A 72089-nucleotide genomic window follows, 5' to 3' on the forward strand; every position below is an offset into this window, starting at 1 on the left:
CTCCTGTGGCATATGGAGATTCCCAGACTAGGGGTCTAATCAGAGCTGTAGCCACTGACCTAACCAGAGCCACAGCAAGGCCAGATCCCAGCCGCGTCTGTGACCAACACCACAGCTCACAGCAACGCCAGATCATTAACCCACTGAGCAAGGGCAGGGACCGAACCCGCAACCTCATGGTTCCTAGTCGGATTCGTTAACCCCTGCGCCATGACGGGAACTCCTACTATATTTTAAAAGCACAAAAACTCGATTATAGTGAGGACTTTTTGGTGATAACATTTTATGAAACAAGAGTGAAGAAATATCCTTCAACACCGCAACTATGAATGGGAACAGATTATTCATCTATTTCCCGATGCTTTGAAGACAACAATTTAGGGTTCCAGGGCTTTTCTGAAAGGGAATACTGAATATCTATTGGTGGTGGCTGTAATGATAAGGATCATTAGTAAATTCCCTGCGGGCCAATAACTGTGCCAGCAAGGGTAGAGAGGGGCAAAAATTCTGCAAAATAGCGACGCTTCGACAAACAAAAATTGCTGAGAAACAAAGCGTTCCTAAAGTGAGGAGGCTTTGCATTTCCTGGGTCCTCCTTCTGCAGCTTCTCCAGTCTCCTGGCTTGTATCTAGCTCCTAAATCTCGCCCATCCTCTCCCGGCCTCCACTGGCTGTCCAGGACGGACCCGAACCCTTAGCCTTCCTCTCAGGTTCCGCGACTGGTACCCGCAGACCTGCCCCACCCGATCCTCGGCCTCGCCCGCGCCTGCGCAGAACCTCTTCTCGCGCGAACGCTCAGCAATCACCTCCGACCTTCCCGCTAGCTGCGGAGATGTGAGGTCCCCAGCTGTTTTCATGGGGCTACGGCTTTTTTCTGTATATCAGGATTCCTTCCACTCTACGCGACCCCTCTCTCACTCCTCGGGGTCGGGCTCTTAAGGGAATGAATCCGGCCTCCAAACAGTAACCTCAAGCAACCGGACAGATGAAGGTCCTGACAGGCTGGGACGTGGGTGCTCAGGCTGCGAAACCTCCCGGCGGAGCCCCGCCTCTTAAGGCTGCTTCCTGCCTCCGCATTGGCCCGCGCGCCCGTCAGTCTCCGCCCATGGGGCCGTGCCGGCAGTCGTATCAGCTCCTCTCCTCACTACGCGGATTTACTGGTGGCCTCCCCGATATCCAGCCGACCCGGCCGGGTAGACCCTTAGCTGGCGCCGGCTCCGGGAAGCCTAGAGAAGGGGAGGGCCGGAGTCAGCTGGAGCTGAGCATCGTCCCGGTGGGCTGAGAGGCCGTGGCCTCTCCGTTCGAAGCACCACCTGTCGCGGGGCGAGACTTGTGGTAAGTCTCTGCGCGGCGCGCAGCTACGGGCGGCCTGGAGCGGCGGGGCCCGGGCGGGAGTTCCGGGATGGGAGCGGGCGCCGGCCTCCTCTCGCCGGGCCAGGGGAGCAGATTGCGGACCCGCTGTCGGCTTCCGCGCGTGAGGCCCTCAAGGTCTCCGCTTAGAGGGTGGGAAGGTGGGGTGAACGGACGGGAACGGAAGAGGCTCACCGAGTCCCGGCTGAGAACGGGGGCAGCGGGTCGGATGGCGGCGACCCTCTCTTCGGCTGTCGGCGGCTCTTCCCTGGCGCTTAGGGACGCGACTTCCCAGTCCAGGGCGCCCTCCTTCCGACTCGTAGTAAGGCCCTGAGGACTCCGTAACAGGAGCATCTTTTACCCTTTACTCCCGCGCTGGGTAAAGACCGTTTTTGTGGCTCCATATTCCTTTATCAAATAGATCTCTTCTTCTGCAGGGATGAATTAATGGTAGGATTGGGCATTTTGTTTGTATGTTGCGATTGTTCTCACTTTAAAGGAAGTTTGTTGCGGGCTAGAAAGTTCTAAGAATGGAACCGTTCTGTTCATTGATATGAAATGACATCTGCGGACTATGATTGGCAGGTTGTTGTGTTTTTTCCCCACGCTGGTGATAACCATTTCTGCTTGTATGGTATTACATTGAGATCCTGGATTTGACTTTTTTCTTTCCGAAGATAATTCTAGAAAATTTACGTTGCCTTTTGGAGTGAAGAAGCGTAATCAAAACAATTCTCAACAGACATGCTTCCTTACAAAAACGTGTTATATCTGTGTGATTTACCTTCTTAAAGTTTATGGCAGGCACGTCAAACCAAAACAGGTGATAGCATTGTTACTTCTTTTAGAGTTGCAATTGATAACAATAGAAGCTGTATTAACTGTTAATCATGGGCAGGCGCTTCTCTCTACAAGAATTATCTCGAAATAAGGCCCTGAGGTCGATACTGTTACTGTCTCTAATTTACAAATGAAGGTTAGGAAGGTTAAGTAACTTCCCCAAGATCAACAGGTTTTAAGTAGCAAAGCCTGGATTCGAAGTAAGGCAGTCTAACTTAATAGCTCCAGCCCCCTCTTAGTGCTCCATTAAAATTGTTCATGTTGTAAAGCTAATTGCAATGTAGTACTTAAAAGTTTTGGTCTTTTGTTGCCAAGCATTCTAGAAATTAGATAAGAAACAGTCGTTTCCTTAACAGCCCATACCGCCCTCCCCCATAAACACACCTGTACATGTTGTATATATACATATTCATAAACATATGTATATTCACACACTATAGTCGTCACACAAATGATATATAAAGATACACTGTGTAACGACCATAACCTGTTGAGTTACATATTAGGTTACATGGTTTGCAGAAATGAAGGAAAAAGTTCTTATCTTCTAATAGTGAACCTTTAAATAATGAGCTTTGAGCAGTGATTTGTAACCTGTATCTGATTCTTTTATGGTAATTATAAAGACTTAATTGAAAGTTAGGCATAGAGGCCAGAAATGCTGATATACCTTTACCATATGTTAATAGGGATGCTGGGCTATGCTTTTGTAAAAGTTTTTCATTCTGTTGAGAATGAAAAACTTTATTCTTGATCAGTAGTTATTCCTGAGAAAGAACTGCTTACAGGTTTCACTCTTAGAAGGTGTTTATGCATAATGTTTTTGACTTTTAATATATTTGTTATGAAAACATTAAAAATTCATAAAGGAAAAACTCATTCACCTGTTGAGAATTTCTTTTGTAAATTAACTCCTACTATCATGCTGTTTGTGCATATATTGTGTTTAATTTTATTTAAAAAACTAAACTGTTCTAAACTATGTTACATTTTATATTAAGATAAACTAAAATTAATTATAATTGATGGTGAACTTCAGACCTTAATAGCTGTATTTTAAAACATAAGTAACACTAAAAAGTGCAGATATTACCTGAGGGTCAATATTAGAGGATAAAATTCATACTAAATATCAAAATTACTCCACATTTAATAAAAAGATAACCAATTTATTAAAAGTTAACTATTGTATTTGAAGGGCACCATTTGATTATATGGCTGCATATTATACCTGCCCTGATCAATATGTCCAAATTTCAAAAGTTATGAAAAATATTTTGATTCTTCTAGTAGATACTGTTTAGGATGGCACTTGATGTTTGCCTGGATCTGTATGCCATCCATATTCTCATTGTTGACCTAGAGATTCAATTGAAAATAGTTTAAATAAATGTTAACCATGACTATCCTCATAGGCTTTTTTTTTTAAGTTATATAGGGATTCTTTTTCTTTTCTAAAACAACTTTTTATTGAAATATAGTTTATTTTACAACCTCATAGCCTTTTAGTATGGATTTGTCATTGGAAGGTGTTGATGCAGAAACAGGTATTTAGAAGGCACCTTCCAACTACCTTAGTTTATTATTACTAATAACAATAAGCTTAAATAACTAACATTTATAGAGTATTTAAAGGGCACTGTGATAAGCATCTTACATGGTTTATCTAATTTTAATCCTTAAGTGGCCCTATTTAGTAGGTCCTGTTGTTTATCATCCCCAGTTGAGTGCTAAGATAACTACAACTCAAGGAGATTGTGACTTTAACTGACTTGAGATCTTGGAGCTAGCAGTGAAGCAGTGGCAAAGCTAGGACTTAAGTCCAATGGTTTGATTCCAGAGCTTCCTTTGACCACTCTGTTGGAATGACTGAATATGGTTTTTATTGAATAAACCTAAACCTTCAAGTGAAGTCAAGCTCTTTATGTTGATGATAAAGCTCTAAGGGGCTGATACTTTATTTAAATATTGTCATTACTATACACAACTGCAAAATAGAGTTTCCCATCCCTATTTTATTGAGAAAAGTGAGGCTTTTGAGTTAGGGGTTCCCAGGCTTTTGGACTTCATGAGCGAGTTAAAAAAGAAAACAAGAAAAAAAAATATGTGGGGTTCCTATCGTGGTTCAGTGGAAATGAATCTGACTAGCATCCATGAGAACACAGGTTCGATCCCTGGCCTCACTCAGTGGGTTAAGGATCCGGGGTTGCTGTGAGCTGTGGTGTAGGTCGCAGACATGGCTCGGATCTGGTGTTCCTGTGGCTGTGGCATAGGCCATAGGCTGTAGCTCCGATTAGACCCTTAGTCTGGGAATCTGCATATGCCAAGGGGGTGGCCCTAAAAAGACAAAAATGTGTGTGTGTGTGTATTTGTGTGTGTGTGTGTGTTGGGCGGGGCGGGGGGTGGGGGTGGGGAGGGGTGTGGGTGGACAGTTGGGACCGGATGGAAGATCAGGAATTCTGTCAAGGTTATGGAGGTTCCTTTTGGCTGTGCCGGCAGCATACCAAAGTTCCCAGACCAAGGAATGAACCTGAGTCACAGCAGTGAATTCTTAACTGCTGGGTGACCAGGGAACTCCTATGGACCTTTTTAAAAACTGCTACAACCTACCATCCCTATCCTTCCAAAAGATAAAGGAAATTTTTATCACCAAAAAGGAGGGAAGATAATAATTACAACATGAAAACAAAGACAATAAATTTAGTATTATGAAAAACTGTATTACATTGTCATAGTTTTTCTCATTTGTTATGGAGGAGTGAAGCCCATGTCCCAGACTGACACCAATTCAGAGGCCATTTGGGAAAGCCTGGGTGACACAACTGATTCCACACTGGTAATTAGCTGAATCCAGATTCAGACTGACTGCAGGGCTTGTGCTCATTGCACCTGGTCAGGACTGATCTCATTTTGGTTTCCACTGGATTGAATTTCTGCTTTCTACCCCTAGCTAGAGGGCCAGGGAGAGTAATCTCTAGCAGCCAGTGGCCTAGTAATTTCAGTCCCAGTCCAGTTTATAAACACCACCCAGAGAGTAAATTCACTGCCCCCTATCCAGGGCAAGGTGGTGTAAATGACGCATCAGAAACCACAGGCATATCTCAATCCAGGAAACTCAAGTAAGCAGCTTGCCTTTTCATATTTATTCAGAATGGGAAACCCCGCCTTCTTTTGTTTCCTGTTTTTACTTCACTTATTTTTACAGTTCCTCCATCCTATCTGTCTAAGATGAGGAATTAGGTGTGGGTTTTTCCCATTTTATCTTGTTGCCTCCAGTTGGTATTAAGCCTACTATCTGTCTCTCTTTAGTCCTTCATTCTAATTTTGGCCGAGATTGGTTTTTCTCTTTAAGTAGTTTTTTAACTTATGCCTACTTGTTTTAGAGGCATTATTAAATTACTTTCATATTTTATTTTGCTAACACTTGATAATAACTTGAGTGCCATAATATTTCACTCTTTGTCTTTAATACTTTTTTGCATCTGTTCTCTCATTTGATCATTACAGGTAATCTATGAGGTAGATTTAACAGGTAATAATCTTTCATCATCCCAGAAGGAATGATACACACATCCCATACACATGTAGCAGTTCAGTATTTGATAAGAAGCAAAATTTTAACAGGAGCTGAAAATGGAAGGTTTCATGTGTCAGAGTGCTGATCTTAAGTTAACTACTGAAAGGGAAAACTGTTTCTTCCTACTCACAGACTCAGTTCTTCTGGCCATCAAATGTGAAGTTTTTTTCCCCTCCATCTAACGTTGTCCACTTCTAGGCAGGCATTGACTGGGCGCGCTATAACTTAATTCTAACACTGTCTATCCAGAGAGAGCTTCAGATCTCAAAGTCAAGGACTCTGTCCTGAAAGACTGCCCCCACTTCAGATGCCAGTGACAAGTCCCAGGTTTTGACCTATACTTCTGACCAACTGGCTGTAAATTAGGGCTTCCCACAATCCCCTCCTGGGGTTAGGTAATTTGCTATAAATGTTTCATGGGACTCAGGAAGACACTTTACTTAGATTTATCCCTTTGTTATAAAAGGATACAATAATCAGGTGGAAAAGATACATAGGACTAAATATTGGAGGTGGGGTGGGCATGGTGCATCCTTGCCCTCTGGGCTCTCCACCTGCCAGCATCTAGATGTGTTCACCCTCCTGAAAGCTCATCAACTCTCCCTGTTCAAAGTTTTTGTAGATCTTAATCTCTGTTGCTCCCACCCCCTTTGCCAGGGGTCCTGGAGTGGGGTGAAAGTTCGCACTCTCTAATAATCACTTGGCCTTTCTAGCAACCAGCTCTGTTCTGAGGTTATATAGTTGTGTCGCCTCATTAGCATAAACTCAGGTGTGATCAAAAGGGCTCCTATGAATAGCAAAAGATACTCTTGTCACTCAAGAAATTCTGGCAATTTTTAGGAGCTCTGTACCAAGAATGGGGGACCATGACCAAAGACATTTCTTATTATATCCAAGTACTGATTGAGATTTTGAGAACAGGTTTTGCATTTAGTGTCTTCTTTAAATTGTAATCGTTTGTTAGTGTTTTTTATGACGTAACATTTTTTTAGTAAAACAAGTTATTTTGTGGTATTTCTCTTATGATTCTTTTTTATTATCATTATTAAAATATATTTGGCATAAAACATTTTGTAAATTTAAGCTGTACAACCTGTTAATTTGACACATTTGTATACTGTAGTACTGATAGCACCTCTGCATGTTACATAATTATAATTTCTTTTTAGTGGTTGAAATAATTAAGTTCTAGTCTCTTTGCAAGTTTGGTGATTATAATACAGTATTGTTGTCTGTGTTCACTTTGCATTAGAGCTCTAGAACTTATTATCTCTTAGGACTCATGTTGAAAGTTTGTACCTTTAAACAACATCTGCTATATCTCTCCCTCCCCTCAATTCTCCTCTTTTGTGATTTTTGATGTGCTTATGGTCATATAGACTTCTTGTTTTTGTGACCATATTTAGGTATCACATTTATATGAAATATGCAGAATAAGTAAATTCATAAAGACAGAAAGAAGACTGGTGGTTGCAAGCAGTGGGGGAGTGGGGAAAACTGCTACATGTGTATGGGATGTGTGTATCATTCCTTCTGGGATGATGAAAATGTTTTGGAACTAGGTGGAACTGGTTGTTCCCTGTCATGAATTTTCTAAATCCCTCTGAACTGTTTACTTTAAAACAGTTAATTTTATGTTATGTGAATTTCAGCTCCATAACAATTAACCTTTAAAAAAAAATCCCAGTGTAAATCATTTGCTGCACCTCCATATATAGCCGATGGATTTCTTAGCAAATAGAAAATTCCATTAAAAAACTACTGTACAGGAGTTCCCGTCGTGGCACAGTGGTTAACGAATCCGACTAGGAACCATGAGGTTGTGGGTTCGATCCCTGGCCTTGCTCAGTGGGTTAAGGATCCGGCATTGCCGTGAGCTGTGGTGAAGGTTGCAGACACGGCTCGGATCCCGCGTTGCTGTGGCTCAGGCGTAGGCCAGCAGCTACAGCTCTGATTTGACCCCTAGCCTGGGAACCTCCATATGCCGCGGGAGCGGCCCTAGAAAAGGCAAAAAGACCAAAAAAAAAAAAAAAAAAAAAAAAAAAACTACCGCACAATAATTACAATGGCTTATAATGGTTAAAGAAATAAATGAGCATTGCAAATTGATTTTTGGTGGTGAATTGAAATACTGAACAACCTATTTTATTCCCATCAGTAAATATTTAAGGTTTAATGTATTAGTGTTCTATTTTGAAAAATTCTCATGTTTGTGGTGAATGTGAAAGAACAAAAACGTGTTTTTTAGCCAATTTGCATGATTTTTAAAATAATATTAACAGGTTTTCTAAAAACAAAAAAAAATTTTAGTATATTGAATATATTAGTATTTTAAAATTGAAAGTCTAAATTAAGAATCTGGACAGCTTCTCTTCCTTTGAATGTGTGGGCTCCAGGCTTTTCTGTTGTTTGCTCTTCAGCCTAAACTCTCCCACACCTGTCTACATTGAACTCACTTCCATGTAAACACTCACTGTTAGATGTTATTTTTTCTTAACCTTTTGGTTTCTTTCTCATGACTCATAAATAGGAGATTCATACCTTGCCACCCTTCTGTGGATTAGAAAAAGGGTAAGCATTTGGCACACTGTAGTAGGTGATACATAAAGAGTAGCAATGATTATTATCTAAGGATTTGGAGTGTCAGGAAAAGTAAATCTTTGCCTTCACTTTATTGTTAATCTTTTATAATCCCTTACAACCTGTAGAAACATAAATGTATTTTGAAAAAACTTTTTTGCTTGTGAGAAGTTAAGTTTTCTAAATCTGCTTTTGACAATTGATACCTGATATACATGCAGTTGTATATGTTTCTCATCTTTATTTGCTTTATTTTTCCCAGGTGAGAGAAATGATGTTGTCCAGATTTAAAATAGTTGCCACTCCTTGTACTCTAGCATGTCGTCATTTGCACATAAAAGAGAAAGGCAAGCCACTTATGTTGAACCCAAGAACAAACAAGGTTAGTAACATTAAAACTAACATACATTTTTCTCTCTTCCTGGTGAAGGTTTGATATGTTTTAGACTGATAAAAGTATGAAATTTCTGTATTTTGTAGCTTTATACTAAAACTGTTCACAAGTATTTGTTATTTCTGCATAAACTTTTCTCTTTTCTCCATGTTCCAAGAATCATGGCTGCTTTATACCTCCCAAATTTTGCCCTCACAATTTCTACACCAGAAAAGGATTTACTTTATTTCCTAGTTCTAGCTAAAAAAAAAAAAAAAAAATCCCCATGAAAGCAGATTGGCCAGGACTGACTTTTGGCCTGATGCAGTATATTTAGATTTACCCAGCTCAGGTCAGGTACTTATTCTGGGCCCTTGGAAAATGGGATCAAATTATAAAATCAAATTTTATCGAATGTCACCCCTTAACCCACCTTCACCCAGCTTTTTGGACACAAATCATTGTACACAAAGTGATTTTGCCATTAATCACACTAATTCAAAGGAGAGAACTCTGATCCTTTTTTTTTTAATTTTTTTTTTTACTCTTAGAGCAGAAATGATGGGCAATATCGAAGTCTAGTCTTGCCTTAATTCCTTATTCAAGCTGGGTTCAGTGGGCAAGTCCCTCTCTATTTTTTGATGGCCATATTAAATAGTAAGTAAATATAATTCTGGGAAGAGATTTCTTATAGAAAGCTTATATGAGGGTACATTCGATTTATTGTAGTGTGTGAAATTTAGCTTTTGAGAAAGGTGTATTAATTAAAGTTAAGGTATGATTTATTTTAAAACAACAGTCATCAAAAACTCACCAATCCCTTTTGTTTCTCATGGGGGGTGGGTGGTAACTGTAAAATATGGTATGTTTTGAGGCATTTCAGGCTTTCAAAAAGAAATTTGACCAAGGATCATACAGAGTGCTTTATCTTTGCTTTATTGATATCTGGCACAGAATGAGAATTCAGCAAGCAGTTAATGAATTACATGATAATTAATGAGAATTACATGAGAATTAATGAGAAATAGCCTAATCCTCTCTTGTTTTTGCCTCACCCCCCCGCCCGCAGTCTTGCTTACTGTTCAAGATGCAGCTCATGCAAAATATGGTTCTTCTATAGAGCCTTTTCATACCATCACAGACTATAATAATCTCTCACTTCTCTGAAACCCTGTAACAATTTATATCTTCCTGTTCCTATGGCAAATAATTTATACATTGCTTTGTGCTTCTTTTCATGTCTTAAGCTGTCATTGAAATAACTGATATTATTTACATCTTCATGAATTAATATTTTTAATTATATTTCAGATGTCTTTTGGTTAGGGACCATTCAGAATATTTTGTATCTTTTACAATGCCACGGATATAGAAACATTTGATACATATGCTAGTTTTATTTTATTTTTATCCTTATAAAAACTATTTAAAATATACTTTGAGGCATTATAAGAAATTTTTTAAGTACATTAAGTGGCAAGTGAACTTTGAGGAGGAGAATAGTGTAAATGCACTATAGTACTTCTATAAAGAATATAAAATTTAGGGATTTCCCACTGTGGTACAGTGGGTTAAGGATCCAGTGTTGTCTCTGCAGCTGCTTGGGTTGCTGCTGAGGCATGGATTTGATCCTTGGCCCAGTGCAGCAGATCTGGCATTGCCACTGCTGTGGCTCTGATTCATTCCTTGGCCTGGGTGTGCCACAGGTGCACCCAAAAAAGAAAAAATATATGCATAAAATTTAATGTTCTGGCCCTCTAAAATCTCTAAGGTTGTATAGCATTTCTCTGGTTACCTAATTGAAGGATAGCTTCTGGAATTCCCTTAAGAATTGGGAAGAATTTTTTTGATGTGTTTGTTTAAGAAGGAACACAGACTAGTGATTCCCAATTTGAGGATTATTCATGAACTCCTGGAGGACTTACCATGTAAATAAATCAGGTTTGTGCTTCAAACACTGTAAACTAAATAATTTTCACATATTTATCAATAATGTTTTAAGAGTATATTGCTGCTGTGATTGAAATAGTAATTAAAGGCAGTACTGAATTCTTAATCCTTTCAAAGTTATGTCTGTAATTAGTGTCTACTAAAGGTATAATGGTAATGGTTATTATGTCTTTGATACTTTCTTACTTACTGTGGTAAACATAAATGTTTGATGTATATAATTTTAGCCACTTGAAAGTGTGCAGTTGGGTGACATTAGGTACATTCAGTATTGTGCATCCATCGCCACCACCTGGTCCAGAACTTTTCATCACCCTAAATGGAAACCCATTGTCCTTTAAGCAGTCACTCCCCATTTCCCCCTTCCCCTCCTCAGCCCTGGCAACTGAGATTTTTTTTGTTTCTATGGATTTACCTATTACGGTAAGAATAAAATTTTTATGATTTTTTTTTACATACTTGAAAGGATTGAATATCATTATGCCAGATTATGATTAGGAGTTTAAGTGCTAATTTGAACTCTGCCATTTACTAGCCATTAAACTGACAAATCACTGAACCTTTTAGATCTCAGTTTTTTCACTTAAAAAATGTGAGTAATAGCATTTTGAAACATTCACCGGGCTATACATGTGTAAGATTGGATTTCTCTTTTTTTACCCATGCTCACTTGGCTACTTTTCTAATAACTTTTGTGAAACTCAGCTCTTCCATGAGCTGTGGTGTGGGTTGCAGATTCCACTCAGATCTGGCTTTGGTGTGGCTGTGGTGTAGACCAGCACTTGCAGCTCTGATTTGACCCCTAGCCTGGGAACCTCCATATGCCATGGGTGCAGCCCTGAAAAGACAAGAAAAAAAAAATGAAACTCAGTTCTGCATCCTTTCCTCTAGGATGTTTTCACTTCCTGGTTTGTATCTGGAGCTCTGGTTTTATGATTCTTAGTTCTATGGGGGTTTTCGTGTGTTCATTTGTTTCGATTTTAACTTCCCCTGGCTAGTTCTCTAATAGATAAACAAATTCACATTTTTCTTGTGACTCTTATTATGTATACAAATAATATTATGACTAATAAAAGAAAGAATCACACTCCTACCACCCCAACATATCATCTACTTTTATTTTGCCATGACCCCCTTAAAAGTATATAGTAATTACTTTTAGAGTTCCCATTGTGGCTCAGTGGTTAACAAACCCAACTAGTATCCGTGAGGACTTGGGTTAGATCCCTGGCCATGCTCAATGGGTTAAGGATCCTGTGTTGCCATGAGCTGAGCTGTTGTCACAGACTTGGCTTGGATCCCCCATTGCAGTGGCTGTGGCATAGGCCAGCAGCTACAGCTCCAATTTGACCCCTAGCATGGGAACTTCCATATGCTGCAGGTGCAGCCCTAAAAAAATAATAGAAAAATAAAAGTCATTGAAAGTATATAGTAATTATTTTTAAGATTGTAGTATACGATTTTATATGCCATTTTACCACTGGGAAAAGTATATTATAAATAATCTTCATGATGTTTCATAAGCCTTATGATATATGGCTGTATAATAGTTCAGTTTTGGAATCTGTCTACTGATTCAAAGATTGATAAGAGTCCCAGCTTGACCCCTTCCTGGCTATGTAATGTTCTGTGTAGATAAAAACTATAGATCCCAATTTCCGTATCTAAATTGCCGTGAAAAAAAAAATTCTGAAGCTACTTTAGGCACTGTAAATTTGAGTTATTCATTTTATCATTTAGTCATGACCCTATTGTATACTGTTTCCAGTTTTGACATCATAAATCATCAGACACTAGTCATATTATCATTTTTATAAATAAATGGGTAATTTTTTATCCCTGACAAATTATTCTAGCTGCATTTAGGAGGGAAAAATAGAAATGGCTTTTTAGGAGTTCCCGTCGTGGCGCAGTGGTTAACGAGTCCGACTAGGAACCATGAGGTTGTGAGTTCGATCCCTGCCCTTGCTCAGTGGGTTAACGATCCAGCGTTGCCGTGAGCTGTGGTGTAGGTTGCAGATGCGGCTCGGATCCCGCGTTGCTGTGGCTCCGGCGTAGGCTGGCAGCTACAGCTCCGATTCGACCCCTAGCCTGGGAACCTCCATATGCCGCAGGATCGGCCCAAAGAAATAGCAAAAAGACAAAAAAAAAAAAAAAAGGCTTTTTATTTCCCCTTAGTATGCTTACCTGCACACTGAAGTGTCTAGTTAAGGGATTTTTATCAATATTGACTTATTTGGAGAAATGGCATATGTCTAAAAGAAAATAGCCCAGGATCAGCTGAAGGTGGTATACTTCTATGTAAAATGGGAGGGCATAGCAGTTGTATAGATGAACAAAAGACAGATTTGGTGGAACAAGTGGCATTGGAAGACAGAAAAGAGAGGGAGAAGGGCAGGTGAGAGGAAGATTGCTTCTGCTGTTAAAAAACTAATCAAGGCATCTATTTTAGACTATGTCATCTTCACTTATTAAGTGAAGGCTAGCAAATTTAAAAATTTTATCAACTACTAACATAAATACTTAATACATAAAATTATTTCTTTAATAATCTTTTGGGAGTTCCTGTTGTGGCTAAGAGAGTTAAGAGCCTAACTAGTATCCATGAGGATGCGGGTTTGATCCCTAGCCTTGCTCAGTGGATTAAGGATCCTGCATTGAACTGAGCTGTGGTGTAGGTCATGGGATCCTGCATTGCTGTGGCTTAGGCTGGCAGCTGCACCTCCAGTTCGACCTCCTAGCCTGGGAACCTCTATATGCCGTGGGTGCTGCCCTAAAGTAATAGTAATAATATAAAAATAATAATCTTTTAATTTCTACTGTGCATTATAAATAAAACACTTTTGAGTGTCCCTTAAATCTAAATAGGCAGTGAAACCTTGTGTAGTCAACTCATTTATCTTTGGCAATAGGATAGGTAAAACACTTTTAAATGAATTGCACAGTTTGTTTGTAACTATATGAAAATACAGGGGTTTTAACCCTTTTATATTTTCCAGCCTTAGATAAAATCTTCCAAGGAGAAACATGAGACAGGGAGGATTTAGTGATTTGAGTCTTCTCTTTTTTTTTCTCTTTTTTTGTTCTAGTTAAAGGTTTGTTATTTTTGTAGTTCTTTCTGAAGAACCAACTTTTAACTTTTTATTTTTTTCAATTTTTTTGTTTTTTTATTTTCACTCTGATCTTTATTATTTCCTTCTTTCTTGCTCAAGTTTTAGTTCGCTCTTTTTCCTCCCCTTGGTTTCTTAAGGTGGAAGGTTATGTGATGGATTTCAGATCATTCTACTTTTTTAAGCTACATTTTCAGCTACATTTTAATTATTATTATTTTCATTGTGTCCTAAAGTTTGGTTATGTATGTTTTACTTGGTCTTAAACTATCTTTTTATTTCCCTGGTGCTTCTCTGACCAGTTGGGTTTTTTAAAGAGTGTGTTGTTTAAGGTCAAAATACTTGTGAATTTCCCAGATTTCCTTCTGTTGTTGATTTCTAATCTCATTGCATTGTGGTTGGAGATCATATTTTGGATGACTTAAATCCTGTTAAATTTATTGAGACTTGTTTTATGGCCTGATGAGTGGTATGTTCTGGAGAATATTCCTTGTGCACTTGAGAAGAAAGTGTATCTTGCCTCCTTTGAGTGATGTGTCTGCTAGGTCTAGTTGTTTTATAGTATTGTTCCAGTCTTCTATTGTTGGTTTTCTGTCTAGTTGTTTTCTCCATTATTGAGAGTGAGATACCGACTTTCAGCTTGTTATCTTTCTTCCTAACTCTGTCAGTTTTTGCTTTGTATTTTGGTCCTCTTTTGTTATGTTACAAAATATGTTTATAATTGTTGTATCTTCTTAGTGGATTGGCCCTTTCAGCAAAATGCCCTCCTTTAGTAACAGTATTTGTTCCAAAGTCTATTTTGTCTGTTATTAATACTTCAGCTCTCTTTTGGTTACTATTGACATGGTGTATCTCTATCCATCCTTTTACTTTCTACCTATTTGTGTCTTTGAATGTGTGTCTCCTGTAGTCAGCATATAATTGGATCATGTTATTTTATCCATTCTGCCAATCCCTGCCTTTTAATTATAGTGTTTAATCCATCTACATTAATGTAATGGCTCGGGTTTATGATTTATGTCTATTTTCTATTTGTTTTAAACGTCTTATGTTGTTTTTGTTCCTCTTTCCGCCACTGTTCCCTTCATTTGTGTTAAATATTTTTTATACCATTTTAAATTCCCTTGTCTTTTACTGCCTATTTCTGAGTTATTTTCTTGTGGTTTTCCCTGGGGATCACAATTACCATCTTTATAACAATCTAGTTCAGTTGGTTACCAATTTAAATAGCATACCAAAACTTTGCTCGTGAAGAGGTCTGTTTTCCTCCTTTGTGCTGATTTGTCATTCGGGTTACATTTTATACATTGCGTGGCTATCAACATAGATTTATAATGATTGCTTTGTAAAACTGTCTTTAAAATCAAGGAGAAGAGCTACAGAAAACTACATTTATACTGTCTTTTATATTATGTAGTCATCTTATCCATGTTATTTCTTTGTGTAGAGTTGTTACTGTCTAGTGTCTCTCACTTAGGCCTGAAGAACTTCCTTTAGTATTTCTTGTGAGACATGTCTGCTAGCTATGAATTCTCTGTTTTTGTTTATCTGGGAATGTCTTAATTTCTCCATTTTTGAGGAATAGTTTTGTAGGATTTAGAAGTTCTTGGTTGGCAGTTTATTTTTCTTTGAGCACTGTTTGGAGCATGGCCTACATGGTTTATGATAAGAAATTAGTTGTTACTCTTTTTAAGGATCCCCTCTGTGTGATGAGTCACTTCTCTTTGCTCTCAGAGTTCTCCTTTTGTCTTTGGCTTTTGACAATTTGATTATGATATGTCTAGGGGTAGAGCTCTTCAAAGCTTCAGGTCTTTCTTGATTGGAGCTATTGAGCTTGTGTGTAGAATAATGCGTCTCATCAAATTTGGAAAGTTTTTAGCCATTATTTTTTTCAAATATTCTTTATCCTTTTCTCTTCCCACCACTGGGACTCCTGTTATGCATATGTTGGCATTCCTGATGCTATCTCTTAGGTCTGTTCATATTTATTCTTTATTTTTCCTTTCTGTTTCTCAAGCTGGATTATCTCAGCTGACCCATCTTTTAAATCTGATGATTTTTTTTCTTTCACCACTGGACTCTACCATTGAGCCCCTTTGGTGAATTTTAAATTTCAGTTGTTTAGTTTGAATTCCAGTATTTCTATTTGGTTACTTTTTATAGTTTCTCTATTTATTGATATTTCTCTATTTAGTGGAATGTCATTCTCATACTTTTAGTTTGTTAGACAATGGTGTGCTTTAGTTATTTGGATATATTTAGAATAATTTTTTTCTTTTTAAAATAGAAGTATAGTTGATTTACAGTATTTCAGATGAACAGCAAAGTGATTCAGTTTATGTATATGTAAAGAATATATACACATAGATATATATTATTTTTCAGATTTTTTCCATTATAGCCTATTATAAGATATTGAATATAGTTCCTTATGCTATATAGTAGGTCCTTGTTGTTTATCTGTTTTATATATAGTAGTGTGTTAATCCCAAATTCCCGATTTATCCCTTTCCTGGAATAACTAAAGTCGTTATCTAGTAAGTACAGAGTTTGAGCTTCCCCAAGGATGATTTCAGTTAATAGCCCTTTTTCCTATGTATGAGTCAGACTTTGTGTGGTTTTGTTTGTTTTTTTGCATGCCTTATGATTTTTTGTTGAAAACTAGACTTTTTATTTTTGGTTATTTTTTTTTAACCACACCCACGACATAGGGAAGTTCCCAGGCCAGAGATTGAATCTGAGCCTAAGATGCAACATGCGCTGCAGGTGCAGCAATGCTAGATTTGTTAACCCAGTGCACCAGGCTGGGGATTGAACCTGCACCTCCACAGTGACCTGAGCCACTGCAGTCAGATTCTTAACCCATTTTTGCCACAGCAGGAGCTCTGAAAACAAAACGTTTTAAATAATGTGGCTGCCCTTGAAACCAGATATTCATTGCTCCCAGGGTTTGTTATATTGCAATTGTCTATTTAGTGCTGTTTCTCAACCAATTCATTATTTTTGTTGTATATATCCATGGAAGTCTCAGCTTTGTGAGCTTTGTGATCAGCTAATGATTAGATGGAAACCTAAAATACCTAGAACCATAGGTCTCCCATTCTTTGCCAAAGGGCTCTGTGTACCTGTTGGGGTGTGCCTTCAGTACTCAGGCAGTTGACAGCTACACATCAAGCCTCACTTCCTGCTAACAGCCTCAAGGTTAGCTAGAGGTGGGAGCTTAGGGCTTTCTCAAGTCTTTCTTCGACATACCTACAGCTATGCATATGACCTTCTAGATTCTCAGGAATATATCCTGATTTTTTAAAGCCCTCCATGGGCATCTCGTTTCTCAGCTTTCCTTTTCAGCTTTTTGGTTAGCCTGTTATTTGTCCCATCTGCCTTGGAGAGCTGCTGTGTTAAATAATTGCCTTTATTAAGGTCTTCTTGGGGAAAGGCTGTTCACAATTCCTGAGCTCTAAGGCAGGTCAAATAAAGACAGACTTGCAAGTGGGATCTTCCAGGTCAAATAATGACAGTTGCCTGCAAGTGGGGCTTTAGAAGAATCTCCAACTCCTCCTACCTTCTCTGGTGACTGCTAGGCTCTAATTTTCAAAGTGATTGTTTCACAGTGATTGTTGTTTTCAAGGTTGCTGTTGAGCTGGGGAGGAGAAAATAGGAATAAGGCAAGTTAAAAATGCCGTGAAGCTTGCTCTTCTTACTGAAATCCAGCAGGTTTTCCTGAATAAATGCTCCACAATTGCTGAAACCTTTGCTTAATTTACAGTATTCTTTAAAAGTTGATTCTGATCATCTGGCCAGGGTTCTTACTTTTGGAAGTAAGTTACTTATTTTTGGAAGTCCTTACTCTGGCATTTTTACTGACATAATTTTGATACAAATTATTTAACCCATAGCTGAATACCAGAAATTAAAAAAGTGTATTACATGGGGTAATTTTTTTCTTTTCTTTTTCTTTCTTTTTTTTTTCTTTTTCTTTTTCTTTTTAGGCCCGAACCTGTAGCATATGGAAGTTCCCAGGCTAGGGGTCAAGTCAGAGCTGCAGTTGCCAGCCTATACCACAGCCACATCCGTGTTAGATCCGAGACATGTCTGCAACCTACACTGCAGTTCATGGCAACACTGGATCCTTAACTCACTGAGTGGGGCCAGGGATTGAACCCACATCCTCATAGATACTAGTTGGGTTCATTACCACTGAGCCACAACAGAAACCCCAGTTAATTTTTTCTTAAGTATCATTTCTTCCCCCTTCTTTTCAGCCTCACTCTTTTCTAGTAAGGGTAGCCTCTTGGTTTGGTTTGTGTTCTTTTAGAGTGTATTCTGTTGATTTCTTTCTTTCTTTCTTTCTTTTTTTTAATTTTATGGCCACACCCATGGCATACGAAAGTTCCAGGGGTTGAATCCGAGCCACAGCTGCAACTTATGCTGCAGCTTTTCCAATGCCAGATCCTTTAATCTACTGCACTGGGCTGGGAATCAAACCCATCCACCTCTGCATCAACCTGAGCTGCTGCGGTCGAAATCTGAACCCACTGTACCATGGAAGGAATTCCTGATTTCATTTTTAATACATGCATGCATTTGTGTATTATATGAACTTTATGGGAGTTTTCTAAACATAACAATTAACAGTTTGTTTTGATTTTCAACTTGATTTTTTTTCCTGTGTGTCTGGGAGATCTTTCTACTACACCCTTAGAGATGTATAACTGTTTGTATGGAATACCACAGGTTCCTTATGCTTCCACGATTGATGGACTTTTAGTTTGTATTGGACAAGAGAACTAGAAACAGTGCTACAATTAATCTCTTCATGTATGCCTCTTTATATATGAATATTTCTCAAAGATAACTAGGTAGAAGTAAGTATGCACATTCAAGATAGGGAAATGACCTAAGTGTCCCAGATGAATGGATAAAGAAGGCACGGTGTATAAATACACAATGAAATATCACTCAGCCATAAACAAGACTGAAATTCTGCCATTTGCACCAATATGGGTGGACCTAGAGAGTATTAATGCTTAGTAGGGAAAGAAGTCAAAGACAAATGCTGTATAATATCACTTACATGTGGAATCTGAAAAATAAAACATAAATGGATATAATGAAATAGAAACAGACTCACAGATAATAGAGAACAAACTAGTGGTTAACATTGAGAGGGAGACAGGGAAGGGGAATGATAAGGGTAGATGATTAAGAGGTACAAACTATTTTGTATAGAATGAATAAACCACAAAGACAGAGAAATATAGCCATTATTTTATAATCATTTTAAATGGAGTTTAATCTATAAATATATTGAATCATTGTTGTACACCTGAAGCTAATACTATAAATCAATTAAAAAATAAATTATATGCATTTTAAAAATCTGATATGTTAAAATTGTCTTCAAAAAGCCTAAACTGGTTTATATCCCCAGTAATAGTATGTGAGAGTAATCCTTTTACCATACCCTCACCAATACTAGGTATGATAAATCTTATAAATTTTTGAAAGTTTGTGCAAAAATATCTTGTTGATCTTTTTAAGTTTATGTTTAAATTACATTTGTTAAGTCAACACCACTGCTGTCCTCATAAGTAATAATTTTTAATCCTTTTATTTTTCCTTTTCAGGGAATGGCATTTACATTACAGGAACGACAAATGCTGGGTCTTCAAGGACTTCTACCTCCCAAAATAGAGACACAAGATATTCAAGCTTTACGATTCCACAGAAACGTGAAAAAGTTGAATGGCCCTTTGGAAAAGTAAGAGTTGATTAGGTGTTTAGTTTTGGGGGTTTTTTTTTCTTTTTTTTTTTTTTCTTTGAGCTGCTCCTGCAGCATATGGAAGTTCCCAGGCTTAGGGTTTGAATTGGAGCTTTAGCTACCAGCTTACACTGCAGCTTAGGGCAACACTGAATTCTTAACCCACTGAGTAAGGCCAGGGATGGAACCCATATCCTCATGGACACTATGTTGGGTTCTTAACCTGCTGAGCCACAACGGGAACTCCAGAAATCAATTTTTTATGACTAAAATCACAGAATCGGATGTTAGAAGCAGAGGCATCATCTAATTTTTACCCATAACAGCTTTTATTGACTGCCTACTTTTTGTGTGACATTGCTAGCCACTAAGGATATAAAACGGATAATAGATAGGGTGATCATATAATATATCATCCAGTCCGGGACACTTTGGGGAGTAAAAAAGTAACTGAAGCTGTCTTAGGCAAAATAGAATGTATGGCCTTCCCAGTATTTCACAGCCTGCCTAGATTCTAGGAGCTCATCAGCCATTGTATTATGACTCTTGTTGTACTCTGAGCTACAGTGTACAGAACAGTGAGTGAAAAGGACATGCAGAATACATTCTGGAATCATGAAGAGGGGCACCAGACCCAGCTTGGGGAGTTACTTCCTGGAGGAAGTGATGCCTGAGCTGAATTTGAAACAATATGTTACAGGGAGCAGGCAAAATGAGAAAGAAGGGCAGGGCCTTCTGGGTAGAGGGATCAGTCTGACTATAGGATTAAAAAATATTTATTGGCTTTGTAAAATATTGAGGATTATTGGATATTGGTTAGTAGTGAGAGTGGTTTCTTTGACATTATGGGGCAAAAGGGAGATTGCAGTAGGTTGAAATGAATGACGGGGAGGGAAATGCACCAGGATGTTTAGATAAGAGGGGGAGGGAAGATGTTGAACAGTAAGTAAAGTAGGATTTGTGTTTAAGGGGTGTATTCCAGACTGGAAGGAAATTGAGTGCATTCATAGCTATGAGGAATGTCCCCAGGATAAAGGATAATTGATCTGGGAGAAAGAAAAGGGCATAGGGTCAAATGCAGAGGTACAGAGGCTGGCCTTGAACAAGAAATAAGAACAGCTTATTCTCTGAGGCAAGAGCAAAGAAGATAAATACAGGCATAAATAAGGGTAAACTCTACAGGTGATGGAGCAGAGGTTGTAAGATCTCATCACACAAGATCACCAGATGACCTTGATTTTCTTTATGCTATAGAATGTGGAGGTCGTGGCTAAGATTTAAAAGGGCTAAGGTTGAAAAGATTTGGTGGAGGAGAGTGATAAATGTTTCAAAGAGGCATTTAGCCATAAGATAAAGAAGAACAGGTTGAAGGCATGAAAGTAGGCCCTGAATACATAGTAGCATGATCTTATTTGTATTGATGCTATTCTGCACAGCAGTGCTATTTTTCCACAGGAAAGGTGAAATGTAACATTGATTGAGTTTGCTGGGCTGGCGAAGATGCTACTTCAGTTCATTCAGCTGTTATTTGTTCAGGGCTCTCATGTGCTAGGCATTGTTCTAAGCTCTGGAGCTACAAAAATGAAAACTTCCAGCCCTGGCTTTTAATGGAGTTCAAGGAGGGAAAAGGCAGACACTGTGGAAGGGCAATGCAGTGATCCAGCTATATGGGCACTCCTAAATGGTAACAATGGTGAGAGATTTGTTCAGAGAGACTTGATCATAGGATCCAGGATGGGGAAAGAAGAGGGGTCAGAAATATGCTAATAGAATGGGAGAAAAGGAAGAAATCAAGGACCTAGAGACACCTGGAGAACTGTGAGGTGGTTGTACAGCTAGCCAAAGGGTAGAGCATTGTGATCAGGAAATGAAATAATGGCCAGATTTTTGAGCTGTAAGAATCCTAGGTGAGGACAAGGTCCAGTGTGATGACATGAGGGAAGAGTAAAAGTAATAACATGAGGGAGAGAGCAAAAGTGATGACAGGAGGAAGGTCTAGGAACCCCACACCTTCCCTCTGTCATATTCCTGATAGGTCATCTGTTCTTAACATTCTGCTGTCTATTTCACAAACCTACAAAGTCTTAATAACCCAGTTGTTAGTTTTCTTCCCTATGTTGAGGTGATATTTCCTTTCCTTTAATTTCTACCTGTTGATATTTCTGCCTGTGGTAGCTATATAGAAAATATTATTCCTCTTCTAAATGAATCACTTTTCCTTATTTAGTCACCAAATATTTGTACACCAATTCTGCATACTCTGCCAGTTCCTGGAAATAGAGAAGTATTATAAGGTGTTAGTCTCTAACTCACTATCATGGAGGGAAGACAAAGTTAAGAACTGGAGTGAGAGTTACAGAAGAGGGAGTAGTAGGATGTTATGGGACATGAAAACAGGAAAACCTAAGTGTATATATATATATGTGGTGGGGGAGGGAAATGGACAGAAAAGGAGCCCAGGGAGTATGACACCTGAGCTGCTTTCAGGGAGCAGGAGTAGAGGACTATGCATGGAGAGAGGGTGTTCCAGGCAAAGGGCACATCATCATATGTAGTTACTCTGAGGTAAGAGTTGTACTGCATTTGTAAATGAGTATGAAGTGAGTTAACTATGAAGATGAGGCTGGAAAGAAAGCAGAGAGGTCTAGTTAACTATTTTAGGAGCTTTAAGTCTATTAAACTAGCATCTGGAAGCCATTCAAGGAGAACAGAAATGATCAGAGGTGTGTTTTTAAGAGAAGAATAGATTGGAGAAGGAGAACAAAGATTGTATGTGTTAAGACTAGTTAGAAAGTTATTGAGGTAGCCCATATGAGAAGTGATGACAGCTTGGACTGGGTGGGAATGGAGGGAGGAAACAAATAATTGAAAGATACTTAGCAGGTAGGCTCTGTAGGACTTGTTGATTTATTAGATTGGGATGGGGGAGTGTGGGAGGGGAAGAAATCAAGAATGGACTCTGGGTGGAGTCCCATTTGGTCAGATGATAACAGGAGGAGAAACAAATATGGAGAATAGACAGTTTTAGACATACTTAAATGAAGACGATTACTGGTTTTTAAGGCCGACATCTCCCTATTTTCTAAACTTTATTCTTTAAAAGCTGTTATTTATATATTTATATGAACTGCTCATTGCCTCCTTTGTGCTACCTCTGTACTCTGTATAGACCTTAAAATGCCTGTAAGCCTCCTGTATTATAAACTCCGTGAGGACAGGGATCACTTCTTAAATCCCTGGAGTTGAGAATAGTGCCTGGCACATAATATTTAGTAAATATTTGAATGAATGCCATTTTATTTTGTTTCTTTGTTTTTGTTGTTGGTCACCTTAAGGATTAGCTCCTTAAGATTGGGGCCTTAGGGAATTTTTGCATTTCCAGTGCCCAATACAAAGCTTGACTGACAGTAATGGCTCAGTTAGTGTTAGCTGTTGCCTCTGTTATTATTATTTTCATCATCATTAACTGTCGTTTAAGTCCTTTTTTTTGGTCTTTTGAGAGCCGCACACATGGCATATGGAAGTTCCCAGGCTCAGGGTCAAATTGAAGCTGCCAGCCTCCACCACAGCCACAGCCATGTGGGATCCTAGCCACGTCCACGACCTATACCATAGCTCACAGCAGTGCCGGATCCGTAACCCACTAAGTGAAGCCAGGGATCAAATCCACATCCTCATGGATACTAGTTAGGTTCATTACCACTGAGCCATGATGGGAACTCCCATAAGTACATTTTTATATTTTTGTTAATTTTAGTCCTATGTGTTATGTAATGATAATATAGGGTTTTGTTTTCCAGGGGGAAGGAGTCCTCAGTTTTAGACATTTTTATTTAATGTCAAAAGCCAAAATCTTCAATGTAATGCTGGCTGATGTAGACATTATTTACTGTGCTTAATTTCAGATACATCTATATAATGGGAATTCAAGAAAGAAATGAGAAGTTGTTTTATAGAATACTGCAAGATGATATTGAAACTCTAATGCCAATTGTATATACACCAACAGTTGGTCTTGCCTGCTCCCAGTATGGACACATCTTTAGAAGACCCAAGTAAGGCTTATTTTAAAAAATATATTTGCAAATGACTATTGTGTAGGAAAAGAAACACTTCATAACACTTACTACATTTCTGTTTTATGTGTTGCAGTCTAACCACGTTTATTACCTCACAAAGTGTAATTTGGGCAAAAAGGGATTAATAAAAATCTAACATTTTCATATCTTTTATTTTATGGAAATAGCATCATTTATTCCTAACCTTCTTTAAGATATTTTGATTATTAGAGGAATTGTGCATTTTTGTGCCAAAAAAAGATATTCTTAATTTTGGTGGCATATCCTCCAGAATAATCATAACACTTTCTCATAATCTGGCCAGATAAGATTATTAATTTTTATCAGCTTTAATTCTATTTTCTGTTCTTTTTTATGAACTTACACAAATTTTAATTTCAAAGAGTTTAAGCACCTCCAGATATTTTAAGTGGAAAGAGTACTGCAGTGAGCATTGGCTGAAGTCTCTGAATAAGTAACTTTATCCCTCTGAATCTGTTTATCATAAAGTAGGGATACCTGTACCTTTTAAAGATCTTCTGAGAAGGTCAGATGAGGAAACTGATGTGGTTCTTTGTAAACTTATAGGCATTGTATAATTGCTATTTTTACTTATTTTGAGTTTTCTTGTCACTCTAACCTGTTGTCATTTTCCTCAATCCTTATAGCTTTCCCGTGTTATACTTACATACTGATTCAAAAGTAGAAATTTTAACATTGTGTAATAATAGCATTTCTTTTCAGTCTCCTCTGATCTAGTCTAGTGGCTTTCAAACTTTAATGTGCATATGACACATCTGTGGGACTTACTTAAAATGTTGATCCTTGCCAACTTTCCTCTCCTTCCTATTCCCAAGATTCTGATGAAAAAAAGAAAGGTCTGGAGGTCCGGATTTTAATGAACACCGTCGGTGATGGTGTTGCAGGTATTCCCCTGAAGACACTTTGAGAACACTGTCTATTCTACCCTATGTGCTGCCATCAGTTAATGTGTGTAAACATTTCTGTGATATAACCCAGCTGATCAGCTCTTCTGTAGTTTCATTTTCACTTAGAAGTGTGTTTCTCAACTCAGATTAAAGGACAGAGGGAAACGAAAAGATACTGATGCCTGGGCCCCAACCACAGAGATTGATTCAGTCAGTCTAGAGTTGAACCCATGTGTTGCTATTTCATAAAAGTCCCAGATGTAATTCTGATGTGCAGAGTTGAGAACTCTTGTAAAACGTAAAGAGATTTTGAATGACGGCAGATACTGTGTATCATTTATGCAGTGGCAGTGGTTTTTTTGTTTGTCTTGTTTTTTACATAGAAGATGGTAAGTCTTGGTTAGTTGAACTGAACTCCAGGTCAGTTCAATCAGAATCTCTGGGGGTAGGAACCTGGCATTTTTAAAAAGCTTGTCAGATGATTCTGCTGTGCAGCTGTGGTCGAGAAGTTGTTTAAACTGATTTGAGATGGGATAGTAATGCCAAGTTAAAATATCAATGAGAAAGTTAAGAATCAGTTTGAAGGCACTGAAGGCCTGCCTCTTGGCCCTCATCTCTATCTGACCTGTTTCCTAGAACCTATGTTTCTTTCTTCCCTCTCTTCTTTCCTTTCCTTCCCCTAGTCCTTTTTTGAAATCTGAATTATCTCAATGGATAACAGTATACTATGTTTAATACAACTTTTCATTTTTTCCTAGCACTTCAAGGATGTATTTTTATGTGAAGTTGCTATAGTTTTCTTCTGTCCCTACCTGCTCCTTCAGATTTCAGATTTTCAGTTTCAGTGAGTTTTAACAGTAGTTTACTTAGGCTTATCATGCTTTCCTGCATTGGTGGTTTATCTTTATACTGCTTTTTTCTGGAGGTATATTGAGTTTATTTGAACAACAGATGTGGATACATTTCTTCTTTGGTAAAATGGTCACATCACTTAATAATAATCTTTGTTGTAGCTACTACATGAACAGTGTTTGAAGTGGTTGAATATATTTGAAAATAAACCGGTGTGACTTAGCTAAATCTGCTTGGAAATTACAGTCTTTACGTTTTATTAAAATATCTAAATATTCCAGTTATGAACAAAAACTTAGAAAAAAACCAAAAACTGTTGTGAAATGCAAAGGTGTTTTTGTTCTGTTGCAGGGGATTATTTATTTCAATCTCAGACAGAGGTCATGTTAGATCAATTGTGGATAACTGGCCAGAAAATCATGTTAAGGTACTAAGAGCATAACCTTCCTTTCACAATGTTTTTTCTTTCTATGTAAGTTACCTCTAAATTAACCAAGAATAGTTTTTTTCATTGTTGCTCTGATTTATTTTGTACTTACATACATGCAGATTTAGTGCTCCAAGGAAATCAAGACAGTAATAATGACAAAATGAGTTTCTTGTATAGTTTGACCTGGAAAGCAATTGGAGCTAGTAAGGTGAGCATGCTCACTTCAGTACCACTGGTATCGCTTGCCTCCTCTATATTCCTTTTCTATTTCAACTAGTATTCTAGGAGTTCCCATTGTGGCACAGTGGAAGCAAATCCGACTAGTGTCCATGACGATGCAGGTTCAATCCCTGGCCTTACTCATTGGGTCAGGGATCTGGCGTTGCCATGAGCTGTGGTATAGGTCTCACAGACATAGCTTGGATCCCACATACAGCCGGCCGCTGTAGCTCTGATTCAACCCCTAGCCTGGGAACTTCCATATGCCACAGGTGTGGCCCTAAAAAGCAAAAAATAATGATAATAACAATTAATATTATTATATATAAAGAAAATACATTAAAATGCTATATATATTTTTTTATTCTGGGGGGGCGATGGAAAGGATTCATTGTCTTTTCCTTCTAAATCTAAAATCAATTTAGATCCTTAAGCAAGTATAAAAACTCTTATTTAGCATTTCAAATTTAACAGATATAAACATTTGTTAATCTGGCTGTCTTTCATAAAACAAAAACTAATGACTTGTTTAAGATCTTTTGGTAGGCTTTAGTGTTAATTATAAGCAGTAATCTTACTTGCCTTTATTACATGTCTTCCTCAACAAAATAGTCTGATGAATTACCATTAAAATGCTATATATAAATAGCATTTTATATAAATTCACAGTATCCTCTTAAAAACTTGTACATAGGTATATTTTTTTATTTTGGGTGTTTTTCACCATTGCTAAGGTTTTTCTTCTTTGGGTTCAGTTATTTGGAGTAGCATGTTATTTTTAAACTGTTTTTCTCTTAGGGTTAATTTCTATCAAAAGTTTATTCATCTCTCCCCTTTTTAGTCATTGTGAACATACTCAAGTTGATCCTCTAATCAGAAGCATTCTATTCCTAAACCAAAGACAGCGGGAAATCAAATCTAGTTAATTCTCCTTTTTATATCTATACTCTAGAAATCTTAGAATTTTAAGTATTCTTCATGGGTTTCCTTTGAAAGTCAGTTAAACAATTTTACTTTTAAGCGTGAGTAAAAATATGTGAAGGAAATCTTTTTGAGGTTTTTTTGTTTTGTTTTTAATAGTAGCTTTTCTGAGATTTAATTCACAAATAATGCAATTCATACCTGCTTAAAATGTAAATTAATTTGTAGTATATTCAGAGTCGTACAACCATCATAAAATCTAGAACATTTTCATCACGACTTCCTCATCCCCATCCCACTACAAAAGCCCTGTATCCCCAGGAGTCACTCCTCTCTATCCCTAAACAACCACTAATTTACTTTCTTTCTCTGTAGATTTTCGTATTCATGTGAATGGAATAATATAGTACGTGCTATTTTGTGATGAAGATAATTTTAAATGCTTTTCTTTAGTGCTCCATTTTGGACAACTTTTAATTTATACTTTTTTTTTGTGATTAAGGCTGTTGTGGTGACTGATGGAGAGAGAATTCTGGGTCTTGGAGATCTGGGTGTCTATGGAATGGGAATTCCAGTAGGAAAACTATGTTTGTATACAGCTTGTGCAGGAATACGGCCTGATAGATGTCTGCCTGTGTGTATTGATGTAGGAACCGATAATCCAGTGAGTAAAATCATTTTCCCCCTTTGATCCTTCTTCCATATTAAAAAAAAAATGCTTGTATTATATTCTTCTTTTGAAGATAATATTAAAAAAAATTCTGTGCTTAGGAGTTCCCATTGTGGCTCAGTGGTTAACGAATCCAACTAGGAACTGTGAAGTTGCAGGTTTGATCCCTGGCCTTGCTCAGTGGGTTAAGGATATGATGTTACGTGAGCTGTGGTGTAGGTCGCAGACACGGCTCAGATCCTGCGTGGCTGTGGCTCTGGTGTAGGCTGACAGCTATAGCTCCGATTCCACCCCTAGCCTGGGAACCTCCACATGCCTTGGGTGCTGCCCTAGAAAAGGCAAAAAGACAAAACAAAACAAAAATTCTGTGATTAGATTTTAGCCTTTGTCTTAAACTGCTTGTAATATTTGTACAAATAGTAGTAAATTAAGCCTGTTAAGTTTTTTAAGAAGGGCAATAAAGTTTAAAACTTAGCAATTTTTTATTTTACAGTTTTAGTTTTTTTTGTTTTATAATTTTTTTTATGTTCCCACTGTATAGCAAGGGGGTCAGGTTATCCTTACATGTATACATTACAATTACATTTTTCCCCCAGCCTTTCTTCTGTTGCAACATGAGTATCTAGACAAAGTTCTCAATGCTATTCAGCAGGATCTCCTTGTGGCTCAGATCCTGTGTTGCTCTGGCTCCTTGTAAATCTATTCTAAGTTGTGTCTGATAAGCCCAAGCTCCCGATCCCTCCCACTCCCTCCCCCTCCCATCAGGCAGCCACAAGTCTCTTCTCCAAGTCCATGATTTTCTTTTCTAAGGAGATGTTCATTTGTGCTGGATATTAGATTCGAGTTATAAGTGATATCATATGGTATTTGTCTTTGTCTTTCTGGCTCATTTCACTCAGTATGAGATTCTCTAGTTCCATCCATGTTGCTGCAAATGGCATTATGTCATTCTTTTTTATGGCTGAGTAGTATTCCATTGTGTATATGCACAGTTTTAGTTTTATAGAATATGTTTAAACTGGTTATGTAACACAGTTTTTTCATTTGGTCTGTTTTATAGGCACTCTTAAAAGACCCATTTTACATGGGCTTATATCAGAAAAGAGATCGATCACAGCGTTATGATGATCTAATTGATGAATTTATGAAGGCCATTACTGACAGGTATTTTTAAAAATTTGAACATATAAAGCATCCTTAATTTTTTTTTTTTTAAAGAAGAACCACAAGAGTTCCAACTGTGGCACAGTATGTTAAGAATCCAACTGCAGGAGTTCCCGTCGTGGCGCAGTGGTTAACGAATCTGACTAGGAACCATGAGGTTGTGGGTTCAATCCCTGCTCTTGCTCAGTGGGTTAAGGATATGGCGTTGCCATGAGCTATGGTGTAGGTCACAGACGTGGCTCAGATCCTGTGTTGCTCTGGCTCTGGCGTAGGCTGGCAGCTACAGCTCCAATTAGACCCCTAGCCTGAGAACCTCCATATGCCACAGGAGCGGCCCAAGAAATGGCAAAAAGACGGAAAAAAAAAAAAAAAAAGAATCCAACTTCAGTGGCTTGGGTTGCTGCCGAGGTGCAGGTTCAATCCATGGCCTGGCATAGTGGGTTAAAGGATCTGGCATTGCTGCAGCTGCAACATAGGTCACAGCTGTGGCTTAGATTCAATCCCTGGCCTGGGAACTTCCTTCCGCATGCCACAGGTTCTTTTTTAAAATAAAAAAGAACCACCATTTTATTTTATCTCTTGTGAATATAGGTAAAAGGAGGTTAGATTTTTGAGACCTTTGTTTCTTTCCTGCTTGATTAGATGTGCTGATATGGAATGTCCTGAGTTAATCTGACATCTTGAGCACACTGAAATCTTGAAGTCTGCGCCTGCTGCTTTTCAAGTACCCTCACTGTGTGATTCTTTCAGCCCCTGGCATACAGGCACGCTCCACCGTTCCGGAGAAATTCTTGTGCAGCTTCCATGTTTTAAATTTGCTGACAATTTGGTCTTTGTCTCTCTCCTCCTCTCTGCAGCCTCTAACCAGGTTCTCCACTCCTACCTCCTTGAAATTCTCTTCTTTTGACCACTAAAAGACCTTCCTATCTTGCTCTTTCTCCCACCTTTATTTCTTTCCTTTGTCATCTCCACTGGTTCTTCTTGCTCTCTCTTATTAAACGCAGATGTATCTCTTCTCTTTGAGTTGTGTAAGCTATGACTTTTATGCATGTGACTCCTAAGTCCATGAAAACCCGTCTCTGTTGTCCCACTTCCCTCTTGCACTTCCAACAGCTGGAATCGTCCAACAAGATATTTTTTTGCTCCTTTATATTCATGTCCAAAACTTACCTTTCTAAATTGACACCTTTTATAAATCCAGCCTCTGTTAATAGCATTAACACGCACCCTATTGCCAAACCATTGATCTTGGTCTAATCTTTGACTCTTCCTCCTCCATCAACCCCACAGTGTCACTCAGTCCTCAAATCCAGTTATTACTACCTCTTAAATACCTCAGAAATATATCTTCTCTTTTCCATTGCCACAGTCTTCTTGCATATCCTTATCTCTTTTTTGGATTCTTTAAAACCTCACTCTAACTTTTCTCCTGTCCATTTCCTCTCCACCATGTTAGTCTTTTAAAATCGTGCACCTCGTTATATCATTCTTTTGCTTGAAATCTATCAGCGGTTTCTTACTGCCATAGGGTAAAGTCCAAGTTCTTTATGATCTAGCCTGCCCTACCTTTTAGATTACTGGTACATGGAAGAGACTAAAAAATTAACTCCTTTTCAGAGTAAGAGTTGACATATCTAAAACTTTTGGGAGTTCTCATTGTGGCTCAGTGGGTTACAAACATGACTAGTGTCCATGAAGATGCAGGTCCGATCCCTGGCCTCACTCAGTGGGTTAAGGATTTGGCATTGCCATGAGCTGTGGTGTAGCTCGCAGACTTGGCTCCAATCCTGCATTGCCTGTTATGTTGTAGGCCGGAAGCTACGGTTCTGATTCAACCCACTAGCCTGTGGACCAAAAAGCAATAAATAAATAAATATAAACTTTTCATCGTCCTAGAACTTTCCCCCATCCCCCACTTCCCTGCCTTGGAAAATCAGATAGTATCTTCTTAGTTATCCAGGTTGCTTTTCATTTTAATGTTTCCCTCACTTCCCAGGTGATCCTTGTCAAGTTCTATTTGTTCATTCTTTTTTTTTTTTTTGGCCCTGCCCATGACATGCAGAAGTTCCTGGGCCAGGGTTCAAACCCATGCCATAGCAGCAACCGAAGCCACTGCAGTGATGCTGGATCCTTAACCTGCTGCACCACAAGAGGACTCCTGTTTGCTCATTCTAATATCTCCTAATTGTTCCTTTCACTTCTGTGGCTAAATATCTTCTTGTCCTAATCTCATAGTAGCTTCCTGGCTGTCCTTCCTGTCTCATCTCTCCCCATGTTGGTATGTGCTCACATCACTGGCAGGTTTATCCTTCCTAAAGGGCATCTTAGATGAATTCTTCCCTTCTCTAGCCTTCAGTGGTTCTACATTAGATGCAGAATAAAGTCCCCATTCTGTAATTTTGCATTTAAGATTCTCCCTTATCTGGCTCCAAGCTACCTTTACCAACTTATCCCTTATACTTTCATATAAACCTTGAAATATATAGCCAGACTGTTGACAATTCAGGGTTAGCAAAATACATCTTGTTTTTCCTCCTACCGCTTTACTTTTTGTTCTTTCAGGGACCAAGTCAAATCCCATCTCCTTTTCAAGCCTTCCCTTACTCCATCTCACCAAGATGATTGATTAGCATTTTTCTGACTACCAGTGAACTCATACAGTGGTTATTTTTTAACCTTTTATTTAATATATACTGTCCTGTGTTGCTGATTAACTGTGAATGTAATGAAAATGTATCATTTTATATCAAATACATTCTTTTTGAAACCCAGAGAAAAAATTTGTTTTTAGGAAGTTATTTTTGCATGTGTATGCCAAGCACCCTCTTAGGCACTTGGAAATGGTTTATATAGTAATATCCCATAGGTCCATCATGGTACTCCATTTTATTTTAAGCATCTCACAAATTTTTCTGAATAAATAATACATTTTTCTACACTTCGAGTCCAGTCTTTCACAGACTTCAAAAATTGCCAGATGGCTTTGAATGAACTTAGTACATTGTTTTTAAATGTGATCATAAGGAATATTAGACAGGAAATCAGTTTAAAAGTTGTATTTTCAACACAACCGTTATGGCTTTTGCTATTTTTAGATATGGACGGAACACACTTATTCAGTTTGAAGACTTTGGAAATCATAATGCATTCAGGTTCTTGAGAAAATACCGAGAAAAATATTGTACCTTCAATGACGATATTCAAGGTAAAGCAAAAAGAAGTTTAGGTTTTTGATTGCTATTTAAAAAAAAATTTTAATGTCCCCATTTTTTACTTTAACTTTATTTTTCTTGTAGGGACAGCTGCAGTAGCTCTAGCTGGTCTGCTTGCAGCCCAAAAAGTTATTGGTAAATCCATCTCAGAACACAAAATCTTATTTCTTGGAGCAGGAGAGGTAAGTTTTTGTAAGCTTTTAGGATTTAAAACCAGCCCTCTCCTTGGGAATTGGAAAATGGGGTATAAAGAACTTATAACTTGGTTGAGATAGCAGGTATAAATTTGAGGTCTCTGGGAAATAGGTAATTTAAAATACGTTTGGAAAGAATATCACAAAGAATCAAGTTTTATATGCTTTGTGAGGGAAGAATAGACTATATATTGCTCATAACATATAATTATCATATAAAAAGTAATTAGTGCTGCATCATACTCTAGTCTTTGTTTTTTTAAATGTATGTTTTATTGGACAGGCTGCTCTTGGAATTGCAAATCTTATAGTTATGGCTATGGTAGAAAATGGCCTCTCGGAAGAAGAAGCTCAAAAGAAAATTTGGATGGTTGACAAGTTTGGTTTATTATTTAAGGTAAGGTATTTAAAACTTGAAGAAGCATGAGAGTTCCCTTTGTGTCTCAGAGGCTAACAAACCTGATGAGGATCCATGAGGATGTGGGTTTGATCCCTGGCCTCGCTCAGTGGGTTAAGGATCTGGCGTTGGAGTGAGCTGTGGTGTAGGTCGCAGACGAAGCTCGAATCTGGCTTATATCTGGTGTTGCTGTGGCTGTGGCGTAGGCCGGATGCTGCATCTCCAATTCGACCCCTAGCCTGGGAACTTCCATTATGCCTCCGGTGCAGCCCTAAAAAGCAAAAAACAAAACAAAACAAAAAACTTGAAGCAAAAGAATGTTGTTACAATGATTTTATTTTTTTTCATATTCAAATCACAATCCTATGTTGACACCAGACTTATTCTTTCTTTCTTTGTTCTCTGACTGACACTGCTAAAACCTAGTGGTTTTTAATGGGAACTCAGAAGTTTCTAATTGTTAGCAGGATACCTGATATTTGAGCAGAAATTCTTTTTTTTTTTTTGTCTTTTTTTACTATTTCTCTGGGCCGCTCCCGCGGCATATGGAAGTTCCCAGGCTAGGGGTCGAATCGGAGCTGTAGCCACTGGCCTGCGCCAGAGCCACAGCAACGCAGGATCCGAGCCGCATCTGCACCCTACACCACAGCTCACGGCAACGCCGGATTGCCAACCCACTGAGCAAGGGCAGGGACCGAACCCGCAACCTCATGGTTCCTAGTCGGATTCGTTAACCACTGCGCCACGACGGGAACTCCTGAGCAGAAATTCTTTAACCCTTTAGAGATCATAATCCCTGAAGCAATCTGATAGAAATCTACGGACCTTTTCCTCAGAAAAAGGGTACATATTCCTAAAGCCCATTTATGGATAACAAAAGAGTTTCTGTCCCAGATTAACTTGGTATTCTTGGGACCTGCCTGTATTCCTAGGATTGATGGCCTTTTCTGTAGCTCAAGAAATGCCTTATGTCTTATATGGTGTAGCACACTGAAATAGAGATAAACTATTTCATAGTTGAACCTATCCAGTACACAGTGCTGTTGTATTTTTGCCATATATAATGATGCAGCAGTTACATGTCATTTATGTCTTTGGAGCAAGCTTTTGTCAATGTATTTTGTTCCAGTTCTGAAATCTTTTCTTCTTAATTAGTGCTAGTATTCTATTAGTACAAAAAATGAAATGATTAAATGAAAGTATGTGAATGAAAAACTTGAATGCTTAAATTATAATTTTTAAAAGTGGTTTAAACTGTACCATTGTGATAAGACTTTACAAGTATTATCTCATGATCTTTTTTTAATATCAAAAATCTTATCAAAAATTCTGTGAAATTTTACAAATGAAGAAAGAGGTTTAAGAAGGTCAGGTCACTTTTCTAAGATCATCAGCTTATAACTGATAGAGGTAGGCCTCACACCCAAGTAGCCTTTCTGTAAATCGTATGCTCTTAATCATTCAGCTGTGTTGCCTCCCAGAGCTGTGTCTGCCATACTTCCTTGTCTATAGGATGCAAAGATAATAACACATTGGAAGGCTATTGGGGAGATATATATATATAATATATATATATATATTTTTTTTTTTACTAGTACACAATTAGTTTGGTGCTTCTTTTTGTGATACTGGTTTTTAAAAAGGTTTTGTGATTCTTTATCATCCCCGTAACAAGTCCAGTCTGGAATGAATACAAGTGAAAATCTCTGTTCACCTACAAGTTCAGGGTTTAGTTTTTGTTTTGTTTTTTGGCTGCACCCATGGCATATGGAAGTTCCCGGGCCAGGGACTGAATCCAAGCCACAGCTGTGACCTGTGCCACAGCTGAGGCAATGCTGGATCCTTAACCCACTGTGCCAGGCCAGGGATCAAGCCTTTGCCTCAGCAGCGACCCAAGTTGCTGCAGAGACAACACCAGATCCTTAACCTGCTGTGCCACAAGGGAACTCTGATGGTATATCTTTCTTTTGGGATGAGTTTTAGACTTTGTATCTCTCCTGGGGACCCAAAACACTGCCCTCTTTTTTGAGGCTTCCCTTGTTGAGGCCTTCATAGGAGAGTGTGGTCTTCCTGGGAGCAAGCCTGTAGAGCTGCTGTTGTGAGAACTTGGATCTGTTGAGGCTGTATTTTAGTCTTTTAGTTAACTTCCCAGCCAAGTGATGGTGGCGTGATGCTTTTCCCAGCCCTTGCTGGTTCTTACCTTGGGTTATTCTGGAATTCTGATGGAAGCAGTCACCTTTGTAGAGGGGAATCTTCTTTTCTGCCAAGATGAGAATGTGGAATTCTCAGACTGGTTGGTTTTTGCATTCAACATGTTTTTGTCTGCTTTAAATTGTTGAAAAATTCTTCATTGTTTAGTGTGTCTCCTCCCCATGTGATACTACTAAGGATTTGCTTTTTAGTCTTTGACCTGGGATTTGGTGAGGAAAGTGTATTTCTTCATTCAGCTATTTTGTCCCTTTCCTCTTGTTTCTGAACTCTTGGTGGTACAAGTCCATGATATCTAATTGCAATCCTGAAATCCTAAAAGCTCTGAAATCTCAAGAGTTTTCCCTGAAATTTATTTGGTAATAAATCTGATAGACCTGAACTTATCTGGTAGCAAGCCCAAAGAGGGTATTTCTGATCTTCACCTTTTGTACTTGGTGTGACTATTCATAATTTCTGCTTGGTTGTGGAGTGCTTACTGGGAGGGTATTTGTGATATATTATCAAAGGTCATTTCTAAAATACAAAATTCTAAAATAAAAATGCAGCTAGTCCACATAAGGGATTATAGATCTTTGTGCCATATTTAGGAGGACTTAGAGTAAATGAGTTTTTGAGAGGGATTAGGAAGTTTCAGGTTATATTGGAATTTAAAAAATTTTTTTGTCTTGTTAGGGCCACACCCATGGCATAAGGAAGTTCCCAGGCTAGGAGTCAATTCAGAGCTATAGCTGCCGGCCAATACCACAGTCACAGCAGTGCCACATTCAAGCTGCATCTGCAACCTGTACCACAGCTCATGGCAATGCTGGATCCTTAACCCACTGAGCGAGGCCAGGGATTGAACCTTGTGTCTTCATGGATACTAGTCAGATTCATTTCTGCTGAACCATGACAGGAACTCCATTATATTGGAGTTTAATTTGTGGAGGGTTTTTAGTTTGTTTTTTGTTTTTGTGTTTTTTCTTTTTTTTTTTTTTGTTTTTTGCTTTTTAGGGCTACACCTGCAGCATATGGAGGTTCCCATGCTAAGAGTCCAATCGGAGCTATAGCTGCCAGCCTGCTCCACAGCCATATAGGATCTGAGCCGCATCTGCGACCTACACCACAGCTCACAGCAGTGCCGGATCCTTAACCCACTGAGCAAAGCCAGGGATCGAACCCACAACCTCATGGTTCCTAGTTGGATTCATTTCTGCTGTGCCACAACGGGAACTCATAATTTGTATTTTATATTTGGGTCTATAGGCGATATGAAAATAGAATTGGAAGACAGGGGTTGAAGAGAAAAGTAAATGAAAATGAAAAGTCATTCTTGGAGTTCCCGTTGTGGCGCAGTGGTTAACAAATCCGACTAGGAACCATGAGGTTGCAGGTTCGATCCTTGCCCTTGCTCAGTGGGTTGGCAATCCGGCGTTGCCGTGAGCTGTGGTAGGTCGCAGACGCGGCTCAGATCCCGCGTTGCTGTGGCTCTGGCGTAGGCTGGCAGCTACAGCTCCAATTAGACCCCTAGCCTGGGAAAACTCCATATGCCACCGGAGCGGCCCAAGAAATGGCAAAAAGACAAAAAAAAAAAAGAAAAAGAAAAGTCATTCTTGTAGAAACAGTATGTGACTTTTAATGATGTCTTTTCAATTAATCCTCAGTAAGTGTTTACTAAAAAACTATGTTTTATCCAAAAATTCAGGGGCGGAAAGCTAAAATAGACAGTCATCAGGAACCGTTTGCTCACCCAGCCCCAGACAACATTCCTGATAATTTTGAAGATGCAGTAAATATACTTAAGCCTTCAGCAATAATTGGTAAGTTGTCAAATCATTCTCTTATTTCCTGTACTTTGCCAGTGATAACTTCCTTGAAGGATTACTAAACATGAAATGACAGATTTTACCTAGCTTTCAGCATGTATGGTGTTTTCTGAGATAGATTTTTTTTTAATTGAAGTATATTTGTGCAGTATTACACAGGTGACTGACAGATGTGTAGTGATTCACAATTTTTAAAGGTTATACTGCATTGATAGTTTTAAAATATTGGCACAAAGTGTCATATATGATAGCTTTTAGATACAATGTGTATAAAGTTGTTAAGGGATGCTTGCCTGTACTTTTAACTTCTAGAAACTGTGATCGATCATACTTTGCTTTTAGAGTTGGTATGACTGGTTGGCTCAAATCCTGAAAAAGACCAAAGTTATTTGACAGACTGTACCAAGAAAATCCTATGCAGAATCAAAGATTTTCATTGGCAACAAAGCTGAAAGCTTTTGGTATGTTTTAAGAGTCAGGCATTGCATACCTGACATCAGACTATGCAACATGGCATTAAATTCACAGCAGAAAATGCAAAAGTTTTTTAAAGGAGGGGCTATTTCATTTGCTATATAGCTCTAAAATTTGAATCTATTTTTCTTGTAATTTTAGCAATGCCTTAAAGAGCCCTATTAAATGTTAATTATGAAAATTCATAATTTTTTAGAGTGAAAAGTAATCTTAAAGATTGCCCAGTCTGTTTCTCTCAAAACTCAGTACGGAAGGAATTTCCTTGTGGCTCAGTGGGTTAAGGATCCTGTGTTGTCATTGCAGCTGCTCAAGTCACTGCTATGGCACAGGTTCAATCCCTGGCCAGGGAGCTTCTATATGCTTCGGGCATGGCAAAAAAAAAAAAAAAAAAGAAAAGAAAAGAAAGAAAAACTCAGCATGGAAACCTAAGAATCTGTCTGTTGACTCCGTCCCTGGAGGGTCAAGGAAACAAAAAGAAAAAATGTTTGGCATTCCCATTGTGGCTTAGCTGGTTAAGCACCCAGCATAGTCTCTGTGAGGATGCGGGTTCAATATCTGGCCTCACTCAGTGGGTTGAGGATCCGGCACTGGCATAAGTTGCGGTATAGCTTGTAGATGTGGCTCAGGTCTGGTATTGCTGTGGCTGTGGTGTGGGTCTCAGCTGCAGCTGATTCGACCACTAGCCTAGAAACTTCCATCTGTGGCAGGTATGGCTGTAAAAAAAAGAAAAAGGTATTTAATTCTTTTAAAACTCATGGATTCCAAAAAATATGTCCACATACCTCCACACGTGGAAACATTGAGTGGAAATGTTTATGTGAGAAAAATAAGCACAGAGATGTTAAGTAACTTGCCCAAGATTTGTGACTCTTTCATACAGCCAGACGTGATAGAGGAGGCACCAACACTCTGGTTTCCAGATCAGTATTTTTCTTTATTACATGGCTGTTTATAAAACAGAAATTAAAATTATTTTGACTATCAAATATCTGTTCTTATTGGATGAACTGTATGAGCACTCAGCTGAGGTACTGCATGGTCATCCCCAAATTCCTACCAGGGACCAAGTATTCTTTCCTCATGCTCTGCTTCTATACACTACATACTTAGCACCTGTTACAGGTTTTCTGATTTCCTATTTACTTTGCTGTTTTTCTCTCAACCATAAGCTCTCTGCACTATATTCATTTTTACATCCTAATGGCCTAATAATGTCTGAGACATTGTAGGGGCTTACTGAAAGGTCATTAAGCTGAATTCAGTATCAAGAAAGAGGATTGTTTTAGTCTCTTTTATCCCTTCTGAATTCCTATTATTTTATCGTGAGTACCACAGAGTCTAACTATTTAACATTTGAGGTAAACAAGGTTTTAATTTAAAAAAAATAGTAATGGTGAAATACAGATAACATAAAATTTGCCATCATAACCATTTATAAGTGTACTGTTAGCTAGTGTTAATTGGATTCACATTGTTGTGCAACCAATCTCCAGAACTCTTCACCTTGTAAAACTGAAGGTCTGTGCCTGCTGGACAACAACTACAGGATGGAGGTGGTCTTATACTCACTATTTACCATGTCCAGAGTAATAGTTAAGTGAAAAAATTTTAGCATTTTATTGTCTCTTCTCAGATTTAAGATTGGAATTATCTCAGCAATGTAAAACCTTATCTTTTAATGGGAGTTTACCTGTGCTTTTGTTATGTTAAACCTAGTGTAGAAATGTTATTGATGACAATGCTGTATTTTACCTATAATGAAATTGCTTTTTCCCCACCTTATTTATTATAGGAGTTGCAGGAGCTGGCCGACTTTTTACTCATAATGTAATCAAAGCCATGGCTGATATCAATGAAAGGCCTATAATATTTGCATTAAGTAATCCTACAGCACAGGCTGAGTGTACAGCCGAAGAAGCATATACACTTACAGAGGTATCAATCAATAATAAGATGAATTGGTCATGTCTGTTATTTTCCCTCCATTAGCCTGTTAGTTATACATTCTTGAATAATTCTTTTCATGGTTGCTCTGGAGATTACAACATGCACCAAAAAATTCTGATCTTAATTATTACTTGTATCAGTTCTGAAAGCAATTACTTTATATATCCATTTTAACATCTCATACCTTTTGTGCTGTTGTGCATTTTAATTCTCTGTATTATAAATCCAAAAAGACATTATTTTTGTTTTAAAAATAAATTTTAAAAAGTAAATTCATTTAGGAGTTCCCGTCGTGGCTCAGCGGAAACCAATCTGACTAGTATCCATGAGGACTCAGGTTCAATCCCTGGCCTTGCTAAGTGGGCTAAGGATCCAGCATTGCTGTGAGCTGTGGTGTGGGTTGCAGATGCGGCTTGGATCCTGCATTACTGTGGCTGTGGCTTAGGCTGGTGGCTACAGCTCCAGTTGGACCTCTAGCCTGGGAACCTCCATATGCTGTAGGTGTGACCCTAAAAAGACAAAAAAAAAAAAGTAAATTCATTTAGATTTACCTACATTTTAATATTTTTCTATTCCCAGTCTGCCCTTCATGCATATCTGTGCTTTCATCTGGGATTATTTTCTCCTATGAGAGGAACTTTCCTTAAGAGAAAGGGGTCTGGTGACTTTTTTTATAATTTCTTTATTTTATCCTTCATTTTGAATGATAATTGTTTTCACTGTGTGTAAAAGTAAAAGTAGGGAGTTCCTGTCATGGCGCAGTGGTTAACGAATCCGACTAGGAACCATGAGGTTGCGGGTTCGGTCCCTGCCCTTGCTCAGTGGGTTAATGATCCGGCGTTGCCGTGAGCTGTGGTGTAGGTTGCAGATGCGGCTCGGATCCCGCGTTGCTGTGGCTCTGGCGTAGGCCGGTGGCTACAGCTCCAATTAAACCCCTAGCCTGGGAACCTCCATATGCCGTGGGAGCGGCCCAAGAAATAGCAACAACAACAACAACAACAAAAAAGACAAAAGACCAAAAAAAAAAAGTAAAAGATTATTTCAGAACTTTGAATATCATCCTATTGTTTTTTGACTTCTGTTTTCTTTTTCACACACCATTTTGTCTTGAGTTTTAAACAGTTTTACTCCTGTGTGGACAGTTTGTATGGTTTTCTTTGTATTTATTCCATCTGGAATAAATTGTAGAACTCCTGAGTCTGTGGCTTACTATCTTTTTAGACTCATCCTCTCTATTCTCCTCTGGGACAATAATTAATGTGAATGTCAGACTTTTTCATCATATCTAATATATTTCTTAAACTATTTTATATTTATACCATTTTGTTTTCTGTGTTTCATATCTTGTGATTTTCTTTGGACTTAGCTTCCAGTTTGCATGTTCTCTCTTTAGTTGTACTAATCTTTTGTTAGGTTCTTAATTTTACTGTGTTTTTCATTTGTGGAAATTCTCTTTGATTCTTTTCATAATAATTATTAAATTAGTGACAGACTTAAAATCACATTATAAAAATGATCATTTTATAAATATTACTTTCTTGCCCTCACATGTCATGAAATAATTGTTTTTATCTACTTCAAGTGTGTCTTCACTGATCAAGAGCCTTTTTTTTTTTTTTTTTTTTTGAGTCAATCTGATAGCTATCTGGAACAAATTTTTGCTTTCATCTAAATTGTTTAAAATTTAATTGTTTTGAATTCTTTGACACTGCCACTTGGTTATGTCCCAGTTATAAGTATCTGCTTATATATTATTAGGACAGTTGGGTTTTTTCCCTACTGTTCTGTAAAGATATATTTGTAATCTCCACATGTAATCACTTTCTGTATTGTTCTTGCAAGTGATCTTTAAGTGGCTCTAGGAAGGGAATTTCTTTCTTAGTTGATTATAATATTGTTAGTTTCAGGTGTACAACAAAGTGATTCTTTTTTTCCCATCTTTTTAGATTATTTTACATTATAGGTTATTATAAGGTATTGAATATAGCTCCCTGTGCTATACAGTAAATTCTTGTTTAGGAAGTAATTTTTAAAGCTTTGTTTACAATGATATATAGTAATAATAATTGTTAGGTCATGCCCTTGAGACTAATTGATAAGTCTTATGTATGTTTTTACCTCTATTAAAAGCTTTTTTATGGAAAATTTCAAGCATATGCAAAAGTAGAAAGAACAGGGAGTTCCCGTTGTGCCTCAGTGGTTAACAAACCCAACTACTATCCATGAGGACACGGGTTTGATCCCTGGCCTTGCTCAGTGGGTTAGGGATCCAGCATTGCTGTGAGCTGTGGTATAGGTCAAAGATTCAGCTTGGATCATGAGTTGCTGTAGCATAGGCCGGCAGCTATAACTCTGATTCGACCCCTAGTTTGGGGACCTCCATATGCCATGTGTGTGGACCTAAAAAGACAAAAAAAAAAAAAAAAAGTTCCTGTCATAGCACAACGGAAACAAATCCGACTAGGAACCATGAAGTTGCGAGTTCAATTCCTGGCCTTGCTCAGTGAGTTAAGGATCTGGCATTGCCATGAGCTGTGGTGTAGGCCACAGACGTGGCTTGGATCTGGTGTGTCTGTGGCTATGGCTGTGGCCAGCAGCTGTTAACTCCAATTAGACTCCTAGTCTGGGAACCTCCATATGCCACGGGTATGGCCCTAAAAAGCAAAAAAAAAAAGAAAAAGAAAAAAAGTAGAAAAAACAGTATAATTAACTTCTGTGTACCAATACCCTGCTTCAAAACTGATTAACTTATTTCTAGGCATGTTTCTTCTACATTCTACTCACTTTAGATTTGGAAGCCAATCTTAGACATCATATCATTTTATATCTTCCCAAAATTAAGGATTCTTTTAAAAATATAATCAGGGAGTTCCCTTCATGGCTTAGTGGTTAACGAACCTGACTAGGATTCATGAGGATGTGTGTTCAATCCCTGGTCTCTCTCAGTGGGTTAAGGATCGGGCATTGCTGTGAACTGTGGTGTAGGTCGCAGATGCAGCTCGGATCCCTCATTGCTGTGCCTGTGGTGTAGGCCAGCAGCTACAGCTCCAATTCGACCCCTAGGCTGGGAACCTCCATAGGCCACAGGTGCAGCCCTAAAATAGCAAAAAAAAAAAAAAAGTGTATATATATATATATATATATATATATATATACACACACACACACACACACACATATATATATATATATATATATATATATATAAAATCAGTATAATTTATCATACCTCACAATTTTAACAATTTTTTTTTGTCTTTTTAGGGCCGCACCCACAGCATATGGAGGTTCCCAGGCTAGGGGTAGATGCAGAGCTGTAGCTGCCAGCCTACACCACAGCCACAGCAACTTGGGATCTAAGCCACATTTTCGAACTACACCAGAAGTCACAGCAATGCCAGATCCTTACCCCAGTGAATGAGGCCCAGGATTGAACCCATATCCTCATGGATACTAGTTGGGTTCATTAACCACTGAGCCACAATGAAAGCTCCCACCAATTTTTAAATACTTATTTGATTCTTTCGTATAGCTTTTAGTTATACGAAATTTTATCTTGTTTAATTTCTTAAATATATGGGTCGTAATTAAAGATAATGTCTGATAACAAATATCTCACTGTGAGTCCTTTTCTATAATGTCTTTCTTTTTCATAATTACCCAGTTCTTGTCTTTTTGTAAACCTAGTTTTGCTTTTTCTTTCTTATTGCCTGCTAGATAGTGCTGATGAAGAATTGTAGCAATAATTTGAGGCTCATGAAGAAGTTATTTTCCTCCAGAGGGGCTCTGCCTTTCCTTCTGCAGGCTGTTACTCTGGGGTAGCTCTCCTTAATAATTCATCAGGATGTAGTGTGGGAGGCCTCTTCTGTCTGCACAGTTCACCTTTTTTCTTGGATATGAATCAAAAACCCTGGGTCGTTTATCAGCACTCCTCACCCCTAGGGGTCCCCGAACTTTACTTTTTCTCTCACTGACATCATGAGACTCCTGATAGCTTTGCTGTTCAGGATCTCAGCCACAGATTTTCTTTTTGAAATCAGTCACCTGAAGAAGGAAAGCTTTGAATGCTAGGCTCAAATATTGTGCTTTCCTCTTTTTTTTTTTTTTGCATCTTGACTGTCTCCTACCTCCAAGCTCTATATCTTGGTAGCACTCCTATTTTCTTTCTTTTTTTTTTCTCTTTTTGTCTTTTTTGTTGTTGTTGTTGCTATTTCTTGGGCCGCTCCCACAGCATATGGAGGTTCCCAAGCTAGGAGTCCAATTGGAGCTGTAGCCACCGGCCTACGCCAGAGCCACAGCAACGCGGGATCCGAGCCGCATCTGCAACCTACACCACAGCTCACGGCAACGCCGGATCGTTAACCCACTGAGCAAGGGCAGGGACCAAACCCACAACCTCATGGTTCCTAGTCGGATTCGTCAACCACTGCGCCACGATGGGAACCCCAAGCACTCCTATTTTCTTAAAACATATTTTTAATATATTTCATCCAGTTTTTCTCATTGTTACCAGAAGGAGAATTGGTGCAAAACAACCTAGAAGACTACTGTCAAAGCAGAACCCTTTCTCAGAACTTTCTGAACTTAATGTTCATGCTCTTGATATATTTAGCATTATCTTTTCTCATTGTTATAAATTTTATTTTGACACATATATTCCCTCAAAATTCCTTCTGATTTTATATTTCCACTCTGTGTTAAGTCAAAATAAATTCTCTTGACTACTGGCTTCCAATAGTTATAATAATTACTCAAACTTTTAATAATTATTGAAATCTAAGCTATGCTTAGAACAGGTAGAGAATGGTAATAGGTATCTGTAGAAAATGCTGTAGCTGTCTGGAATCATAGGTCCAAGGTAGTCACCTGGGTCCACCACTAGCACAGCTGACTTGCTTCTAAACATAAATCTTAGATCATTTTGAAGCTGAAGTATGTCTTGTAAAAAGTAATAATTACTATATATAGGAGTTCCCATTGTGGCGCAGGAGAAATGAATCTAACTGATAACCACGAGGTTGTGGGCTGGATCCCTGGGTTCACTCAGTGGGTTAAGGATCTGGTGTTGCCATGAGCTGTGGTGTAGGTCGAAGACATGGCTTGGATCCCGCGTTGCTGTGGCTATGGCACAGGCCGGCAGCTGCAGCTCCAATTGGACCCCTAGCCAGGAACCTCCATATGCCACGAGTGAGGCCCTAAAAAGCAAAAAAAAAAAAAACAAAAAAACAAAATTACTGTATGTGGTAGACTTCAGATTGTCCAAAGGGTCAAATTCATGAGTGCTAAATCCACTAATGTCAAGAGTTGACTATAGTTCAAAGAATAATTACTTTTGGTATAATGTACATCTTTAGATCCAGGGAAAAGAAGAGAAAGCATTATCTCAACACAAAATAACTCTTGTCAAATGTTTAGGTGTCATGTCAGTTTGCCCATCATACCATGTGGAGATAGTTCAGCTTTCTGTAAATCACCTGTTAACTTCATCCAGGTAGTTGTTTAAACATGACTTCCTCAAGTATTCCCAGTCAACCTGTTTGAAAACTGTCGTTTTCTTGCTCCTTGTCTTTTTTTGTTGGGGAGGTATGGGGTAGATGAAATTTGTAGGGAAAAATGTATATATCATTTATAAAGATTTAGAAATTAACCTTCAGGTCCTGTTCAATCCATGGCACCTAATTCCCTTAGAAATACTGAAAGTGCTAGTAACATTTATTATATGCCATTATAGATCACTGAACTAAAATCAATGGATACAGCCAATTTGGAGATTTCTTTTTCTTTGACAACATGCCATATCTTTCTGGAGTACTAGTGTGGTTACACTATATGCTTGTTTTATAAACCGCCAAACTGGGAGGCATTCTAGCATAATAGAAAAGCCATGGGTTTTAAAGTTATAAAAATCTGGATTCAAGTTTAACTGCTACAAGTGTGATGTGTGATTTTTTACAAAGTACTTGGAAATATGTAGGCATTAGCTTTCTAAGATTTTTTAAAACACCTATCAGTGAAATGGAGATGACAATCTCATAAGCCTTGTATGTGGGCTAATAAATTAACAGATAAAAGCACCTGGTATAGAGCCAAAAACAACAGATGTACAGTAAATGGTAGCAGTTTAATTTTTGATGTTTTTCCCTCATCCATAGATATGTATAGCAATCTTTATTAGGGATGGTATTGTTTTTTTTTTTGGCCATCCACATTTTTAAAGTTTTAAATGATATAGAAATGTCAGGTTTTAAACAAATTTTTTTATATATATAATGATTTTTATTTCTTTCTATTATAGCTGGTTTACAGTGTTCTGTCAATTTTCTGCTATACAGCAAGGTGACCCAGTTACACATACATGTATACATTTTTTTTCTCACATTATCATGCTCCATCATAAGTGACTAGACATAGTTCTCAGTGTTAAAAAAATTTCTTAATGACATTTTTCAGCTTTATTTGAATGTACGCCAAGCATAAAACAAACCTCACTCTAATAAGAATTTTAATGAAAGGATTACTTTATATAGTAAATTATGCCTGTTTTCAAGTAATATATTGGCCTATTTTACTACAGAATTTTTGTTTCAAATTACCTCAGTTTTCTAGTCCACATAAAGTAACAAAATTGACATTTCATTTCTCAACAGGGACGGTGTTTATTTGCCAGTGGCAGTCCATTTGGGCCAGTGAAACTCAGTGATGGGCAGGTCTTTACACCAGGTCAAGGAAACAATGTATATATTTTTCCAGGTAAATGCCACCATTTATGTTACAGAGTAATCATTAATTATATTAAAATTCCTTATGAAATTCTTTAGAATTTAGGGTTAGAAAAAAAAAACATGGTATTTACAGCATTTTGGTGTGAATTTACAGGAAAACTCAAGGAATTCAGCAAATCTATCTTGCTCTATTTCCCCTCAACATTTATTTACTCATGTTTTTCATTAAATTTATTTCTATTATAGAAATAAAGTAGTACATGGTTCATAAAAATGGAAAAGGAACAATGTTAAAAAATTAATTCTCTTTATTACACTTACAGGTATAACCACAGTGGTTTCCTCTGAGTTTTTCTGATGGTGACCAGAATGACTGGCACACTTATCTCCCTATATCTTGATTCTTCCAACCCTAGACTATATGTATGAATTTCTAACCGTGAAGTATAAATAATGGTACATACATACCTCCTAATATCTTGCTTCCTCACTCTACCTCTCAATTTGTTACTACTTTTAGTTGTCCTTTATCTTATATAATATACTTAAAGAGCTTTATAAGCAATTAAAGACAATTTTTATTAGCTTGCCACAGTAAAAAATGAAAAAAAAAATCTAGTATTTAGCTTTCTTTTCTCTTCTTATTTCATTTCTCAACTATGGCTAGTTAATATTTCTACCTTGTAGAGAAGTTTTTTCAAAACTTACATTGTGTTCTATTGTTTTCCATATTTTATCTATGGATTGATTCTAAAATTACATGACTATATGTTCATGTCTAAATAAGAGTGTGATAGGGAGTTTCAATATGGAGCAGTGGGTTAAGGATCTGGCATTGTCACTGCTGTGGCTTGGGTCGCTGCTGTGGTGCTGGTTTGATTCCTGGCCTAGGAACTTCTTCATGCCTCAGGCACGGCAAAAAAAAAAAAAAAAAAAAACTTAAAAGATATAAATAAATAAGAGTGTGATAAATATATAGAGTATGCAATTCTATATCACAAAGTTTTTGACACCCGAAGTCTTTTAAGTGTCATGAAGTATAATGAATCCTCCTTTAATTTTTTACCAGCTTTCTTCATTTCATCCTGATCCTACTCCATGGCAAACCATTTCTGGAGTGATTCTCTCTTGCCCATGTACACTATTTTTCCTCTCTTGGTCTCATTTTTCTGAAATACATATTGGATAAGCTTTTTTAGAAAGCACGGATGAAAACTGAGTTTTTGCATGTCTGAAAATGTCCTCATTTTGTTCTCTTGCTTGATGGTTTGGTTGGGTAGAGATTTGTAGATTCCGAAGTCATTTTCATCAGACTTTTGAAAACATTTCTCCATTCACCATTAGTGGCCAGTGTTGCTGATGAGAAATCTGATGTCAGTGAGATTCTCATTCCTTTAAACATAAGAGCTTATCTCCCTAAAAATGTTTAAATGTTTGCTTTAGGTGCCTGAAAGATTAGAGGGATGCATCCAGGTTTGGGCTTTATGTCCATTTATCAGTACTTTTCTGCTGATTTTTAACAAAGCCATGTTTATGTCAGATTTGACTAATAAAGAATTTGGCAGTTGATTACTTTTATATAATATTTCAAAGTTCTAACTTTATGATTAACAGTTATTAGCACCATAAATATAGACATAAAAGTGACTTGGTAGCAGAGGTTAAAATGGGCTTAAAAACAGGAATGGCCAAAACTCTGTTCATAAAGCAATTAAAAACTTAAGGCTCTGGTAATATTTAATTACCTACTCCTGCAGTTATAACTGGATACAACCTTAAAAGGATCAGAGGCTTCCTAATCAGGAAGAAGTGGCTAAGAGTTAAAGCTGTGCTTTTCATGGAGGGAGGACAAAAGTTGGAGTCTAGCACTTACAAAGGATGGGATTCTAGTGAACCACCCTCTACTCTGAGCTGTAGCCCTAAAGGCTGTACCTTGTAATATGGATATAGTTTGCTCCTGAGCTTATCTGGAAAACCTCAAGCCTTTGTTTTGGTCTACCAGTGCCCACAAGTGCCTGGCAGAAGCAAACAGGCTTCTGTTCCAGACTTGTCTTCTCTGGGACAAGATAACACTGTCCTAATCCTCAAGTTACTTTTACAAATAATTTTACAAATACAGCCACAGTTAAAAACATAAAAGATAAAGAGGCACATAAAGAGATAAGACAACACAAGCCAAAAATAGCATACAAAACAAAAAGAGAACTCTGGAACTCTAGCAGACAAGTGCTATGAAGCAAATATGCTTATTATGTTTATGGAGATATAAAAGCAAGCTTGAACCATTCAGTCAAGTAACGCTAAATTCTAGAATTGAAAAATACAATAAACTAAGAACTCAGTGAAGGAGCCTTCCTTATAGCAGATTATATCAAAGAAAATGAATAAAGCTAGAGACATCCAGAGACCAAAAAAAAAAAAAAGGAAAATAGAGAAAAACACGTAAGATATATATCTTTAATTGATATACATTTATCAGTTATGAGGCCCCAGAGGAAGATGAGAATAAGAATGAAGCAGAGGCAATATCTGCAGGCCTTGTGGCTGAGAATTTCTTAAAACTGACAAATGACATCAATACATAATATTCAGGAAGCTCAGTGAAATCCACATGGGATAAATAAAAAGTCTACATGAGGAACATTATTGTGATGCTTCGGAAAGCAGCAAAGGGAACACTATGAACCTAGTCAAAGCAAAAAGATTCCTTCAGGGAGTTCCCATCGTGGCTCAGCAGAAACGAATCCAACTTGTATCCATGAGGATTCAGGTTCGATCCCTGTCCCTGCTCAGTGTTAAGGATCCGGCGTTGCCCTGAGCTATGGTGTAGGTCATAGATGTGGCTCGGATCCCACATTGCTGTGGATACGGCGTAGGCTGGCAGCTACTGCTCTGATTCGAGCCCTATCCAGGGAACTTACATATGCTGCAGGTGTGTCCCTAGAAAGCATTAAAAAAAAAAAAAAAAAAGATTCCTTCAAAGGAGCAATTGTTAGACCAGCAACTGACTCCTCAATGGCAACAGGATGTCAAAAGGCAATGGCACGGTGATCTATGTAGGTGGCTTATGTGAAATACTTACTAAGCTAGAGTTCATTACACAGTGAAAATATCTTCCAAGGATTAAGGCAAAATGAAGACATTTTCAGAAGACGGGGAAAAAAAAAAGGATTCACCATCTGCAGACCAGTAAGAAAGGAAAATAAATTCTAATGAGTATTAGGCAGATGAGAAATAATCCCAGCCAGAAGCTCAGAGATGTAGGAAAGAATGAAGAGCAAAGAAAGTTATGAATATTTGAATTAAACAAAGTGAATGCTGTATATGTAGGGAAAAACAATTATGACGTGAGATTTTGAAAGATATATAGAGACAAAATGCATGCTAATAGCTTATTGGTTACATAGAGTTAATGTGTTAGGAGAAACCTGCATTGTCTAGGAGAGTAAATTAAAAATTAACATGAAACTTTGATCAGTATGCATGTTACAAATTTTAGGATAACTACTAGAAGACTAGAAAACTTCCAAATAATGATAAGAAAATAAAATATTTGGGGAGGAAATGAAATGTTTTTTTTTTTTTTTTTTTGGCCATGCCCACAGCATGTGGAAATTCCCAGGGCAGGGATCAAACTGTACCATAGCAGAGACCTGAGCAGCTGCAGTGACAATGCCAGATCCTTAACCTGCTGCGCCACAAGGGAAGTCCTAAGATGATAAAATCCAAAAGGCAAGAAGGAATAGGAAAGGGAACATGGAATAGACAAAACAAGTATAAGGAGACAATGGATTTTGCCCCAGGCATTTAAGTAACTACACTAAATGTAGCTGGAACAAATACTCAACTATCTGAAGGCTGGATTAAAATAAGGAAACCATTAATCTTCTTATACCCCTGAGTAATTGAGTGACCATACTTCCTCACTGTGGCCAGAGACTGTTGGGATTCTCTTTGCTTTTTTTTTTTTTTTGTCTTTTGTCTTTTCTGTTGTTGTTGCTATTTCTTGGGCCGCTCCCGAGGCATATGGAGGTTCCCAGGCTAGGGGTTGAATCGGAGCTGTAGCCACTGGCCTACGCCAGAGCCACAGCAACGCGGGATCCGAGCCGCATCTGCAACCTACACCACAGCTCACGGCCACGCCGGATCGTTAACCCACTGAGCAAGGGCAGGGACCGAACCCGCAACCTCATGGTTCCTAGTTGGATTCGTTAACCACTGTGCCACGACGGGAACTCATGGGATGCTCTTTGAATAGTGTGAAACCCACAATGGGGTTTGCCATCCTCTTACTCATAGCGATCAGTAGTTTTTTTAGTTACTAACTCTTATATATGAGAAACACTCAAAGATTACTTGTCATTTAAGGAAAATCTTCAATGAACAGTTTATTTCATAAAAGAAACTAAATAGACAAAATGGAAAATTTAAGAAAAAGCAAGGATTAGGGAGGAAGATGGGATGTTTAAAAAACTATCAATATCATCATGGAAACAAAATACTGTATTCCAGAAACACGACAGAATTTTATTTTATTTTATTTTCATTTTTTTGCCTTTTCTAGGGCCACTCCCACGGCACATGGAGGTTCCTAGGCCAGGGGTCTAATCGGAGCTGTAGCTACCAGCCTATGCCAGAGCCACAGCAACGCGGGTTCCAAGCTGTGTCTGCGACCCACACCACAGCTCATGGCAACACTGGATCCTTAACCCACTGAGCAAGGCCAGGGATTGAACCCACAACTTAATGGTTCCTGGTCAGATTTGTTAACCACTGCTCCACGATGGGAACTCCAAGAATTTTGTTTTGTTATCTTATTTTACTTTATTTATTTATTTATTTATTTGTCTTTTTTGCTATTTCTTGGGCCACTGCCGCGGCATATGGAGGTTCCCAGGCTAGGGGTCCAATCGGAGCTGTAGCCACCGGCCTACGCCAGAGGCACAGCAACGCGGGATCCGAGCCGCGTCTGCAACCTACACCACAGCTCACGGCCACGCTGGATCGTCGACCCACTGAGCAAGGGCAGGGACCGAACCCGCAACCTCATGGTTCCTAGTCGGATTCGTTAACCACTGTGCCACGACGGGAACTCCGGAAGAATTTTATTTTTTAAATGATAATGCTATAAAATTGGGTTGTTGTGATTGTTGCACACCTATAAATGTAATAAAATTAATTAATGTAAAAAATTAGAAATTCAAAGACTTTCTCAACATCTCCCAAGTGGAAAGACCCAAATTTCCAGATAGGAAGGGCCCACCTACCAAGTGCCAAATATGGTGAGCAAAAGTAATGCACCTCAAGGCACATCATTATGAGTTTGCAGAACATTAGGTACAAAAAAAGATCCTACTGGAAGTTCCCTTGTGGTGCAGTGGGTTAAGGATCCAGCATTGCTGCAGCTGTGGTGTGGGTTCAGTCCCTGCCCAGGCAACTTACACCTGCTGTGGGTGTGGCCAAGAAAAAGAAAAAAATGATCCTACATAATTCCAGAGATACAAAAATAATAATTATCACTGAAAAAGGATCTGGAATCAAAGTGGCACCAGACTGCTCACCAGTAGCACTGGAAGCTAGAAGGTATTAATGCCTAACAATTCAGAAGGAAAATTATTTCCATACTAGAATTCTAAACCCAGACAAACTATTAAATAAGTGGAAGCTAGTAAAAAAGAGTGTGTGTTCAAAATGGAAGATTTTTGGAAGTTCCCTTGTAGTACAGCTGTGTTGCTGCAGCTATGGCACAAGCTGCAACTGCAAGATGGGTTCCATCCCTGGCCTGGGAACTTCTACATGCCATGTGTGCAGCAAAAAAAAAAAAAAAAAAAAAAAAAAAAGAAAAGAAAAAGCAATTATTTCAAAAAGTATCTCCCATGCATTGTTTTTCAGAAAACTACTGGAGAATATAGCCTACCCCCAAAAAGGTGTAACAAAAGTACTAGGGAAAAGTGAAATTTAGGAAATGGACTCAATTTAGAAGCAAAGGGAATCCCAATGAAGATGAAGAGTTTCCAGAATGATAGTTCTGTATCTGGAGGAGAGAGCAGTGGGGCCAGATGGGAGCCTCTGCAGAGATTTATTCTAGAGAACGGAATTAGAAATATGAGGTAGCTGAAGTTACTATATGATTTTTAGACAACTAAATGAATGAGTATCTCAGCATTAGATAATTTTTAGGTTCCAAAAAATCAAAGCAAAGGAAAAACGACAGTAACTTTAGAGAAAACAAATAGTTATACAAAAGAGGAAAAGTTAAAATATAGTGTTAGTGTGTGGCTTAGCTTTAAGTAACACTTATGAAGTCTTAATAATACAAATATTGAATGTTGACCCAGCCAGAATTATGCTCTGACTATATTGGCAAGAGTAGTGGAAATGATTAATAAGAAAGCTAAATACTTATTTCCCACAGGAAGGAGTAAGTGATATCCAAAACTAAAAGTCAATCAGAAGAAAGAGAAGTAAGCTGTTTAAAGGAGATATCAAAATAATCAGCTAGGAGTTCCCGTCGTGGCGCAGTGGTTAACGAATCCGACTAGGAACCATGAGGTTGCGGGTTCGGTCCCTGCCCTTGCTCAGTGGGTTAACGATCCGGCGTTGCCGTGAGCTGTGGTGTAGGTTGCAGACACGGCTTGGATCCCGCGTTGCTGTGCCTCTGGCGTAGGCCGGTGGCTACAGCTCCGATTCAACCCCTAGCCTGGGAACCTCCATATGCCGCGGGAGCGGCCCAAGAAATAGCAACAACAACAGAAAAGACAAAAGACAAAAAAAAAATCAGCTAAAAGAATGAAAAGTGGGAGTTCCCATCGTGGCGCAGTGGTTAACGAATCCGACTAGGAACCATGAGGTTGCGGGTTCGACCTCTGGCCTTGCTCAGTGGGTTAAGGATCCGGTGTTGCTGTGAGCTGTGGTGTAGGTTGCAGACGCGGCTTGGATCCCGCGTTGCTGTGGCTCTGGCGTAGGCTGGTGGCTACAGCTCCGATTAGACCCCTAGCCTGGGAATCTCCATATGCCTCGGATGTGGCCCTAAAAAAGACTGAAAAATAAATGAATAAAAGAATGAAAAGTAGTTGCCTCTGTAGAACAAGAAATGGGAGATTTAGAGGTGTACTGGAATTGATGTTTTTGTAACAACTGTTGATGAATTGTATGCATTTGTAATTTTGATAAATGTGAGAAGTAAATTGAGAAAAACCATATGAGATTTCTAAAATTATTTCTTCTAGTAAATAAGTATAACACTGAACATCTGCTTTTAATGCTCACATAACTGTTTTCTCTTGGCTGCTTCGTTTTTTTGGAGGGGCTATTTGGGGCAGGGTTATGTTATTATTAATTAGCTAGGAATTTATTTGGCTCCTTTGATAATTTGAAGTGACCTTATTAAATAAACTATTTAAAATGTATTCCAGGTGTAGCTTTAGCTGTTATTCTCTGTAACACCCGGCATATAAGTGACCATGTTTTCCTGGAGGCTGCAAAGGTAAATGTTTTAAATATTGTTTATATTTCATCCTATATAAAATAACCAAAGATGAGTGGATCTTAAAAAGAGAGGAAATGGATTAAATCTGTTTTATGAATGGAAAGGAAGTTACTCATTGGTTTTTTTTTTACCTTTTACTGTTATATAAAATTAACTTTATCAAACACTTTTTCACAGTGTTTGATTATAAGCTAAGAATCCTTTCATATTTATAAGAGATGTACTGTCCCTGTATTACATATATCTGAAGGTAACATAAATGTGACAGCATAGATAAAATGTCTAGATCTGATTAAACAGTCTTGAAATCTGGTTATTTCTTTATTGTTTAGTGATAAACAGTTTTAATTTCTGCAGTGTTTTAAATGTATTCCTGCTCAAAATAAGAATTATGTTTCCTGTATAAGTCTCTGCTTCCATAACCCTTTTCCCATTTTATTAGGTCCTTATTATTCTGTTATTTAAGCAGACAAAAGTGAAATTCTTTTTTTTCCCTTCAGGCTCTGACAAGTCAATTGACGGATAAAGAGCTAGCTCAGGGGAGGCTTTACCCACCACTTGCTAATATTCAGGAAGTTTCTATTAACATTGCTATTAAAGTAAGTAATCAATTATACCTCTTCACATACATTTTAATGCCATTTTCTTATGCAGTTAATAAGTTTATTAGAGAACTATTGGAAACATTTAGAAAGTACAAAGAAGAAAATTTAGGTCACTCATATTCTCACTATCAGATATAACCCACATTATTAATTTGCATTTGTTGCCTTCTAGTCTTTTTTCTTCCCCAGTACATAAATATACACATACATGCAGTCACCTATGCCTGTTATTTTATTTTTTTGTCTTTTGTCTTTTTAGGGCTGCACCCATGGCTTATGGAGGTTCCCAGATAAGGGGTCGAATCGGAGCTGCACCTGCTGGCCTACACCACAGCCACAGCAACGACAGATCCTTAACCCATTCAGCGAGGCCAGGGATCAAACCCGCAACATAGTTGGGTTCGTTAACCACTGAGCCACGACGGGAACGCCATATGCCTATTTTTAAAATTGGTTTCTCACTGCACTTTTTTTTCCCCACTTAATATATTGTAAGCCTTTTCCCCACATAAATCAGTAATTCTCATGATCACTAATGCTTTGGGGAATTATCTTTATTACATTATAATTTGTTTAATCATTTCTCTATTTAGGGGGATATTCAAGCATCTTTTGTTTTGCTAGAAATAATATTGTAGTGAACATTCTTAGATAAATCTTTATGTGCATTTGTGATTTTTTCCTGAAGATATGTTTCTAATCATAAGAACAAAAGGATTAACATGCTAAGGTTTCTGATACCTATTGCCAAATGATTCTTCAGAAAAAAAGTAGTGATTTACATTGCACCTGTTAGATGTTGAGTGAACCTGTTTTCCCATATCTCTGCCAATATTTAGAATTACTTTTTAAAATGTTGCATATTTAACAGGTGAAAATTGTATCTTTTTATTTAAAGCACTTATTTTATTAAATTGAAGAATTTTTGTGTTGATTGAACAATAGCATTCCTTCCATATTTGTCTTCTTTCTAATACTTCTACTTTCTAATACTGATCCTTCTGTTTCCTATGATGAAGGTATTTTCCCACTTGTTTGACATGGTATTTTCACAAGTTTTTTTAATTTGAATAATCTGTTTATTTTATGGATTGTTCCCTTACCTCCTGAAAATATTAATGCTTTCTCCCACTCCAAAATCATAAATATCTGCCTGCATTTTCTAATAACTTAAAATTTTTTAATCCCTCTGAGATTTTAGTATATGATGTGAGACAGAGTAACATTGCCTGAGTAGTTAACAGTTGCCCCAGGACTAACTGATTGAGAATGCTCCTTTTGTTAACAAAAAAACCTTGACTCCTTTACAAAGAGTCTGTTCCTGATCATATTTGCCTGTTATTAGGCACTGTTTAATAATGTGAACTATTTGATACTACACACTACACATACTAAAACCATCATTGTGGTTTTTCAGTGTTTTTCAGTGTGGTTTCAGTGTTTTTCAGTGTTCTCAAGTGTTTAGTCTTTTTTTTTTTTGTCTTTTTGCCTTTTTGATGGCCGCTCCTGTGGCATATGGAGATTCCCAGGCTAGGGGTCTAATCAGAGCTGTAGCCGCCGGCCTATGCCAGAGCCACAGCAATGAAGGATCCAAGCCGTGTCTGCGACCCACACCACAGCTCACAGCAATGCCGGATCCTTAACCCACTGAGCAAGACCAGGGATCAAACCTGCAACCTCATGGGTTCCTAGTCGCATTCGTTAACCACTGAGCCACGACGGGAACTCCAATAACAGGTTTCTTGGTTGAACAATCTTAATTCTTTTCATAGTTTCTCAGTTAATTCTTTTGGACTTATTGAGTTGTGAATCATTTGCACATGATCTTTTTTAAAAAAAATCTGTATTGGTCATTTTTCCCTTATCTTACTAAATTAATTGCTACTTAAGAGCAATTTCAAATGATTGAGTTGATAGGGGCATCCTTATATTTTAATATTAAAAGTAATGCTGGAGTTCCCGTCGTGGCGCAGTGGTTAACGAATCCGACTAGGAACCATGAGGTTGCGGGTTCGGTCCCTGCCTTTGCTCAGTGGGTTAATGATCCGGCCTTGCCGTGAGCTGTGGTGTAGGTTGCAGACGCGGCTCGGATCCTGCGTTGCTGTGGCTCTGGCGTAGGCTGGTGGCTACAGCTCCGATTAGACCCCTAGCCTGGGAACCTCCATATGCCGCGGGAGCGGCCCAAGAAATAGCAAAAAATAAATAAATAAATAAATAATGCTAGTTTATGCTTGAAATAAGTGCCCTTTTTAGACTGTTTGAAGAAGTAGGCTTCTATTCCTACTATTTACAAAGATTTTTTTAAATATCAGGATTAGATGTGGCATTTATCAACCACATTTTCAACTTGTATACTGATGATCATAAGATTTTATCCCTCTAGCTATTAATGTAATTATTGTATCATTTTAATACTCATAAATTAAGCAAATATTGGGGATTTAGTGAAAGAAGGTATGTTTAGGAAATAACCAATTCAATTGATCTGGAGTCTAAGGTTTAAACAGGAAAAAGATATTAGGTAAGAGTTAAGGCCAGCTTGTACAGATACACAAATACCAGACTAAGGAATCAGAAAACCTTACTATTATAATACAGCTGAAGAATTTAGAGCCCAGAATTAGGATGATAGAATTCAGCTTTAGAACTTGTAGAATATTACATGTGGGACAGATTGGGAAGATATCAGATTAGTGATGTGTCACAGGAAAAGTAATACATGAGTAAAGAGAAGGCGGTCTGTGCTTGGGGTTGGTATCGGAGCAGAGCCCCCAGGATCATGTCTCTCCCCTCAGTATCCTAAGGATTTCCTTTTTAGGACCCAAGGGATCAGGAGGGTGGACAGTGCTTTTTGTCTGTCCCCCAACACTACCTAGGGCACTAAGCATCTCCTTGTAGCTACTGGTCACCTACCACATGCCTCCACAACCAAGGAGAGCTCACTCTGACTTCAGGCCTTGCCCCAGTCTCTCCTGTGGGTACAGATATGTTTCCTACAACAGACTAGATAATACCGTTGACCCTTGAACAGTGCAGAAGTTAGCAGCTGACCCTCTGCACAGTCAAAAATCTACATGTAACTTTACTGTTAGCCTTCCATTTCCAAGGTTCCCCATCCACAGATTCAACTGGGGAATTATGTATAGGACATATTTAGTGAAAGAAATTAACGTATAAGTGGACCTACACAGTTGGGCCTGTGTTGTTCAAGGATCAAGTGAAACAAACACATTTTCCATCACAAAATACAGTAATATTGAGATCCTGAGACCAAATATTAAACATCATTTTTCCTTAATTTTTTCTTTTAGAAAATTGAAATAAACTTTAACAATAATCACCATTTGGAATGGGAATTGGAGGAGGAGGAAAAAGACATAATTGTTTGAAATTTTTTTTACCATGTGTCACTACATTTTTTAAAAGTTTAAATTAAACCATAACTGGATATGTGTATATGTATGACTGGGTCACTTTGTTGTATAGCAAAAATTATCACAACCTTGTAAATTAGCTATACTTTAATAAAACTTAAAAAACATTAAACCATAACTTGAGAACTTAGTATGACAGACACTGTGTTACCCTGCGAGGATGCTTTTCATACTACCTCATTTTACATCAAAACCCAGCACAAAGGGTTTACCTTCACCCCCAGTCATGGGTGTGACTTGGTACAAAGATCAGAAATTCATTCAAACCAGTTTAGGCGGAAGGTAATCTAGCTTCAACTCTTTGGGGCCTGGGATCTAGAATTAGAATGCTTTGGGTTTGAAACAGAATTCTTACTTTAAATATCTTGGGCAAGTTATTTAACCTCCTCAGACTTTGGTTTCTCATATATAAAATGAGAATAACAACAGTACCTAGCTCATGGAGTTCATGGGATGATTAAGATACCCACATAGAGCACATTGAACATGCTTGGCACTCAGTGATGATGGTGAGTTGCTGTGTACAAGTTCTAACCCTAACTTTTCTTGACCTTAGAGTTCTGGGGTCCAACACCTGATTTATAATAATTTCTACATCTCTTAATCCAAATTCTAGAGCAAAAACATCTGGCTCACTTTGGGTTAGGTTTCTACCCTAGTTCAGTCATCTCTGACCAGGAAGTCGAGTCTCCTACACACAGTCTCATCAGGGCTGTGGGGAAGGACACAGGCAGGGCAGGCTTCCCAAGTAGGTCTGCTGGACCAATACACAGTTGAAAGTTCTTGGATTTATGTATTAAGGAAATGCTGATAATTCTTGGGGTCAAGGGTAACTTTAAAGTCGCTTTAAAAGATACTGAACTTATGGTGAGATTGCAGGTTTTTTATTTTATCTTTATGAATGTTTTGAAGTGAGTCAAAGTAATGTTATTATTCATTCTGAAAAACAAGTGCTATACTTCTAAATTCATTGTGTTTTAAATATTTAAATATTTAATTTACTATTCAGAGCCTACAGAGTCATCTTATGTTTTTCAGGTTACAGAATACCTATATGCTAATAAAATGGCTTTCCGATACCCAGAACCTGAGGACAAGGCCAGATACATTAGAGAAAGAATATGGCGAAGTGAATATGATTCCCTGCTGCCAGATGTGTATGAATGGCCAGAGTCTGCATCTCACCCTCCCCAGATAACGGAATAAAAGCACACCACTGATAAATAAATGCCTTCCCTGCTTCAGGGAACTCCTCCTTTTCCAGACAAAGAGAGAGAATCTTCTCAAATTCATGTTTTTTGTGTATTTTATTCTCCCTCACCACTTTGCTTATATTTTCCCATGAATCTGCCGTTCTGTACAGGGCAGATGTGTTAACTGCATTGTTAATCCCCACGTGCAACCTGCAATCAAGTGACCATAATGCTCTGTCTGATTTGTAGATTACACCACATCAAAGAGATATTAAAAATGTACTTAGGAATGTCTTGTGCTCTTGTTCACCCTTGCCAAAGTATTTACTATTATACCTAATAATCTCTCACCCAATTTTTTTAGGGCTAAGATAGAAATTAATACTTCTGTGGATATGAATATAGAATTTTGAGAAGCTAATAAATTCAACCAAATTCTACAGATAAATTATCAGTATCTAAAAATGTCCTTTTATTTCTGCTTCGTTTATCTTCATGCTCTGAAATTGCTTTCCAGTAAACAGATCTGGAAAAATAAGAAAAATCTATTATTTCTTTTCTGGAACTAAACTGAGGCTTAACTGCAATGTTGAGAGAAATGGGAACTACTGATGCCTTTAGACCAACTAGTCATTGTTTTCAATAGTGTATAAAAATCACAGTGTAACTTTTTAAATAAAGGTAATATCTTAAATTTAATTGCTTCAATTATGCAATTTTATTGCCCAACTAGAAATTTAGGTTTGCTTATTATGAAAAGCATGTATTTTCATTTTCTTCTAGATGATTATGAGTAAGAGGGTATAGGATACCTAATGTGTAATTATGATTTTGATGTGTGTCTTTTAACAAATGAATCATATGTTTCACATCTGATACATCCTTTTCCAGTAGTGATGCTCTTCATTACTTGAGGATTTTTTTTTTTTTTTAGGACCATACCTGTGGCATAATGGAAGTTCCCAGGCTAGGGGTTAAATAGGAGTTGCAGCTGCTGGCCTATGCCAGAGCCACAGGAACATAGGACCCAAGCCACGTCTACAGCCTACACCACAGCTCAACGGCAATGCCAGATACTTAACCCACTGAGTAAGGCCAGGGATTGAACCCACATCCTCAAGGATGTCAGTCAGGTTCATTACCGTTGAGCCACAATGGGAACTCCTGAGATAATTCTGGAATGTTTATATATTGCTTTGAATATCATTAGTAAATACATTTAATTTTTTGAAACAACCAAAATTGAGAGCTAAGTGCGAATGAATAAAGTGTTCAGACCAGTAAATGTTATTTTTAATCCCAGTAAATGAGTAATAACTGGCTAGTGAGACAGTGAGACCACTTTTCTTATGTGGCTTACATGTTGGAGAGTGCAAAGGGAAAATTCAAACACATTTTTGAGAAGGAGTATTACTACACTTGAGCCTAACACAGTTGCTTTGGGGGAACAAACAAAAATTTTAAGGGAGTTCCTGTCGTGGCTCAGTGGTTGACAAATAAAACTAGGAACCATGAGGTTGTGGGTTCGACCCCTGACCTTACTCAGTGGGTTAAGGATCTGGCGTTGCCGTGAGCTGTGGGGTAGGTCGAAGACTCCGGATCTGGCGTTGCTGTGGCTGTAGCATAGGCCGGCAGCTACAGCTCCAATTACACCTCTAGCCTGGAAATCTCCATATGCCGCAGATGTGGCCCTGTAAAAGACCAAAAAAAAAAAATTTTTTTTTAAATGCCCATTCTAGAATATTTACCACAAAAAATTATAGCTACATATCAGCATGCCCATTATTTGATACTTCCCTCCACAGTCCTTGATATGTTAAATTTGACATTCCGCAGAAGGATGAAAGGGCTTCATTTTATGTTCCTCTTTCCTTTTATCTATAGGTAGAGACTGAGTCATAATTTTTAATATAATTCAGTGTTTTGAGAATGTTAAAAACGGCACTGCTATTCAGACTATAGCAAAATGCAGTTGGTTAATAAATCCACTTAATAGATGAGTAAAGTCAGAGGTCTGTTACATCAATCTGTTTTGTAAAATAAGCAATCAGGTCACAATTTGTTTCTTTCAATTAAAAGTGAAAGGTTTATGTTTTTCATGTTAATTTTGTCAAAACATAATCATCCACAAAAAGTCTTTTCAATCATGATTTTAACATTGCAAATATAATAATTACAAACCTATTTTTCACATAATGCTTATTGAAGGCAGGAAAATACAGAATTAAAGTAATTTTACTAAGATGTTTGCTTACTAAATGTGTCAAATACAGTATTCATGGAAATAATATTTTAAGGAAAAAAGCAGGACTAAATGACATATATATATATATATATATATATATATATATATATATATATGTTATTTGAGAGCTACCTGTTCTCATTATGTGTTATTTCCTAACCAGTATTTTACCAAGAACTGTCAGCATGGTGGGAGGGGTGGTATAATGGCAGCAAATTGGAAAAAAAACTACAACAATTGGACCTCCTATGCAAAATTTTACCTAGCCAGAAGGTAATTACTTTTGAAAAATAGCAATGGACAGTCATTTTCATTCTTTTGCAGAGAGAAGAAATTCTGTATATTAGTCTGTCAAATTACTTAAGGAAAAGTGAAAATGTTTTTCTAATCTGAGACCACCACCTGTACTGTGAAACAAACTGGATAACTAGTGAGGGTGAGGTTTATTGACTATAATGCAGAAAGTGTTAAAGATTTTGGTTAAAATCTTTTAAAGGGATGGATTCTTAACTAGGAAGATGCCACCAAATCACTGTGAAGCTTTAAAATGCAGATGCCTCTGCCCCCTCCTTGCAGGTCCCCGGGACAGCCAGGAGCAGGGCGGTGGCAGATGTATTTTCAGGGGTCCCCAGGAGATTCTGATGCACATACTTCTGCCCTCCCAGTCACTGCTCTCAAGTGGACATTCAGATCATTTTGAGAACTGACCGATTCTTCCTGCTGATGCAGTGGGTCTGCGTGGGGCCCAAGAGTCTGCATTTCTGATGCCTGTGCTGCTGGTTCAAAGGATGCATGCACTGAGGGGCCCTGCTCCAGCGCACTAAGTGTGGTGTGCATTTAAGTCTAGTGCTCTGATGGTATACACTCTCTCTCTATGAAAAAGATAACTGAAACCAAGTTCTTAACATGGAATTTGTTTCTTTTCTTTTTCTTTTTCTTTTTTTCTTTTTTTGCTTTTTTCAGGGCCACACTCACAGCATATGGATTAGACCCCAGGCAAGGGGTCTAATCTGAGCTACAGCTGCCAACCTATACCACAGCTCATGGCAACGCTGGATCCTTAACCCACTGAGCGAGGCCAGGGATTGAACCCACAAACCTCATGGTTCCTAGTCGAATTCGTTTCCGCTGTGCCACAACGGGAACTCCTATTTCATCTATTTTTGTTACATGTAACTTGTATAGGATGTTTATGAGAACAAAAACACAGAACTTTTAAACAACTTTTCTGAAAATATGTAACTAGAATACTGCTAAATTCTAAATTAAATTTTTTAATGTACTTTTTAAGTAAAACCTAGCAACCAGTTTTCATTTATAAAAAATTAGCTATGAGGTGGATATCTGTTCTCTGTTATTAGGTGTCTTATGATAGGACTAACCCCATCCATCCTTTGCCTCTTCTTTCTCTAAATTAGCCTCTAGAGAAGAGAGATTCTGCATTCTCCTTTGCAAAGGAGTTGCTAATGAATTAAGAGCAAAGCATAATAACTATTAAGGGGTGTGGAGCATTATTTACTCTCAGATAACTGAGAAAGCCCAAAGTGGATAGTAGGGGAGCTGGAAAAGTCTTGCCTTAGAAAATATACTGCATCTGAATGTGCCTGTTGCTTTTCTCAAGCCCATTCAGTATCCCTCAAAAATAACATTTTCAAACTTACAACAGCTCCAGGGTTCTGCCGAGTTCACTGAAATAGAAACAGCTCGGTTGTGCATACGTTAACACTTGAGAACATTAATATGAAGCTTGAAGCTCTCTATCAGAATTCCATTTAACAGGACCATCCTAAAGAAAAGCACCGAGATCATATTTCTACCCAAGACAGGTACAGGCAGAGATATTCATTATCTACCTCGGCTCTCAACCAATTTACGATTTGCATTGTGATGTACATCTAAATGTTAAATCCTCCACAGACAAGCTAAATAAAGTAACCTACGTAATATTTAAAATATTCAAGATAATTTGACTACAGAAAACATACCTCTCATCTAAAATCAAGATGTTTTAATATAAGCAGAGAAAAAGCTCCATACTTCATTCAAAATTTTATAAATTAGGACATGTCCTAATTCCCTGAGTTACTCAGATAAACCAGTGACTGGACTTTATTTTCCTTACTTAGATAAGGAAAAAAGTGTCTCTCAGAAAAGTCAGGGTCTGGAAATGTATGCACAGTTGTATAAAATACACAAATTAAGTCAAATGACTTGGATGCTTTGTATCTTTGTGTAACAGCTTTTTGCCAATAAACTGATTCTTTCATATGGCTATTTAATGAATCTTATTTTTCCCAAATAAAAACTTACCTGCCCCCTTTGCTCTTTGGGAACTTACTCCTATGTTCTGCAAACTTGTAAGTTTTAAGAGGAAGGGGAAATTTATATATTCCTCAGTTTTCATTATGTCCTCTTTTGTTCTAGGAAAACTGTCCCCCTCTTATTTTCCTAATTATAAGTGTATATTCTAGCAAATAGTTGGTTCCAACACAGTCAATGAATTATCACTAACATGGTAGGTATGTTCAGTTAGCGAATAATGATAAACTAAATTTTATGACAGCACCTACTCTGTGCTGGGCACTGTTCTAAGCATCTTACATGTGTCAGCATATTTAATCCTCAACATCACTTTCTGTCACTGTGCCTCTTTACAGAGGACACAAATGCACAGAGAGGTTAAAAGATTCACCCAAGTTCTCTGCTGATGAGAAACAGAGCTGTGTCCCCTCTCAGAGCTTCTTGGGGAAGAAGGGCCTCTGTGACAGGTGATTTTATCTGGATCTTAAATACCTTATCTTCAAGAATTGTTTTTTCAGATGAAAAAATTTTACCCATTCTTATAAGGTCAATCTTCAGTCCTTTTGAATGCACTTTACCAATTCATTTGATTTTTACGTTATTCCCACTTATAACTGAAACACAATATAAACCTATGTGTCAGTCTTAAGCATTTTAAGTACCGGATGTAAACACAAAAGATTTGATTTTTGTTTTTTTAAGAACACTTTTTATTTATTATTATTTTTTTTGTCTTTTTGCCTTTTCTTGGGCCGCTCCCGCGGCATATGGAGGTTCCCAGGCTAGGGGTCTAATCGGAGCTGTAGCCACCGGCCTACGCCAGAGCCACAGCAACGCAGGATCCGAGCCGCATCTGCAACCTACACCACAGCTCACGGCAACGCCGGATCATTAACCCACTGAGCAAGGGCAGGGATCGAACCCGCAACCTCATGGTTCCTAGTTGGATTCGTTAACCACTGTGCCACAACAGGAACTCCCAAGATTTGATTTTGAATCTGATAAATCACACCAAAATTTCCAGCTCACTAACATCTTTTGATATGGTAAATCACCAAACCACCAACTGTGATCGCGCTATGAAAATTAGTTTTAATAGTGCCTTGGCACTTTGTATCTTGACAGAGGCCAATGTCAATATAAATTGAATTGTAAAATACATTTTAAATGATGTCTATTGTGTTATGTGCATATCTATAACTTCTTCCATTAAAAAGAATGGAAGGTAGGAGTTCCCTTCATGGCGCAGTGGTTAACAAGCCCAATTAGGATCTATGAGGATCTGGATTAGATCCCTGGCCCTGCTCAGTGGGTTAAGAATCCAGCACTGCCATAAGCTGTGGTGTAGATCACAGACTCGGCTCAGATCCAGAGTTGCTGTGGCTGTGGTGTAGGACGGCAGCTACAGCTCCAATTCGACCCCTAGCCTGGGAACTTCCATATGCCGTGAGTACAGCCCTAAAAAGCAAACAAAACAAAACAAAAAGGAACAGAAGGTAGTCATAGAAAATGTGTAGAATAAAGAATTTCTGAGACCTATTTTAGCTAAATATTTGACATAGTAAAATTTCTGCCTAATACTGCCTGTACTTGGCCTAATGATCTTGAAAATAAATGAAATTCAAACCATGTTTTTGCAATTGGTACTGTGTTTCCTTTGATAACATCCCAAACATTCACTATTATCTTGAAGGAAGCCATGCATAGCAAAAGTCATTGCTAAGCCCTTCTCACCTTTGTAATTAAGATAAAGAGATGGAGTAAGTAGTCTTGTGGTAAAAGTTTATGGGAATAATTGTTTAAGGGGAATGCATTGTATAGAGTGCATTGTGGGAGACTGACTCCTCCAGATGGTTCTAGGAGTCAGTCTAAAAACTTCCTAATGAGCTGAACCATTTTTTTCTCATTTGTGATATATAAATTCTAAAGAGATATGTGTATTTTTTAATTGAAGTATAGTTTATTTACAATGTTGTGTTACGTTTCTGGTATACAAGCACAGTGATTAAGCACACACTCACACATATATATTCTTATATCCACATACTCTTCTTCATATTCTTTTCCTTTATAGGCTATTAAAAATATTGGGTATAGTTAGTTTCCTGTGCTATACAGCAGGTCCTTGTTGGTTATGTATTTTATATACAGTAGTGTGTATATGTTAATCTCAACCTCTACTATGTGTGTATTTTCTTAATAAAATTTTCCCATGCATCAAAAATGTGTTATGACCTTGTTTTTAAGGGCTGCTGTATTATAGAGAGCACCTTCAAAAGTTGGTATTATCTTAAACTTTCTCTCTCTCTCTCTCTTTCTTTCTCTCTCTCTCTCTCTCTCTCACACACACACACACACACACACACACACACAGAGTCCAGAATACTTGATCCCGTAAGAATATGCTATTAAATTCACATGCAGGCTGTGGTGTAGGCCGGCAGCTACAGCTCTGATTTGACCCTAGCCAGGAACCTCCATATGCTACGAGTGTGGCCCTAAAAAGACAAAAAAAGACAAAACAAAACAAATTCACATGTGGAGCTAATCATGCTCCCCATCTTTCCATTTCCTTCTGTTTGGCTTCCTACTCCCTTTTTCTCCTTTGAGTTTAATCCCAGCAGTAAAGGAATTATTTCTCACCTCTTCACCCCACCACAGACACAATCTAAGACCCTAAAGTTAGAATACTAAAGCAGGAAGAGTGTATGTTCATTTTGCGATAAAGGGGAGAAAATGGTATTTAATAGCTCATACTGAATGCTTCCTTCCAGCCAGGCCCTGTTGTAGGTAGCTAATACCTATTTGCTCACTTAAACTTCACAACAGCCCGCATGAGGTGTAGGTATCCTCCCCCCCATATTTCCCCTGTTTTTACAGATGGAAGATCTGAGGCGAAGAACCCTTAGGGTCATGTAGCTACTAAAAATTGGCAAAGCCACAATTCAGAGCTTTATTTTGTCTCACTTCTGTTTCAATAAAACTCTCATCCTGTTTAAACTACACCCTCCATCTCCTCTGAGCACAGCCCATGAAGCACAACATGGCCACAGAAAATCACAGTCCTGCTGTCTCACTCAGTCAGAACCACTGACTTTAAGACACCCCCAATGTGCCTGGGCTTTCCCGTCCAGTGACTGATGCCCTCCCCGTGTTCTCCCGCACCCTCACTCTCAAGGCAGCCAGGCTTCCTATTTCACAGAGTAACAGGGTGATCAGAAGAGAGCTCCCCTTCCTCCCATTTCCCTAGCCTCTCACTTCCAGGAGCTGGCTTGATACCAGGAACTCACAGCTGGGCCTCAGCCCCTGGTCTCCTGTTGAATGTCAGCCTCAGACAAGGCCACACTGGCCCCAATGGATCAGGAAAACCTGAGCACGGTCCACACCACAGAAACGACCCCCTCCCTCCATCCTGGCTAATATGCTTGATTACATGACTTTATCAGTTATAGTTTCAGCCTCACTCTAGTCTGTATTTCCCTATAGAAAAGATGGACTGAGAAAACCAATCAGAGATTCGACCCCACTTCCTGAGAGCATCCAATCCAGGGCGAACCCTGGCTTCTACTGGGCCTCTGCAAAATTACCCCCCCAAACCCAAATCTCACAACAGGTGCTTTCTAACACACTCCCACTGACACTCCTGGGTTCCCCGTTTGTGTGCTCTCTCTTACTGTGATAAATCCCACTTGGTCACAATTACAGGTGTGCTCCTGGTGGCCTTTGGATGGAGGGCAGTGGCTATCTGCACCCGTACCTCCGCCTAAGAACCAGCCTCACTCCTGTCAACCAGGACCAGCTCTTCTCTTGGGCATCAGGTACACTTCCCCTCACCCACATAAGGGCCTTGCTCATCAACTCTCCCTTCTCTGCACTGTCAATTTTCCCTCTATTGGATCACTGTCATGGGACCGGGGCTGGTGGACTTGTGACTCCTCTTCTCCTCCCACTATTGCCCCAAGTCAGGACTCTTTAACCCAAAACTCCTCAAAAGGGCATCAGTATTTCCTCTCTACTTCTTGACTTCTACTCTTCCTTCTGCTCTCTCTTGAACTACTCCATTCAGGCCCTCACACCCAGCCTCCATGGAAACCTACATGTTGCCAAATTCAAAGGTCAAATTTTTATTTTACTAGATCTATAAGCATCATTTGTCACAGTTGATCACTCCCTTCTTAAGTTATTATTTTTTATATAGATACAATTTCAAACTTACAGAAAAGGTGCAAGAACGGTACAAAGAACTCCAAGTGCCTTTACCCAGATTCACCAATTGTTTATATTTGGCTCCATTCGTTCCATCATTCTCTCTTTCTCACTATATAAACCTTACTTTTCTGAATGACCTAAGAATAAATTGCAAACACGCTGCTCCTTTACTCCTAAGTATTTCTGTGTGCATTTCCTAAGACCAGTAATATTCTCTTACATTATCACAGTACCTCTCATTACCAAACCAGAAAATTTAATGGTGACCCAATACTATTATCTAATCTAATATTACCTCTCCAACTCTAAAGTTACTTTTCCTTTGTAAATAGGTAAGCTGTAGGGAGATGTTCTGAGACTATGTAAGTAATCTCTTCCTTATCAAATTTTCACCAAGTTTTAGCATCCATTGATGACTTTATAACTCTATAATTTTTTTCTATATTTATTAGTTGACATTTTAAGGAAGAACTTTTCCTTCTTCTCCAATATTTTGTTCATTTATTTATCCTGATAAGGACTCATGGGTTCTTATTTTATTCCATGGGTTATAATTCATTGCTATCATTTATTTTGATGCTCAGATGGTCTACGATTTGACCAGGGGGAGCCTCTTTGACCTGGCTCCTGTGTCCTTTTGTGTCCCACAATTATTTGAGTATTTTCTTATTTTCTGATACAGCAAGCTGTTCCAAGCTCATCTTATACTTTCCTTTTCCCAACTCTGTAATCAGGCTTTTTTTTTTCTAAAGATCCCTCCTCCTTTTAAAATAATCCCGACTCTTGGCATTCAAGTCAACCTCACTGCTCTGTCTTCCTCTCTCAATTCTTCTTTGCTGATAACCTCCTCCTCTAACACTGTGGGAGTGATCAGCCTTTGGATTACTTTTCTACTTACATTCACTCTTTTGACCTTCTGTTTTTGAAACTATTAATTAGGCTGATGATTCCCCAGCAGATATGTACCTAGTCTGGGCCTTACCCTGAATGCCAGACTTTCATATCCTACCACCTTGCTCACCATCTCCACTGGGGTATTTAATAAACATCTGAAAGCTAACATCTAGAAGAGAACTTCTGTTCTTCCTCCCCCAAAACCTTCTCCTCCCAGTGTCTCTTTTTACATAAATGCCTCAGGCCAAAAACCTTGGAGTCATCCCCTGGCTCCACCTCTTTCAAACTTCACATCAAATTCATCAGCAGTTCTTGTTGGCTCTATCTTGTATATATTCAGAACCTGACCACTTTTTCCATCGCCTCTCCTGACAGCCATAATCTCGTTCATCTGGGTTATTTGCAATGCCTTCCTAACTGGTCTCCCACCCTTACTGCCTATAGTCTATTCTCAGCCAAACTGATCCTTTTGTAAAAAACTAATAAACAGAAACCTTAATTAAGTGGAGTTGGAAAACCAGAAAGGGGAGTTCTTATACTCTATGATGATAGAGGAGTCCAGTAAGGAGAAAGGTACCTCTTCTCTCCTGACAAGGACTCAGGCAATGAAAAGCCACGGACCTTGTAGACTACAGGTTCTTAGCTTCCTTCTCTTTTCTATAAAAGGGCTCTTCTTCCCTTTCTATGTGGGGACTTGTATATGGCTCACTGTGGTTGCAGACCTGAAATTGCAAGTCTCTGCTGATCCTGAGTAAACCCATCTTTGCTGGAGAAATATCTGGCTATTCATTTCAGGTCAACACTGTGGTGGCCTGTACAGGGACCAGAAAGATCCCCGAAGGCTCCAGAGCTGGTGAGGAAGCAGGTGCAGTACCCTCCACTGAGCCCATTGTGCTCACTGATCCTGGGGTTTGAAGGCACATCCTTCCCCTTTTTACATCTGAGGCTGCCAGCTTTTATTTGGGATCCCTTTTCAGGTTTTATCTTCTGGGTTTTTTTCTTTGGGGGGGGGCCTCTTCTAGGGCTACTCCCATGGCATATGGAGGTCCCCAGGCTAGGGGTCCAATCGGAGCTGTAGCCCCCAGCCTACACCAGAGCCACAGCAATGTGGGATCTGAGCCACGTCTGCGACCTACACCACAGCTCACAGCAATTCCAGATCCTTAACCCACTGAGCAAGGGCAGGGATCCAACCTGCAACCTCATGGTTCTTAGTTGGATTCATTAATCACTGCGCTGATGGGAACTCCTTTATCTTCTGGCTAAGGCCTTGTTCTGATTTTGAAATGAGACTGTTTTAATCAGAGCTGACTGAGACACTCTTGGCCCATTCCTTTAGGAAACTGTGCTGGATTTTCAGCCTTCAGCTCATTCCTGATCTCTGGAAAGTGGCTGAAAAAGCCATTGGCCTGGCTGTTCCAGGACCACGCTGTCACCTTAAAACTGGCTGGGATTAGCTTACAAGCTGTTTGAACTGAAATATTTATGCTGTAAGCTGATTGAACTCTTTGAAAAAGAATGTTCTTTTACTCCAGAGAAATACCTCTAAGAAACAGGATCCAAGTTATTTAAAATATTTTGAGGGTATGCCCCCCAAAGATATTGCAGCTGATTTTATATTTTTTTTCATTATTTTATTTTTTTTCCATTTTTTTATTACTCAAATGAATTTATCACATCTGTAGATGTATAATGATCATAACAATTTCACAGGATTTCCATCCCACAGCCCAGGCACATCCCCCCACCCCCCAAACGGTCTCCTCCAGAGACCGTAAGTTTTTCAATGTCTGTGAGTCAGCATCTGTTCTGCAAAGAAGTTCAGTCTGTCCTTTTTTCAGATACCACATGTCAGTGAAAGCATTTGATGTTGGTGTCTCATTGTATGGCTGACTTCACTCAGCATGATAGTTTCTAGGTCCATCCATGTTGCAAAAAATGCTGGTATTTCATTCTTTTTAATGGCTGAGTAATATTCCATTGCATATATGTACCACATCTTCTGGATCCACTCCTCTGTCGATGGACATTTAGGTTGTTTCCATGTCTTGGCTGTTGTAGATAGTGCTGCAATGAACATTGGAGTACATGTGTCTTTGCGAGTCGTGGTTTTCTCTGGATAGATGCCCAGGAGTAGGATTGCTGGATCAAATGGTAGTTCTATATTTAGTTTTCTGAGGAATCTCCATATTGCTTTCCACAAGGGTTGCACCAATTTACAATCCCACCAACAGTGTACTAGGGTTCCTTTTTCTCCACACCCTCTCCAGCACTTCTTGTTTGTAGACTTTTGGATGATGGCCATTCTGGCTGGTGTAAGGTGGTACCTCAGAGTGGTTTTGATTTACATTTCTCTAATAATGAGTGACGTTGAACATCTTTTCATGTGTTTCTTGGCCATCTGTATGTCTTCTTTGGAGAATTGTCTGTTTAGATCTTCTGCCCATTTTTTTGATAGGCTTGTTTGTTTTTTTTGGTATGGAGCTGCAGAAGTTGTTTATAAATTTTGGAGATTAATCCCTTGTCAGTTGATTCATTTGCAAAGATTTTCTCCCATTCTGTGGGTTGTCTTTTGTGTTGTTTAGGGTTTCTTTTGCTGTGCAGAAACTCTGAAGTTTGATTAGATCCCATTTGTTTATTTTTCTTTTTATTGTCAATACTCTGATAGGTGGATCTGAGAAGATGTTGCTGTCATTTATATTAGAGAGTGTTTGGCCTATGTTTTCCTCTAGGAGTTTGACAGTGTCTGGTCTTATATCTAGGTCTTTAATCCATTTGGAGTTTATTTTTGTGTATGGTGTTAGGGAGTGTTCTAATTTCATGCTTTTCCATGTGGCTGTCCAGTTTTCCCAGCACCACTTATTGAACAAGCTGTCCTTTCTCCATTGTATATTCTTGCCTCCTTTGTCATAGATTAGTTGGCTGTAGGTGTGTGGGTTTAATTCTGGGCTTTCTATCCTGTTCCACTGATCTATATTTCTGTCTTTGTGCCAGTGCCATGCAGTTTTGATGACTGTTGCTTTGTAGTATATTCTGAAGCCAGGGAGCCTGATTCCTCCAGCTCCATTTTTCTTTTTCAGGATGTCTTTGGCTATTCTGGGTCTCTTGTGCTTCCAAACAAACTTTAAAATATTTTGTTCAAGTTCTGTGAAAAATGTCCTTGGTAATTTGATAGGGATTGCATTGAATCTGTAGATTGCCTTAGGTAGTATAGTCATTTTGATAATATTAACTCTTCCAATCCAGGAGCATGGTAAATCTTTCCATCTATTTGTGTCATCTTTGATTTCTTTCATCAGTGGCTTGTAGTTTTCAGAGTATAGGTCTTTTGCTTCTTTAGGTAGGTTTACTCCTAGGTATTTTATTCTTTTGGATGCGTGATTTTATATTTTAAAATAATTTTATTTATTTATTTATTTAGTCTTTTTAGGGCCATACCCAGGGCATATGGAAATTCCTGGGGCTAGAGGTCAAATCGGAGCTTCAGCTTCTGGCCTACACCACAGCCACAGCAACCTGCGATCTGAGGTGCATCTGTGACCTCACCACAGCTTGCAGAAACGCCAGGTCCTTAACCCACTGAGCGAGGCCAGGGATCAAACGATTGTCCTCATGGATACTAGTCAGGTTTGTTACCGCCGAGCCACAATGGGAACTCCGTGATTTTATGTGTAAAAACTGTGGTCCCGCCTAATGTGTATTTCTAAATAAACGGACTGACCTGACCAAAGGCAATTTAGATTATTAATAGACATAGAGGGAACTTATGAAATCCCCAAACTTAATTTGCTTCAAATTAAACTGAACTACAATAGCTCCAAAGTTTCCACAACTGAGTGGAATGCTCATTTTTGATTGGTATTTTGAGGCTTCCCAACATTATCAGGAATCTAAAATTGCCTCTCTACAGAAAAAAGATTTAAAGTTTAGCTGAAACAAATGATTAAAAAAAGAGAGAAAATGGCTCCTAAAAC

The 72089-nt window shown here is 38.4% G+C and overlaps 1 protein-coding gene across 2 annotated transcripts; it reads left to right on the forward strand.

Moving 5' to 3' along the window:
• The first annotated feature begins 1124 nt into the window (after nucleotides 1–1124).
• On the forward strand, nucleotides 1125–59165 carry ME2 (malic enzyme 2). 2 transcript variants are annotated; one of them, XM_047765111.1, is made up of 16 exons: nucleotides 1125–1334; nucleotides 8609–8728; nucleotides 19407–19540; nucleotides 23446–23595; nucleotides 25731–25806; nucleotides 27452–27613; nucleotides 28680–28783; nucleotides 31879–31988; nucleotides 32080–32177; nucleotides 32473–32586; nucleotides 36482–36596; nucleotides 38869–39011; nucleotides 45671–45773; nucleotides 53161–53231; nucleotides 53735–53833; nucleotides 58312–59165. In XM_047765111.1, exons 2-16 carry the CDS (start codon nucleotides 8618–8620, stop codon nucleotides 58477–58479), a joined length of 1758 nt encoding a protein of 585 aa, XP_047621067.1. In that variant the 5' UTR covers nucleotides 1125–1334; nucleotides 8609–8617; the 3' UTR covers nucleotides 58480–59165. The 2 variants fall into 2 exon arrangements, with proteins under 2 accessions (XP_047621067.1, XP_047621075.1); XM_047765119.1 differs by lacking the exons at nucleotides 1125–1334; nucleotides 8609–8728; nucleotides 19407–19540; nucleotides 23446–23595; nucleotides 25731–25806 and adding an exon at nucleotides 25907–26017.
• Nucleotides 59166–72089: the final 12924 nt, after the last annotated feature.

The sequence above is a fragment of the Phacochoerus africanus genome, chromosome 2 (genome assembly GCF_016906955.1).
Source record: "Phacochoerus africanus isolate WHEZ1 chromosome 2, ROS_Pafr_v1, whole genome shotgun sequence".
In the NCBI taxonomy this organism is placed as follows: Eukaryota; Metazoa; Chordata; class Mammalia; order Artiodactyla; family Suidae; genus Phacochoerus; species Phacochoerus africanus.

What these genes read in the sequence shown, in the direction of transcription:
- ME2 (XM_047765111.1), top strand. Translation starts at nt 8,618, where the DNA reads ATGATGTTGTCCAGATTTAAAATAGTTGCCACTCCTTGTACTCTAGCA. An exon ending in TTGAATGGCCCTTTGGAAAA is followed by an intron (nt 19,541 to 23,445) that starts GTAAGAGTTGAT and finishes GCTTAATTTCAG; the next exon opens with ATACATCTATATAATGGGAA. An exon ending in CTTCAATGACGATATTCAAG is followed by an intron (nt 31,989 to 32,079) that starts GTAAAGCAAAAA and finishes TTTTTCTTGTAG; the next exon opens with GGACAGCTGCAGTAGCTCTA.